The following is a 71,652-nucleotide window of genomic DNA, read 5'->3' as shown; positions in this document are numbered from 1 at the left end:
TATATAATAAATAGTTGTTATTAATTTTGTTAACATATTGAGATCTATTTGTCATGATTTGATTAGATATAAGTGTTATTAAGTATATAAGATTAAGAATATAAATCTTACCCTTTTCTAAATTGGGAGAGAAGGTAGATAATTAGATCAAGAGGACATGCATCGTAATAATTTTAAAATTTTAACATAATTACCAATACAAAATTAAGTATTTTAGAATCTTCAACAAAATATTCTAACAGTGTTAAAGATTAAATAAAGTGTAGGTTTTGAAAATCAATAGGAGGTCTATGTAATTTTAGCCAAAATAGAAGGAATGACACTGTTTTTACTCTTATTATAGAGTATTTACAACCTACTTTATTAAAAATTAAAAAATGACAGTTAAATTATTAAACATACCTTAAAATGATTTTTTAAACTAAGAGACGCACTAAGATATAAAATTAAATTTATGATAGGCTAACATTAGAAAATAGTAATAAATAACTATCTATGTACTACTAAAAAAAAATCTAATTTAATAATATTTAATATTAGGGACTTTAGAGTGATTTTTCAATAAAATCTTTTCTCAAGAATGCGATGTGAAAAGAAATGGAGGGAGCAATTTCAAATCCGTGGCCCAACCAATCAATCGAGTGCGATGCGATGACCACGGCGAGCAGCTACGCACCACGAAATAACGAATATTCAAAAAGAGGCCTCAATGTAGCATTAAGAAAAATCTAGTTTTTGACAAAACTATTAGCTATATGATTGGGACAATGCACCAATAGCAAGCAGCATTAAACCTTCCTTTGGTACGGGAAAAAATTGGGAAAAAAGAAAAAGGTGAGAGGTTTTCAGTCGGTTTGGTAGGTAAGTAAAGTGGTTTCTTGAAAAAGAAGTTTGGCTTTCAAGTAAATGTAACACAAATGATAATGATATGAGCTTCTTAAACATTACTATAAGGTTTGATTTTTATAAGTTTGTCTATAAAATCATTTTTTTAAGAGATAACAACCTCTTAAATAATGTTAAGATTTTGTTGAGAGATCAGTTTCATGGCTGCCAGTTATGAGAATAACTTGGGTTAAAAAAAAAAATAACTTTGTATAATAGATTGCTATCATTTATAATCCTTAATATAAGGTAACATTTTAAAGCTTAAAGCAATAATTAATATTTTTCTAACTTTATCTCTTGTTTATTTATTATCATTTAAAATTTTAAACAATAATTTATTAGGTTATTAATTGCAGAGAATGATTGAAAATTTTCATATTTTTTTAAACATTCTAAAGTATAATTATAGTTGTCAAACTCTTAAGTTGACTTTAGGAGTTTAATGTTCTTATATTTTCACGTTACAAAATTGTGTAACTCACTTATAAACTCAGAATAGATACAAACCTAATTAAATTTACGAGTTTACCTCTGAATTTACCATTTTTATGTTTCTAATTTTATCATTTTTATGTTCTAACTTATAAAATTATTTTAACCAATTCATAAACTCAAACTAGATGCAAGCTTAGTTAAACTTGCTAAAAGTGAGTTAAGTAATACTATGAAGAATTCAGTTCAAAAAGTTATGAGACTGATTAAAAGAAAACTTAAAATGCAAAAAACTAATATTAATAAGAAAGAAAAGAAAAATACCAAAAATAAGTTTCTCTATTTTAAAATTTTTATGTCTTGTATATGATAATTTATCAATGTAGATAGGTTTATTTCAATAATTTATATTTTTAATATATTTAAATTAAATTACAATCATATTTTAATAGCTATTTGTTACTTAAGATAAATTCTTACGAGTTATGATCCAAATTTATGATATAAATTTATATTTCTATTATAAATTTATTTAAATTCACGAGTTTAATAACTTTACTTTCGACCTTGTAAATAAAACGAGAGGAGCATGTGGCAGAAAGCAAAAAAGTTAGACTTCGTCAAATTTAAGCTAGAAAGTGAAAGAATGTTTTGCTGTTCCTATTAGTGAAATTAAAAGCACTAATTTTACAAAAATTATTGCAGTCATATAACGATATTTAAAACCGTTACACCATATACATGGTAACAATGTGGGAGAGCAATCCCACCTTGGATCTAACATCTTAATTTATTTCCACGGATACAGACAAATGAAGAAAATCAACAACGACCCCTTCTTCTCTCTTTCGGAGAAATTAGTTACCCTCATTAATTACAACTGTAACAACTACAACAGTGGAGACACTAGAGAATTACTAGTGTCGTGCTTATATAATTCCATAAAGGATTGATACATCGTAAAAAATGAGATGACGTAGTATTAATTAATTTCATCATTATTTACAAAAAATGAGAATTATACATTTTTCATCTAATTTTAATTTCATTGACCTTGTTTTCCCCATTTACTAATTAATTTGGGTTTCGAACGTCATGTAAGTGCAAAGTGCCACTAATTTCGCTGATGCAGACAGAGAGACAAAAAAGAAAAAATTAAAGTCAGGAGATTGATAAATATTAAAGAAGAATATGGAATCTGATATTAATTTGTTAAGGGTTATGATCCATTTTTATCAATTTTTTAAGAATATTAAACACCTTATATTAATAAGTTAAATAATTTTTTTAAATTAGTTTCTTATCAATTTTGTCATTTTTATTGACATGACATGTGGGTGAAATTTATATACAGTGACACAACTTTGACCGACTATTAAAATATAATTTTAAAAATACTACTAAAAATCAATGAGTCCAAAGATTGAGACCGCATGTTCTTGACAACATTGAATAATTTTTTAAAAGTAAATTTTTTGAAAATTATATTAATTTAATTTTAAATGTAAACAATTAAAAAGTATATTGATTTAATTATTTAAAAGTAAATATTTTTTACATTATATTATTTAAAATAACTTTAGTTTATTTTTTTGTTTTTGGGTGTGAAATTGAAAACTGCACAACTTTATTTTTTTAAAAAAAGTAATTTTGTAATTTGGGCAATGCCCCATGTTAATTTTATGGCTAGCAGATTTTATATTAAGGTTATAATAGTCAATCACAACGTTAGTCCTTCATCGTAATTTTAATTTTTAATTTTATGGTCTTTTATAATAAATTTTAGTAGTATTATCACTCTCCCTAATTTTTCCCATCTTCTGTTTTATTCCGTTACGTTGATTTTTGTGCGTATAAAAATTGAGTCATAATGCTAATATATATTAAATAATGTAGTTACTATGAATATATAGTCGCCTTCAAAAATGAAAAAAAGGTGAGGAGAAATGATCAAAAAATGTTGGTAAATAAGATTTTGATTTTTTTTTTTTGCATTTGCTGTTTGATTTTATTTTCTTATTTTAAATCAAAAGTAATTAAATAGGGTTCCAAAGGACCAAATAATGGAAGACCTTGACTCAGACATTCAATACTGGGCTAAAGGAAAATTAGTAAATTCCAAAGGCGTTGCGCGCTCGCATCATCACTGAACGGTGGATCTACTTTATATAGGGCAAGAATTGTGTACTTATTTTTATATATTTAATATATTTTTATTCAATCACATATGAATTTTAATATATTAATAATATTAATAATAAAAAATTTATTATAAAATAAATAATTTATAATAGATATATATATTTTAATTAATTAAAAATAAATGTCTTAAGTATATAAAATTAAATATATAAGTTTTTTTATATGTGTGTGTATGTATATTTTCTTTTTTTAATAAATTGTGGCAACTTTTTACTTTTGATTCTGTTCAGTGCTGTGTTCATTCCCCATCATTCCGCAAAATATCATAAATTAGCTTTATTTATTTATTTTTTGACCTGGAATTGGTTTTATTTTTTAAGATCATATATTTTTAGAAACGTGACACTTGATCTATTCTAGAGTTAATTATGAAAAAATATTATTAGTCAATTAATCATAAGAGCCGTGCATTTATTCATCGCTTTCTCTCTATCTTCATCCTTGAGTTGGACTCCTCACATAATTTTTTTAAATTAATACGAAGGTAGTATTCACCCACCCCCCCAAAAAAAAAAAAACGAAGGTAGTATGTGTGCAAGCTATAATGTTGGCTTTTGTGATAAGTTTTATAAAAAGGAAAATTGCTTATTTAAAAGTGATATATTAGTTTCTTTCAACATATATGGCTTAGTAATATAATGGAATGGGAAAATGGGGAAAAATATTGTGCTACCTGGTTTGGTATTACAGAATAATGGAATAAAATAGGAGATCCAGGATGGACGTCCATATTCAAATACAATTTTCAATCGGCATGAGAAATGGATTTAAATCCTCTAAATATATGATCATAAATTTGAGGGAATTTCTTTTAGTATTTCCTCTAATTTTATTATTTTTCATAAAACATAAAATCTTCTCTCTTTCTTAAAAAAGAAATCTTTACATAACTTTATGAATATCAATTTTAGAGAATTTAAATCCTATGAAAACCTTATGGTCAATATAATATTTTGAAAACTAATTTAAGATATAGGCTTGTTTGGTGCAGGATCTCAATGAAATAATAGTATATTTTAAAAAAAATTAATCATTTGATCCTTTTAGTATTGATCCAATTATAATTCAGTTTTTGAACTTTTATTTAGTATAACTCAGTTCTTAAAGTTTTAACTCAATTGTAAATCAATCTTTAAATTTTATTTCTTACAATTTAGTTCCTAAAGTTTCAAACTTTTAAATATTGATCTCCATATTTTAAACAATAAAATTATAAAGATTAAAAATATTTTAAAAATTTAATATTTATAAAAATTAAAAGAGTTTAATAATTTAAAATATTAGTAATAATTTTTAATCTTTATAATTTTATTTTTTAAAATATTTAGACAGATATTTAAGAGGTTGAAATTTCAAGAACTAAATTGTAAGAGACAAAATTCAAGAACTAATTTACAATCGAGTTAAAACTTTAAAAATTAATTTATAACGTGTCAAAATTTAAGATCTGAGTTACAATTAAATTAAAATTATAAGAATTAAATGATTAATTTTTTTTATATTCTATCTAGATATCGATTCGATGGTCAAGAAAAAGATATTAGTCAGAGGTTCGAATGCGTGTTTCATGTGATGGTGAATCTACTTTTTATATTTTCTTGATTTTTTTTGTTTTAAAATCCTAGCGGTAACTTTTGATTTTGTCCCCTCAATTATATATCATAAGTTCGTTTTTCTTTAGTCTTATTTTAAAATGGTTTTGAAATTCTTGAATGATCGTGTTTTTATAAAGGTTGCACTTGATGTAGACTAGAGTTGATCGTATATGAAAAAAGACTGTTGATTTCCGTCATATTGCCAAAAAAAAACAGATTGTTAGGTAATTTTTTCTTAAACTAGTAGAGAGGGGGGGGGGAGGAAAGGGTGTGTAATGTGCGTGCACGTTAACTTAAATCACTTTTGTGATCATTTTTGATCTGAATAAGATTTAAATATCAACTACTATTTTGACTGAAATATCAATTACTTTAAGTTTAACCGTTTTTTTTTGGCCTAAACTTTTAAGCTTAACTTCAAGAATCACTTTGTAACATGCATCAAACAAAAGTTGAGGGATTATTTAAATTAAAATAAGATAAAATTTACGTACTTAACCTTTTTTTTACTGAAATATACTTAATCTTATATACATAATATATTTTTATTTAATTAAATTAATGCATGTGAATTTTAATATATTAATAATATTGATAACTAAAATTTGTTATAGAATAAATAATTTATAAAATATACGTATATCTTAATTTAATTAAAAACAAGAATTTTAAATATATAATACTAAATATGTAAGTTTTTTTTTATTAAAACATTTTAATACTATAAGAGCGATGTTTTAGTTTGCACTGACATAATTTCTGGAGCAGCAGGAAAAAGGGGAAAGTCCGGCGTGTAAGGATGGTATAGGAGTTAGCGTTAAGGCAAAACCAGCATTTGACTGAACTACTACTTATATGATTGGAGCAACAAGTATACACAGTAGGAAGGCTGCCTTTGGTGAATGGAGATTATACGGATTGGAATAAGGAAAAAGAGGAGAGAGAGAGCAATTTATTTGCATTACCTACATTTTTGAATATAAGAGAAAGTATCATATAATCTCTTTATTTTTATTTTTAAGTAAAATTATAAATTTCAAAAAACATTTATCACTTTTTTTAATTGTCCATCATAAAATTAATATTTATTTTATGAAAGAAATTTTTTTTATTAATTAGATGGATAATTTAGTCCATATTTTTTAATTTCAGATATAATTATTATACTAAACAAAATTTTTAAATTATGTGAATTGATTTTTTATATTTAAAAAATTGGAAAAATATGTGATAGGTAGATTGCAAAGTTGTTTTTGTGGGAAAATTGAATTTTCCTTATTCATATAAAGCAGAAAACAAGGTTAGACTCTGACAAACTTGAGCTAAAAAGTGAAATTAGGTTTTTCCATTCGTATTAGTGAAACTAAAAGCACTAATTTTACAAAAATCATTGCGGTCATAAAACGATATTCGAAACTATTATATCATATGGGAACGATGCATGAAAGCAGCTCCATCTTCTAAAACCTTTATTTATTTCCACAAATAGAGACAAATATAAAAAATCAATAACGACCCTTCTCTCTTTCGAAGAAATCATCACGCACCTACTTAGCTACTTAGCCTCATCATTGATTACAATTAGAAATACGATAGCAGAGATGCAAGATAATTACCCCCCCTTCATTGGTATATTCTCAACAACTTTATTATAATTAACGAATGCCAATTAAATTATTAAACCTATCTTAAAATAAATTTTTTTCTAATGTCTATTAAAAATGGGGAGAGGAGATGGACAATATTTAACGTGTCATAAAATCAAATTTATAATAAGGTAAAATTAGAGAATAATAATAAATAAACATTAATCCCCTATCTTTCAAGGTCAGCATGCACTTCTTTTTTATCAATTAAATTGAAATGCACATTTGGTTATTATATGAAAAATTAAGTAAATATTATTTAACTACACATATATGAAATGATATATTATTAAAAATATACATTCATATATATATATATATATATATTATATGTTTTCAATTGTTAATTAATATAATAAAATAATTTATATTTATACTTATATGGATCTTTATATTATATTTTTAATAAAATATTATTTTTATTAGAAAATTGAATTTAAAATGAAAAATATGAAATATTAATTAATTTTATTATATTTTTAAATTTAATTTTTATTTCTTAAACGAAAAATAATTAAGTATATAATAAAAAGCTATCGCTAATTTTTTTTTTTTGGAAGTGATTAGTTCGACATATAATCCCTTTCTAACTCTTTTAATATATTGATAATCATCTTATTTTTAAAGAGGCATAAAAATGGCTTGCTATTTTTTTAGTTATTTATTTTTATAGAGGGATAAAAAGACTTTACTAGTTATCTTATTTTAAATAAAAATACAAAATCTCTTGCTAATTTTCTAATTTTATAGAAGTATAAAAATGCTTCATTATTTTTCTTACTAATTATTTTATTTTAGAAAAAAAATTGATAATCCCTTGCTGTTTTTCGTCACTAATTTTGAGTCGAACTATGAAAATAACATCTCTCACTAATTTAGTATTTTAGAGAGAAATAAATGACCTCTCACTAATTTTTATTTTTCTAGTAGTGTGTGCCATATATTAAAGAACAAAAAAATCCTATAAAGGACCACTACATCACAAAAATTGAGATGAGATAATGTAGTATTAACTCAATATTAAATTATAAGACACTTTTGTGAGAGTTTTGGTGTCTCAAAATATAAGATAAATTAAAAAATTAAAACTAAGGTTTCATTAATAATGTTTTTCAATAATACCCTTCTCATATATTCTCTTTTCTTAATTTCTTTTAACAAATGTAATATTAAATTAAGGGTACTTTTGAAGGTTTGTATATTTGTTTTAAAAAAGTATAATTGTAAAGTATATTTAACTGATTTTCTTAAAAGTGTTTTATAATTTGAGATAAAGAGATTATTAATTAATGTCATCATTATTTACAATAAATGAGAATTATATATTTTTCATTTAATTTTAATTTCATCGATCTCGTTGCCCCCATATACTAAGTAATTTGGGTTTCGAAAGTCATCTAAGTGCAAAGTACTACTAATTCGGCTGACACAGTAGACAATGAAAAAAAAAATTAAAGAAGCCTGAAGAGCGATAAATAATGAAGAAGAATCTAAAGTCTGGTATGAGAATTTGTTAATTATATACGCAGTTAGCAATCTGTCAAGTGTGGAAATAAAATATGTTATCAAGAATGAGATATGAAAAGAAGAGAAATGGAGGGAGTAATTTTCAAATCCGTGACCCAAACAAACATTAGAGTGCGATGACCACGCAAGCGGCCAGTCATCATGAAATAACGAATATTCAAAAGAGAGGGCCCAATGTAGCATTACGCGTGTGACTAATAATGCTGTACTTGTAAATAACGTTTTCTCACTTGTTGGCATTCTGTTCGTTTGTTCACACTTCACAGATTCTTTTCACATGGGTGATGGGTTCCATCCTATTTCCGTTTTTCGTCTCTCTCTATTAGCTCTATGAGTGGGACATGCACAATAGCAAGTGGCATGAAACCTTCCTTTGATACGTGGAAAAATGGAAAAAAGAAAAAAGGTGAGAGGTTCCCAGTTGTGTTTGGTAGGTAAGCAAAGTTGGTTTCTTGAAAAAAATAATCGGCTTTGTATTTTTTTGGTAAAGTTCTATTCTTTATAATTTAAATTTTAAAAATCTAAAATAATAATAATTAATATTTTTCTAACTTTATCTCTTGTTAGTTTATTATCGTTTGAACTTTTAAATAATAATTTATATTAAAGTATACATTTAATCTTTTAATTTTATAAAGTGTCATTTTAGTTCATTAACTCTAATATTATTAGTTTTATCTTGATAAATTTTTACATTGATCTTTTAAATATTGATAAAATATTCTCAAATGTTAATATATTAAGGTTAATTTTTCAAAATAACCATGATGAAAAAAATAATCACTTGAAACTAAAGATGTGAGGATTAAAGGATTAAAAAGATACCTTATAAAATTAAAGAATTAAATTAAAAACTTATATAAAGTTAAAGGACTAAAAATATACTTTAGTTCAATAATTTATTATGATTATTAATTGTAAAGAGTGATTAAATTGAAAATTTACATACTTTCTTAAACAATTTTAAATATATAACTATTATTTTTTAATAAGTGAGAAATTAGTTAAGTTTACCTTATATATTAAAGACTGGAGCAATTATATATATATATATATATATATATCTTATGTTTTAAAATAATGGTCAGAATATAACTTATGTTTTAGGATCTTGCTAGTAATTAATGATTTGTTGCAACCAAAAAAAAAAATGATAACGATGTGCTAGTATTTACGGTGGATTACGGCAACATGGGGAGCCCTATATTTATTAAAGAAATATTTGAAAAAGGAAAAATGGATTTAAAACATTTAACTTATATTGATTATCGGAGAATGCATTTTCTTTTCCATTCTCATCTTGTAATAAATGGATAGCCTGTTTGGGTAATTTATGTTAAACTTTTAGAAAGTGTTTTGAATCAAAGTTAAAATTTTGTTGAGTAAGAAAATGGGAATGAAAGCTTTCCAAATGCGTTTGAAAGATTTGACAATGTAACTTTAGGTAATTTTTGAAACTCACATTTGGGCATTTGATATTAATGAGAGAGTTAAATATGTATTTAATTTTTTATTTTACCACCCTGCCCCTTCTCTCACTTATATCTCTTCTTTCCTATTTTTTAGTTGAGCTGACCAGAAAGAGAATGGAAAGGACCTCATGGGAGAAGACAGAGGGATAAAAGAGTGGGCAATAGAAATAGTTATCAACATAAAATATTTGTGATCCAAAATTATCCATGTAAAATATTAAAAAATGTAATAAACATAGTTATTAGTAAAAAAGTTAATAAATCAATTTATTTCTTGAACCTGGCTTTAGGGAGAATGATAATTAATAACCCAAAAAAATACTAATACAAAAACAAGGACCTGTTAATTGTTGAATTTTCAAAATTTATAACTCAAAAATATATATTTATAATTTATCACATATTTTTTCAAATCATAAAAATCAAGAGAGAATGATAGAGAGGTTCCTTAAAGTCCCAAATGCCAAACTTTAGCGATTTGCAAGTTTGGCTTTCAATTTTATAATTTTGTTGTGATAAATTTATAACTTGTATTTTAAATTTTAACAGGAGAAATAAATTTATTTATTCTTTAATCATGTAAAAATTTTAAAAATAAGTTGTAAATTCATTAAAATGAAATTACAAAATTGAAAGATGAACTTATAAATCTTTAAAGTTTGATACTTGAAACTTAATTTGAATTAATTACTTTTCTTGAGACCTATTTGTCATTCTCCCTAAAATCAATGTTTTTTTGAGTAATGCCCCATTCAAAAACACTTTTCAATATATATAATTCAAATAATTTTTAGTTTACCGGACTGATTTTTAAAAAAATATATTCAAACATAATTTTTTTAGAATAATTGACTCTTATTAAATTAATTTTTATTAAATGAATTTTTTGAACAAATGATTTTTGACCAAGAAAAAATCAACACACACCCAATATTAGACGCATTCAAACTTAGAGGTAGAAACTAGAAAGTGAAATCACCTTTTGTTGTATTAGTGGAATTAACGGCACGAGTTCCACAGATTGTGTGCATACTCCACAGATATCGTTTCCTTGTAAAACCGACATTTTAAAACAGTCATATCATATGGGAACTTTGAAAGCATCTCCACCTTGTCTTCTAAAACCCATTATTTCTGCTGAAACAAACAAATGAAGAAAAAATGAAAAGCATCTCCACCTTATCTTCTAAAACCCATTATTTCTGCTGAAACAAACAAATGAAGAAAAAGTGAAAAGCATCTCCACCTTAGCTGGGATCACGTTTGATCCCAAGTGCAGGTGGTTCGATGAATCTCGGTCAACTGCATTAACCCTCTTTTTAATTAAAGTGTATCTGCATTAAGACTTTCTTTATTTTGAGCAATATTTTAATGTAAAACTTTTTTTTAACACACACACACAAAAACTTCAACAAATCATTAATTCGCTTTCCATATCTACTATAACTAATTTGTAAGCCAGATGTGATGTAGGTCAATAATTTTTTTTTCTAATGTATGGAACACTGTTGACACCTACAGACAACACTTCATCAAAATGATTGTTATTCTGTTAATCAAAAAATAGAGCTCAACAGGAGGATTTGATTCTAGTTAGAAAGGTATCTGCTTAAACATGAGGCATGCATAGATTTCAAATCCATACAAATGTAACAAAAAAACAACATTGTTTTAAATATTTATTTTCAGTTTGCCTCAACAATACTCGAATGTGACATATTAATGCTCCATATGATATAGCTATATAAAAAAAAACATTTAAAAAAATAGAGCCCATGACTTGGAAATTTCTCTGTGCTTGTGCTGAGTAGGTTCCTGAGAATATATTTGACGGAGGAAAAAAATATACCTTTTGGAATTTTAGTTATCGATTTTTAATTCATAGTATATCCATCATTTTCATTACATATATTAAATGCTCATTTAATACCCTAAATTTGTTTTAAAAAATGACTATTAAATTAAGGGCAAGTCTTTGGTGTTCAGCCTTATATATATTTTTATCCAATCAAATCAAAATAAATAATTTTTCATATGTTAATAATATTGATAAGAAAAGTTTGTTATATAATAAATAATCCATAAAATATGTACATGTCTTAATTTAATTAGAAACAAGTATCTTAAATATAGTATAAATTCAATTATATAAGTTTTTCCCTCAAATTAAACAGAAGTCAGAAAATGTAAAATCTATTATATCATAGTAAACTTGAATTCATGGTTATTATATATATATATATATATATATATATATAGTTTTAATGTTGTATATTTACGTCATGAAATAATAATTTTTCACACGCGCGTCAGCATTTCATTTGTCACTATATTTTCCATGTTTTATTTATTCCTTTTTACTAATTCTTCAAAGTATGTATTTGTTTCATTTAAAATTTCAGAGTTTCTGTCTTTTTTTTTATATAGCTATCTGACCAATTAAATTGGATTTTATCAAGTTCAATTAAAAGTAGCTTTCCTAAAAGTGATTTTGGCACTTTCATGAACTCGAACTCGAAATATTTTACTTCAATAGCCATAACTCCTCTCACTTAGACCAATATTTATTGGTAAATTCCAATGTTTCCACAGCAACAGTAGCTACTAATTAATTATAATACTGTTCAGTTTTTCTACATTGAAGGTTGAAAAAGTCCACGAAACATGCAGAGGCAACTAGCATAGAAAGCAATTCCAAAGATGGGTATACTCATGCCAATTTTCTATATATATCTTCTTTTCTGTTTCGTTGATATCTGTACTTGTAAAAATTGAATTAAATCATAATGCCAATATATGTTTAATAATCTCAACTGTAGTTACTATGAATATATAGTTTCCATTATAAAAAAAAATCTGGAGAAAAGATCATAAAATGTTGGTAATTAAAGAAGATTTTGATTTTTGTTTTTCCTTTTCTTTTCTTTTTTATTTTTTTTAGTTCAAAAGTAAACTCAAAAGGGTCAATTTTGTTCATCAGGCCGAAAAAGGCGTATTTTTAGAATGAATAAGTTTTTTTCCGTCTTATATTTATTTTTGAAATCAGTAATTATTTTTGTAGCATTGAACAGGACAATGAGTAGTGTGAGTTTCAAATGTTATTTTGACTGGAATGAGTTACCTGTCATGAGGTTTATAAATAAGAAGAACCCATTGGGCTGGTTGGGGTCATCTTTCTAGCTACACTTGTTTGAGTTAGATCTTGCAAGAGTAGCAATGAGTTTGATTAATCTAAATTTCCAGCTGAAAGCAATAATAATAGTGATGCTGCATTTGAAAATTGGAGATGCAAATGATGCTAGTTGCATCGAGGAAGAGAGACAAGCTCTTCTCAACATCAAGCATGCCTTTCTTGACCACTATGGCCGTTTGTCTTCATGGGGATCTTCTCCAGATTGTTGCCATTGGAGTGGCGTTCTTTGTCATCCTCAATCTGGGCACATTCAAATGCTTGATCTCCATGGTCTATCATTACTGGCACGATGGCAACCTTTAAGAGGTGAGATTAGCCCATCATTGATGGAGTTGCCATACTTAAATTATTTGAATCTTAGTTTTAATGATTTCAACGGGAGTGAAATTCCCAAATTTTTTAGTTCTCTCACCAAATTAAGATACCTTGATCTCTATGGATCTTCTTTTGGTGGAGAAATACCAATTGAACTTGGCAAACTTTCAAACTTGTGGGTTCTAAATCTTTCTTTCAATGGTTTAGTTGGGAGCATTCCTTTCCAACTTGGTAATCTTTCAAGTTTGGAGATACTTCAGATTGGCTATAATGATGATTTGAAAATTGATGACAAGAGTCTAGCTAGTATTGAGTGGCTTTCCAATCTTCAGTCTTTAACTTCACTTGATTTAAGTTGGGTGTCCAATCTTAATTACTCTAACAACTTGTTGCCAATTATTGGGAAGCTTCCAACCTTAAAAGAGCTACAACTATCCAACTGTAGCTTGATTGATATTAATATTCTATCAACTCCTCCATCTCATTTGAATTTTTCTACATCTCTTGTAACTCTTGATCTCAGTTACAACAAGCTCACGTCATCAATATTCCCTTGGTTGTTCAATTTAAGCTCCAATCTTGCAACACTTTATCTTTACGACAATCACTTAGGTGGTCCTCTTCAAGATGATTTTGGGAAAAACATGAATTCTTTAGTAAATCTCGACCTTTCACATAATGACTTAAATGGAACAATCAGTGATGTCCATGTTGATAATCTTACCAAGTTACAATCATTAGACCTATCATACAACTTGTTGACCCTCAAATTTAGCAACAATTGGATTCCTCCTTTTCAATTACAAAACTTATGGTTATTCCATTGTAAGTTGGGTCCTGGATTTCCCATATGGCTTCGCAATCAAAAGAATTTACAACGTTTATACATTTCTTATGCTGAAATTAATGATTCTATACCAAAGTGGTTTTGGAAACTTGAAACAAGGGTACAACATTTACATATAGAATCAAGCAATATCAAAGGTGCCATCCCAAATTTGCCACTTGAAGTAACTGAATATGTGAGAATATCATTGGTTTCAAACGAAATAGAAGGTTCAGTTCCACCATTCTTGCTAACGGCAACCTCTGTAGATATTTCAGGAAATCAAATTTCCAATTTTTCTCCTTCATGTGACAAGGGGACAAGTTCTTCAATTGTTGAAAACTTGGTAGCATTAAATCTCTCAAGTAATAAGTTATCAGGGAAACTTCCTGATTGTTGGAATGATTTCAAATCATTAAAGATTCTTGATTTATCCAATAACCAATTCTCTGGTAGGATTCCTCGTTCTATAATTTCCTTGAGTCAAATTCGACAATTGATTTTAAGAAATAACTACTTTGGTGGTGAGCTCCCCCTCTTAGAAAATGCAACTGAATTGACATTGTTAGATTTGGGGGAAAATGACTTGTCAGGACCAATACCACATTCATGGATAAGAGAGAATCTTAAAAGTTTGGAAATTCTTAGATTACGAATGAACAAATTGGATGGATACTTGCCAATTCATCTCTGTTATTTAACAAGTGTCAGAGTATTGGATCTCTCTTTTAACAAATTTACAGGACCTATACCAAGTTGCTTGGACAAGCTAGAGGCAATGACTAGAAAACATGTCTTCAACAACTCCATGAATATTATCAAATTTTTCAAAAATGGAAAATTTGTAGGAAATTATTGGTATGATTTGTTATTTCCTGTTATGTGGAAAGGAAGAGAGTCGCAGTACAAGGATCGCTATGGACTTCTAAATGTCATTGATCTCTCCCACAATCAACTAGTGGGGGATATGCCAACAGGAATTGGGAAATTGGTGGAATTGAAAGCCTTGAATTTATCAGCAAATAAATTGAGTGGAGAAATCATTTTAGAGATTGGACGGTTAAAATTATTAGAAGTTTTGGATCTATCGAGAAATCATTTTTCTGGGAAAATTCCTTCAAGTCTTGCTGAAATATCTTTTCTAAACACTCTGAATTTATCAAACAACAACTTGTCAGGAGAAATTCCTATTGGGACACAATTGCAAAGTTTGGACGCCTCTAGCTATAAAGGAAATCCTTACCTTTATGGAAGGCCACTAGACAAGCTTGGCTCTTTTGAAGAACATCCACTGGGGAATGGACCACAAGGTGATTATGTTGCTAATAAAGTTTCCCCTTTCACAAAAGGATTCTATGAGAGCTTGGGTGTGGGATTTGCTACTGGATTTTGGATAATCTTTGGCTCGTTGCTAGCTATTCGCTCATGGAGGCATGCCTACTTCAATTTCTTAAACAAGATGGCAGACTTTATTTATGTGACAACTATACTCTTTATGGCAAGATGGCATAGGTGGCTTCGCAACTAATTAAGGGTAATATCTCCTTACCTTGCTACCATGTTATTGTTATTTGCAAATATATGAGTGACTAGTTTTTTCTTTCTCAATTATTTATTGATAATAAGATTTAATTTATCTTTTTTATTTATTATTGACCTATATTGTTTGCTGCCTGGCTGCTATTATCAGTTGGAGCTTCTAATCAAGTGAGGACTTGGACTTATATGCAAAAGCTAAGGAATTCTTGTTGGAATTCTTGTTCATGAAAATTGATCTGATAGGACTACGTGTCATATATATTAGTGGATGTAATGTGTGATATGAGAATTTATATAAATTGTTGATTTAATCAAAATAGTCATCGTGGGGTTGAATTGTTGAAATACAATAGAATTAAGAGACGTCATTGGGGTGATGCCGTTTTATTAGTTTCTTTAGCTTTGAAATTACTAATTATTCATTGGTGTGAATTGTAATTTTGTTGTAACTCCATTGGCATGAAGCAGTTCATATATATATATAATATAATAATTAAATGAAGTAGTGTTCTATTTATATTTGAAGATTGGAAGATTTCTCGTTGTAATCTTGGTGGCAAACGAGAGAAGCACACAGCGTTGCAGGTCAATATATATATATATATATATATAATATACAACTTTTAGTCCATATATTTTTAGCATATTTTAATATTAATACTTATACTTATTTCGTTAATAGTCAATATTATAAATTTAAAATCAATATGGTAGATCTAAACGTGAATTTACATAATTTTAGCAATGATTCTCCAAATTTTACAAATTGATTTCCAAGTCAATTTTTTTAAAAGACATTTTATCTTATCCCTATATTTTCCACGTTTTATTTTGTTCCTTTTTTCTAACTCTTCAAAGTATGTGTTGTTGACTTTTTTTTCATTACGAATTTCAGCGTTTCTATAACATTTTACTAATTATAATACTGTTGATCAGTGTTTATATCAAGGTAGATAAAGTCTATAACGAGGTAAATAACTAGAAAGCCATTTGAAAGACGGATCTGCTAATTACCAATCTTCTCGGTCTTCTTTTCTATTTCGTTGATTTTTGTACTTATAAACATTGAATCATAATGCTAATATATATTAAATAATCTAGTTACCATGAATATATAGTTTCCTTGAAAAATGAAAAAAAAAACCTGGAAAAAGATCATAAAATATTGGAAAAGAAGATTTTTAATTTTTTTTTGCAATTTTTTTTTTCCTTTTTAACTGAAAAGTAACAAAATAGCTGGTAAAAAAAAATACTCAAAAGTAACAAAACAATCGAAAGGTCCATTTTGTTCGGGCTAGTTTGCGAATGCAATAATTAGAATGAATACCATGTTTTTTCCCGTCTTATAGATAACTAGATTTATTCCCCATGCATCGCACGGGTTATTTTAATATTAAAAGATAGAAATAGAAATAAAATAAAATAAAATATATAAATTTAAAAATAATTTATTTTGTGTGCTTGAAATATCATATTTAGTGTAAATAAGTTGCGTTTTTTTTAGTGTACAATATATTTGTCCAATATATCTCTCTTCCATAGAGAATCCCTATCTTACCATACACATAAGCATTAGTTTTTTTTTTAAAATAAAAACAACATTCAAATAGTGATAATACAAAGAGATAGGAACAGAATTACATCCTTTATTGTTTAGCAGTTATATTGTCGTATAAAGTACTGCAACCATCTCTAAGGAATCCAACAATTATTGTTGAGAAAGGGGAAGTGGATATATATTAAAAAAGCGCACAACCAAATTTTTTGGGAAAAAAATATTTATAACATACTAAGGATGCCAGCGTTGCCTATGCTGCATTTGCTAGATTAAAGATAAGATAATTGCTTACAGCAGAAATGATATGAGAAACAACTTAAGCCAAACTACTTTCTTTTCAGAATAAAGCGCTGAAGGCGTTTTTTTTTTTTTCAAAAAGAAATTAATGCCTTCATTCTATATAGAATAACATATGATTTCAGAGTTCAAATTACTCTGAATTTCCTTCATCATTTAAAAAACCAAGATAAAAAACAAACAAACACATAAACTTACCAAATGACTAAAAAAGAACACACCTAAATTATAAATAGATCAAGGATATTCAAGTACTAATGTTAAAATGATGACAAAAACTGATAATCTGGGGGAAAAATCCTTCAATCCAGCTTGAACTAAACAATCATAATAAATTATCAAGAACTTCATTCCAATCTAACAGAGAAGAATAACAATGTATCATGTAACCATGGATTTTCCTTCCGTTTTTAATAAAAAATAACCATGGATTTTCCTTCCATTTTTTAATAAAAAATAACCATGTATTTCCCCCTACCAGATTCAATGCAAGGCAGTCATAGAGCCCTCTAACAGTTCAATGTACTGAGGTTTTGCTCCTTTTATATGATACCCAAGCAGGTGCTTCATTAGCCAAAGCAACCCATATGGTGGGCCTCGTGTGAAATCATTTCCACATAATCTTTGGGTTTAATCTGTCAAAATTAATAGCAGTAATCACATTCACCACTATTTAAAACAAAAACAGAGAACTAATCAATCCATCCGAACAGCATATGTTGATTTAATCAAGAAACGATCACAAGCAGTCTCTCGAGATGTTCCAAATGTGGCACTTCCAGTAGCTTCAAGAAGACTACTAATAGAATCCCTAACTAAAGCTGCAATCCCACATTCATGCAAATTGAGGATTCGATAGAGGCCCCTTACTTTTGATATTTTTTTGGAACCGCAAAAGCATATTTGGAATAAGTTACTAAACTCGTAACAATGATATATTATAGCAAGCTTTAACTTTTCTGTACAAGAATGAAATTTCATGAGCACCATTTTTCCCTCACTGGGAGTTTGCACTCATATCTTTGGTGGGTCTAAAATTGATGCGTGATGGCTTCATTTTACACCACTGTTCTAAAAAGAAAAGCATGTGAACTTAGACCAAAAGCCAAAGTACCCATTTTACTATCTTCTTGTCTAATTTTTTTTTCTATTTATTCATTCACCTTGGTTTATATGAAGAAGAGATGAGACCAAGTATCATTTTATTTTATTGAATAAGTTTAAAGAGTGGAAGATCCTTGAAAATGAATTCCATGAATTACCATAACCTACTTGATTCAGATGAAAGTTAAAAATAAGACTAAAATGAAACATACGCAACTAAAGCTACTCAATTGCACTTTCTTGAAATAAAAAAACCAATAAGGTATCTCCATGCTGCTGCACTTAGTGGCTTACATGCCTACTTATCACATCAGCTAGAAGAAGGTAAAGTCCTACTAAACTCTCTTTCCCCTTGAGCTTAACTTCCTTGAAAATTGAAACATAAGCAAAACATCAGGAATGAGCCATCAATGTGATCATATGAACATGATTAACATGAATAATCTTTAATAAATAATCCATCAACTTATCCTACTCATATTTGGGGCAAAAGGCACACTTGAAGGTGGGGGCACTTACTAAGACAAAATAATATTTAATGATAGGATGATGAACAACATGTTGAACAAACGAATTCATCCCTTAAAATTCCAGTTTAAAAGATTTCATACCCCTTAATCAACAAAAAGGGCAAGTACCAATTTCACCTCCCAATGTTACTAACCTATTTCAACTTTGCTTCGATCCAGTAACAATATAAGCTTCTACCACACGGACAATATCCCTTTGATAATATTGAGCGAAAACAACTCATGTTATCAATAGTCAACTGAGGGGACCCATTAAAGTAAAAGGTTTATAAGAATAAAAAACTGGCATAAGGGGACCTAGTAACCTTTCCTGCTCGTGTTGATATGTAGAGCTTCTCAAGTTTCTGATGTTGTTGGAGCTCTATCTCATCAGTAATCACATTATCTGAACCTTCATACCCCCTGCCCCATACACTTTCAGAGAATATGAACTATCAATCGCCATCTAAAATTAAAAAAAAAATAGGAGTGATAAATGGGAAATACTTTATAAAAAGAAAGAACAAACCTTTAGTAAGAAAGTTACACTTACTTGCACCCACCATCCTTTTTTTAAACATTTGCAAGGATTAAAAGAAAAAAAGGAAAAAATCAGCATCTATAACAGGCATTTAGCTTGCATGCAATTTTTATGTCATGGTTATATGGCATAAAGCAAACAATAGAATTAAACTGTACATACATGTCATGCAAACAAGATTGTCTAGTGCCAATTTATGCATAAAACTAAGTTAATCCTCCTCGTTTGAGGATACACTCAGAGAGATGGATTGTTTTAGTAAGGCAGTAGAGCTTCTTCATGGTCTTCAATTTTATGATTGTTATTCATTGCTGCTGTTGTCAAAACCATCACATTCTTCAAGTTAAATGGATGGTATGAATCTAAACAAATTGTTCTTACCCTATTTTTCTTGTTGCTCTTATGCCTATTGCATTCTAAATCAATATCTTCAAGGCAGGGAATGACTTTAGTGTTTGCAGGAGCGAATTTCCCTGTGAATATTTTGCACTTACGGTCTAAATTTCTAATCAATATGGAAATCTGACAAGTTAATTAGGTTTCATAGACTTTAGCACAGGAGGCTACTTTGAAATAATCAACTCATACCAGGGACAAATGGTGAGGATGGAAAAAGATAGATAATGATTTAAAATTAAGATCAGATAGGAAAAACATTAGAAAGAAGGTGAAGATATTCGGATGGTTCCAGGAAGAATAGAAATGAAGTGTACACGGATTCAAACGGATGATTTATACCTGTGCCAAATTTTATACTGAAGAGGGTGAAGAAAGAAAATGACCATTAGTTCATACTCAAATAGTTAATATAAAAATAAAAAAAGTCCAATTAAAAAATAATATTCCATGAACTCCCAACTTTAATAGTAACCAAAGTAAGACTACTTATAGGTATGACACTCTTTCTTGTTTCCTATTTCTACAACAAAGTGTAGATATTTAAAACAATTCAAGATTGCTACTTGTAGATCCATAACGCCAAAGATGCAACAAATAAACTAATCCATTATGTATATCAAAAAAAAAAAAAACAAACCATTATATTACCTCTCAAGTTGGGTGCCCATCAACATCACATTCCGAAAATCCCATCAATATAAATAACCAAACAGTAATAGTTACAACTCTTAAGCGTCAACTGAATAACTGATTTCAAACATAACTAATATTGATTGTATGATAGGGATTAAAAAAGAGCCAAAAGTAGAATGTGATAAATCATCAATATATACCTGTAAAATAAGAATAGCCAGGCCATACTTAAACAAAATAGTCCTTAAATTCTAACATTCTAACTCATGTTAGATGAAGGATTTCGGAAAGGGCACAGTTAAGACATATCAGACCTGTCTTTAAGTTCCTGAACTCTTGCTTCAGACTGATCATCATGTGCAAGCAAAATGCTGGTAGCCTCTGGTTCCTTCCTCTTATTCTCCAATGAATTAGGTTTGTTGTTGAGACCATTGGCTTCTAGCTTATGGTTGTAAGGTCCTGATATTGCTCTGCTTCTCCCAGTGTCATCCATAAGATCTGACCTTCTGGGATATTTTTCAACAGAATGATTACCAGTGTTTTTTTTTTTAACACTGAATCCTTCCTTTTTAAGTTGTCAACAGCATCTACTTTATTTTTTTCAAAACCATTCTTGATTGACGAAGAATCTTTCTTACCATTCTCTAAAGAAACTAAGTCTTTTACATGTCCATTAGTTACTACAGGCTGCAAGGATACAAAAGAAGAGAAAAGACGCATTCCTTCAATATCTCACTCATCTAAGGTAGACCTTAATGAAGTTAATTAACATAAAAATGATTTTTTAAGTGATTAAAAAATTAAACCTTTGTTCATTTAAAACAGAAGAAAACTAAAATTGTTCTTATCCACGAAGAAAACAAAGAGAGAAGATTCACCGGTCATATTGGAACTAATTCCCTTAGCAGCCAAACAGATGGAAACATATGAAAGGCAAATGGAAATGAGATGAACCTGAGAGGCGTAGAAATAATAGTAGCAATAGTAGCCGAAGAAGAAGAAGAAAAGTAAGAGAGGAAACAGAGCTCAAGGCGAGCTAACTTGAGAAGGTTGCGGCGGCAAGAGTCAATGATCTTGGTGGAAGTAGGCAACTCTTGGATTCTATCAATCACGAACTTGCATCTCTTCTTCGCCGATTCCACTTCTGGAGTGGAGGTACGTACCAGAAGTCGGTAGTGGAGATTCCAGTGAAGGGTGAGCAGCTACAGATGCTTCCCCACCGTCGTCTGAGAAATTTTGATAGTCGCTAGTTGCTGAGTTTGATGTTTGATAAGTGAATATTTAAAATTAAATAAGTGTAGATTTTAATTTAAATATAATTATATTTATTAAGATTTTTATATTTATTTAATTAATATTTATATTTTTTATTATTTAATTATAAAATAAAAAGAGATTTTAATATAAAATGTATTCATATTTTTTTATTTTTATACTTTGCAACAACAACAAAAAAATAAACCAGATAAAAAAAAGAGAAATATATATATATATATATATATATAATATAAAGGAAGGAAACGTCGTAGGCTACTGTCGCAAGGATATAGACATACACATGGAGACTAAATATTTTAGAAAGATAACGTACAAGACGCAATTTTCAAAAGGAGGAAAAAGGGCACAGCTAAAAATAAAATATTATTATATATATATATATATATTAGAGTCTTATATTGACAAGAAAAAAAAAGGAGCCTTTACTTTGATTAAAAATATTACTCCCATCAAGAGGGAAGGCATTCAATCACTTAATTGAGTACCTTAAAAAAAAATTTTCAGATATTTGGAACTTGTAAAAGTATTTTGAAGGTTGAAAGCGAGATCGTTGAGGAGTTCTATAAATTATAATTATTATTTTTACTTCTTAATTTTTTCTATGATCATTTTTTATAATTGAAGATTTTAGAATGGTGTTATTTGATTTTATTATGTATTTTTAAATTATCCAGTTGTAATAGAGATGTAACCCAATTAAAGAGCTAATTTTTTACTTTCTTTGTTTTAACTCTTTACATTTATATTTATAAATATTTTTACTTTTTAAATTAAATTTATTTCTCTTGCTCTTCATGTTGATTTAATGATTGACCACCATTTAATTAAATCTATGGGTAATTTTGATAGATCAGAGGTGAAGAGAGAGTCAAAATCTAAAGAAATAAACATAAATATCTAAGCTAGGGATAGTTCTAAAAATTTGTGGTGATTTAAACTATAACTTCACGATTTAATTAGTTGTTTGAATATTGTGAGAAGGAGTTCGACGCTAATTAAAAAGGGATTAATAATTTAAGAGAATATTAAGATATTTTAAAAATAATTGTTACTACAAGTGATTAGAGTCAACTCAAAGAGTAGAAACTAACAACTTATAGGGTGAATTTTAAACTCCAACACTTAAAATGATTATATTTTCATCATCATTATTTTCTTGATTTATTTTTATTTTTTATATTTTTATCAAAATTATTTATTTTATTTATTTTCTTGAACTATTAATTATTTAAATAAAATTGTAACTTTTCTATGAGTTTAACATCTAAAATATTTTAAAAAATTTATTATTGTAATTTTATACACCTGAGCGTTCAATGTTAGCCTGGCCCGATCTGCATAGAGCTCGACGCGAGGGTTGATGGCAATGGCCTGAGTGAGTAGGTCTACGACGATCTCGGAGAAGACGCGGGGAGAGAGCAAAAATGGGTGAGGACGGCAATTTCAAATATTTTACTATTCTGGACCTTTACTTGATCTTATAAAAAGATGAAATTGGGGGCATTTTGTCAGTGCACTGTTCATTCACTGTTTACATGGACATCCCAAATTTATGAAGGTATTGGATTAATTCCCATGATCCACGGTCTTGCCAATATAGAAGAAATTTGAGCAACCCCCAGCCGAAAGGTACAGGGACCTGAATTTTATATATTTTTTAAGAAAAATTGCAAAAAATAATTAACGAAAGAACTTTAAGAAAGACATGCTTACTACTGGCATACAAACTAACATGTCAAGTATATAGAGGTAAATAGATACTCACAGTGGCGGTGCCAGAACCTTGCGCCAAGAGGTGTAACATTTTTATAATTAATAATTTAAAAATTATTTAGTAATTAAAAAAAAAGCCATATACATACCTTACAATTGTACCTTACGTGCTGGAATTGTTAAGCAATTATCAATATATCTTTTTCAGTATAAATTACTAGACAATTATTCATCAATGAATCTTTCATACGATTTCACAACTGATTTTTCATAAACTTCATAGTAGAAAAAGCTTTTTCTATTATTGCTATGGCAACTGGTAATATCATTGTTAATTTCAAGAGAGTATAAACTAAGAGATAAATTATATTTTTTCTTGTTTACACCAATTTTTGTGCAAGACTATCAATTCCTTTTAATGATGCAAATTCAATATTTCTTTGCATATCAATTATGTAAATCTCAAATTGATTATCAAGTATTATTAATTTTTTTTAGAATCCAACCATTTTAAAGTTGGTCTAGAGGTGTAAAATATTTAGGTCAAATGGTGCAAAATAATAAAACATATCACATCTTCTTTGTAATTTTCTCTAAAGACCTGCCCCTTGAATTGAACACAGCATCGCCCATGTATTCTCATGTATATTACCTATAAGTGCCACCTTTCTTAAAATCTTAAATATAATATATTTTTGAGTAAAACTTAACATTTAAAGACTAATTTAAGATATAGGTTTATTTGGTGCAGGATCTCACTGAATTATAGTACATGTGTGTGTGCGTGTGTCTTGTAATAATGGAAAATGGTTGATCTACTTTTTATATTTTTCTTGTTTACTTCCTTTCTTTCAAAATGTACTTGATATTTTGGTAACTTTTGATTTTGTTCACTCAATCACCAATCACAAATTTATCTTCTTTAATTTTCTTTTAAATTATTTTTAAATCTTTGAATGTTCATATTTTTAGAAATGTAGCGCTTGATGGAGACTAGAGCAATCATATAGGTGTGTGTATTACTAGTATTTTATTTTATTTTATTTTTGGACCTCGGAGTCTTTTATAATAGTTGGCATGAATCACTACTTTCCTCATGGGATTTAAATAAGAAGCAACTGCTATTATTATTACTGTTGCTACTACTGTTATTGATGCTATTACTGCTGTTGCTGCTACTTTTATTGCTATTGTCACCGCCTACTACTACTACATTGCCAGAGTCCTCTGGAGTAATAGCATCATTGATCAAATAAAAGAACACATTGTTAATATGTAAAAGGACAAGTGGGAGTAACTTTTAATTTGAAACAAAATTATATTTCGAGAATAGGGAGGGGTTAGCATAAGAAGAAGAATCCTTCATTATTAAGTTATGTATACTTTTGGAATGAAATTCCGAGAATAAGAAGGGGTCGGCAGAAGAAGAAGACGAATCCTTTACGAGTATCTGTGAAGAAACTAATAATGAATAATTCATTTCTATTATAAATGCCTCTTGGGTTGAGAAAAATACAATCAGGTGGGCAAATGCCTCACGTAATCTGAGCAACGAAATCTGGGCTATAAACGGATATATATAGCCTAGAAAAACAAGGAAGAATAAAGAAATAAAGAAACAAAGAAAACACAAAAACATGCTATCCAGGCCCAAACACCTAACCACAAAATCGGCCCACAACTCTCAGCACTCCCCCTCAAGTTAGAACCGAAAACATTCAATGTTCCTAACTTGGAAAGTAATTTTTCATGAGCCTTTCTTCCCAATGCTTTAGTTAAAATATCAGCCTGTTTATCCGTTGAAGCCACATGTTGTAATGAAATTAAACCACTTTGCAACTTTTCTTTAACAAAATAACAGTCTATCTCAATGTGATTTGTTCTTTTATGATAAACTGGATTTGAAGCAATCTGGATTGCTGCCTTGCTGTCACAAAATACAGAAACATTACGAACATTCAAATCTTTCAATAATCCATCTAACCAAATAATTTCAGAAACTATACTTCCTAAAGCTCTATATTCTGCCTCAACAGAAGACTTGAAAATCGTGCTTTGTTTCTTGAATTTCCTAGCAATAATAGCTCATCCGAGTTTAATCAAATAATCTGTTACAGATCTACAAGATTCTAAACATAAAGCCCAGTCAAAATCACAAAATCCCTCAAGCTTTATATCTCCTGAAGATGGAAAGAAAATGCCTCTACCCGGATCCTTTTTCAAGTATTTAACAGTATTTAAAGCGGCCTTTGAGTGAGATTTTATAGGACTCTACATAAATTGGCTCAATAATTGCACTGCATAGCTAATATCAGGCCTGGTTGTGGTTAAGTATAGTAATGTACCTATAAGGTGCCTATATCTAGTTGGATCCTGTAATTCATCATCTTTCTCCCCCTTTCCAAGTAAACTATACAGTTTCAGACCAGGATTGATTGGCATATTTCTAAGTTTATAAGCACCCAACCCAGTAGTAAGTAAAGAGTATATTTTCTTTGATTGAGAAGCAATCCTTTAGAAGAATGAGCAATTTCAATTCCAAGAAAATACTTTAAGGGACCCAGATCCTTCATTTTTAAATTCTTATGAAGATAAGCCTTTATGTCCTCTATACCTTCAACATTGTTTCCAGTTGTAACAAGGTCATCAACATAAGCAAGAACAATAACAAAATCATTTTCATGATGTTTAGTAAACAAGGAGTAATCAAATTTAGATTGTACAAAGCCTCCAGCAGTTAAGGCATCACACAATTTTGCATTCCGTTGTCTAGTAGCTTGTTTTAAACCATACAAGGACTTAATCAACCGACAAACTTTCTTCTCCCCCTGTCTACTAAACCCTAAAGGTATTTTCACATATACTTCTTTAGTTAAATCTCCCTATAGAAAGGCATTATCCATGTCCATCTGAAACAAATTTCAGTTATATTTAGCCGCTAGAGCTAAAACAGCATGAACGTGTTCATTTTAACAGCAGGAGTTTCTAAATAGTCTATCCCTTCTATTTGACTAAAACCCTTTGCTACTTACATAGCTTTAATTTATTTAGGCTCCCATCAGCATTATATTTCTTTTTGAACACCTATTTACAACCTATGGCTTTCTTACCAGGGGTAAATCTGTTATTTCCCAAGTCTTATTCCTTTCTAAAGCACTGATTTCATCTTTCATTGCTTTGATCCACCTATCGTCTTTTATTGCTTCATCAAAAGTATTTGGTTCACTTATCTCATCTGTACATGCTATAAACTTTTTGTATGACTGGGAAATATTAATATAATTAATAGTATAATTAATACTATGTTGCATTAGGTATAAAACCTTTTTATTCCCTTTACTATCAATCTTATTAACAAACTCCAGACTAGAACAATCATAATCCTTGAGCCAACTGGGTGTTTTTCTAATTCTAACAGGTCTGCTATTATCTAAAGAAGTATTGTCTTGTGGAGTATGAACATCGGTATTATTCTCATGTACAGAATCAGTAATATTACATATAGGATCAGGACAAGCAAATTGTATTAGGAACATCATTAATGTAAAAAATAAAAGGGTCTTGTGCAATTACCTGATCTCATCTTTGATGATCAGGTTCCTTTTTCGAAAAAGAAAATTGATTTTCAAGGAAAACAACATCCCTATTCACAAATGCATTGTCATTCTCAATGTCATAAAGAATATACCCTTTTTGATTACTTGAGTAACCCAAGAAAACACAAGTATCAAATCTAGTTTCAAATTTTTCTAATCTGCCAGGAGTCTTAGCATGAGCTAAACAACCAAAAACTCTTAAAGAAGACAGATCTGGTTCTTTCTTATACAATAATTCATAAGGAGATTTATAATTTAAGGCTTTAGAAGGAATTCTATTAATTAAGTAAACATCAATTTTAACAGCTTCCCCCCAGAATTTTATTGGGATTTTGCTTGAAAAATTAGACTTCTAGAAACATCTAAGATGTGTCTCTGTTTCCTCTCAACAAGCCCATTTTGTTTTGGTGTATAAGCACAAGTAGTTTCATGAATAATGCCATATTCCAAGAAATAGTTAGAAACGTCATGATTTAGAAACTCAGATCCATTATCACTGTGGACACGCTTAATTTTAGCATCAAATTGGTTTGTCACCAAGTTGGAAAAAAAAAAAATTCAAGTGATAAAAGTTTCATGCTTATTGTGCAGCAAATAAATCCATGTTACGTGAGTAAAATCATCCACAATAGTAAAAAAAATCTATATCCCTAATGGGTTGGCTCCTTGTAAGGACCTCAGATATCAACATGTAGTAATTCAAAGCAAGAAGCAGTTTTTATTTCACTAAAAGGAAAAGGCAAGTGAGTTTGCTTGGCTTTAAAACATACATCACATTTAGAAGTATCAGCAAAAAACAAATGGTCCTTTAAAGGAGTAATATGTCTAAGTATGGAATCTGAAGGGTGTCCTAATCTTAAATGCCAAATAATATTATCGATAGCTAGTTTAGTAGAAAAACATTAGACAGGGGAGAGCTTTCATCCACAATATACAATCCAGAATAGATTCTACTAATCACTTTCATACTACCACTGTAGAGCCCCTGTAAGACACAAATATTAGGAAAGAAAGCCACAAGACACTTTTTCATCTGTAAGACAAGACATAGAAATTAAATCATAGCAAATTCCTGAGGCATATAGAACATTGTTTAATACAACATCATAGAATAATCTACAACACCAACATGTGTGACAGGCAATCTAGCTGAATTAGGAATTTCAATATGAAGAGGGGATCCAACATACTTTTGATAGTGATCAAGGTAAAACAGATTACTCACAACACGACAAGTTGCTCTTGAGTCTAAAATCCAGCATGCACGTAATTCATGTGTGGAGGATAAAGTAGTGGGAATCAAACTTGAAGATTCCTCTGAGTCCTTTACAGTTCCTGTTCCAACAGATTTTGTATTTGTTAGTGAAAGTGTCTTAATTTCCTTTTTCAGATTCTCAATGATTCGTTCATAATCCTTCAGAGATAGCATTTTTTGTTTGGTGGATGAGTCACACTGTTGTCCTGACACATTAAGAGAAGCAAGAGCGTCGTTGTGAGTTTCTTGTTTATATGGGTTGCCACAATTTCTACTTCCTTGATAGTTTGATGGAAAACCAACAAGATGATAGCAAGAGTCCTTGGTGTGTCCTCTTTTCCAACAAGATGATAGCAAGAGTCCTTGGTGTGTCCTCTTTTACGACAATAAGTGCATTCATTAGGAATATCACTTCGAGCACGTCCCCTACCAAATCTTCCTTTGCCTCGAGTTGCCATGGCAGAATAATCAGATGGTTGAGAAGACGATGTTAAAGAACGCTAAGATTCTTCTTGCGAGATTATTGCATGGGCCTGATTCACTGATAGTAGTGGAGTCATGAGAAGAATCTGACTGCGAACGGGTTGATCAGAATCATTGAGCCCCATCAAAACTAAAAAAAAAATTGTTATTGGATGTTCTTGGCGTATTCTACTGATGAGGTGCTTTTACAAGTGGGTATATGTACGACAGTGGCATACTCCTCCCATAGTTCCTTGAGTTTGGTAAAGTACCTGGAAACGGACATACCTCCTTAATTAATGGAGTTAAGAAGATGATGGAGATTGTAGATCTTGGTTCCATCAGTGATGTTGAATCTTTCACGTAAATCATTCCAGACTAGAAGTGCATTTCTGACTAAGTAATGCTTACTACAATTTCTTTAGAGACAGAATTAACTAACCAAGAGAGAACTACTGCATTACAACGGTCCTATTGAGCTCGGAGATTCTCAGCCTGAGCATCTCGTCTGCAAGATCCGTCAACTAGGCTGATTTTATTCTTCGCTTGTAAAGCCATCCGCATAGCTCGACTCCATATCCCGTAGTTGGTAGTGCCGGTGAGTGGTTGAGCGATGAGCGTGATAGCTTGAGTATCTGAGGGATGAAGGTAGAGAGGATGATTGAGGTCAAGAACGGAAGTGAAGGATTGATTGGAAGAAGAATCTAAATCAGTCATGGTGATGGTTGAAGATCAATGGAGAAGCGAGGAGGAAGATGATGGCCAAAAAGTCAAGAACGTGATGTGAGCAAGAACGCGATGTGAGAGTTAGGGCACGGATGAAAAGGAGGGATTGAGGTAAACATATGGGTCAATAATATGGACCCAACTCGGATGCCATGTGAAGAAACTGATAATGAATAATTCATTTCTGTTATAAATGCCTTTTGGGCTGAGAAAATTACAATCAGGTAGGCAATGCCTCACGTAATCTGAGCAACAAAATCTGGGCTATAAACGGATATATATATATATATATATATATAGCCTAGAAAAATAAGAAAGAATAAAGAAACAAGGAAAACACAAACACCACGCTATCCAAGGCCAAACAGCTAACCACAAAATTGGCCCACAACTCTCTAACTCTCAACAGTATCTCTCAATAGTCAATAGTTAGCTGGGCGCATGTATTGGTTAGATCTTGTTGGAAATTATACTAACACTTCTCTTATATATTCTATTTATAGTGCAGAGATAAAGTATTTATTTAAATTTTATTTATATGATACTTCAATAATTATTATATTTATTTTTATTTTTTGTTCTTATTAAATGTTAAAAATATCATTAAATACTAGAGTATATATTTTATTATTGAAGTATGTATATTTAATAGAGATAAAGTTAAAAATTTATTAAATTTTTAAACAAAGTTAACAAAATTTAAAGTTTTTCTCGGTTCTAGTAAAAATTTCAAAATGACTTATAAATATAATTAGGGTGAGTAATTCTTAATACAATGAACAGTTGGGTTTTTTGAGGGAGAAGTATAGGGAATTGAAGATTCCCTTTAACAATCATTGAGAGCACAGTGATGAAAATAATTTGTCTAGTATTATTTCAACTTACTTGAGTTTAGAAGTTAATTAAATATATATCCATTTTATCTCTATATCATTTAAAAATGAATAATTAGTACAGGACGCATGGGTTAATTACTATGATCATAGTTACAAATTAGCAATACAAGTGAGAAAATAAAATATGATTGATCATGAAAATCACTCTCACACACGGACGCACACATGTATCATTCACATAATCATTATATATTTAAAATTCATTCTCAACAAATGTTTAATGATTTATATTACTTTAGTGTTTTCACAGTAGATATTTTGTCACATGTTAACTTATCTTGTAGATAGTATATTTTTAATATGAAAAGTCATGATCACTAGCTACTCGATCGATGAGATACACACTGCCCGCTTAATTAATAGTACAACCATCATCTTTATGGATTCTTGCATGTCAATTCCACTCCCCAGAGACTAATAACCAGGGCTTTGAATATGAATAAAAAATGATTACATAATTTAATAGAGAAAGAGAAGGAAAAAAGAAAAAAAATGATAATGCTTCAATTCATATCTCACGTATATCATTTTTATATTTAACAAATAAAAAAGTGAGGTTTGTTACTATAGAATATCATAAATATGTAAATTAGGATTTTAATATTAATTCTATATATCGTAATCTTGATGACATGTGCATCGCAAGTGTGAGATTCGTGCTAATCTTGATGGCACGTGTATCGCACATGATTAGTGCTAATCTTGATGGCACGTGCATCGCAAAGTATTAATCTTGATAACACATGCATTGCACGGGATTGGCGTTAATCTTGATAACACATTTATAGGCACAATTGCAACCTTTAAGATGTGAGATTAGCCCATCAAAGATGGAGCTGCCAAATTTGAATTATTTAAATCTTAGTTATAATGAATTTCAGTAGGAGTGAAATTCTCAAATTTTTAGTTTTCTCACTAAATTAAGATACATTGATCTCTTTGATTCTTCTTTTGGTAGAGAAATACCAATTGAACTTGGCAAGCTTTCAAACTTGTAGGTTCTAGATCTTTTCCACAGTGATTTAGTTGGTAGCATTTCTTTCTAACTTGGGAACCTTTCAAGTTTGCAAGAGCTCCATTTGGATTGGAATAAATTAGTTGGCATTATTTCTTACCAACTTGGTAATCTTTCAAGCTTGGAGGAGATTCTTTGGATTGGCAGCAATGATTATTTGAAAATTGATGATAAGAGTCTAGCTAGCATTGAATGGCTTTTTAATCATCGGTCTTTAACTTCACTTGATTTAAGCTCTGTTTCCAATTTTAATTACTCTAACAACTTGTTAATTATTGGGAAGCTTTCAAGCCCAAGAGAGCTACGGCTACAAAATTGTAGTTTGACTGATGTTAATATTCAATCCATTCCTCCGTTTCATTTGAATTTTTCTACATCTCATGTAACTCTTGATCTTGATTACAACAAGCTCACTTCATCAATGTTCCCTTGACCATTCAATCAAAGCTCCAATCTTGCAAAACTTTATCTTTACTACAATTACTGGGTGCTCCCCTTCCAAATGATTTTGGAAAAAAAACACATGAATTTTTTAGCAAATCTCGACCTTTCATATAATGACCTAAATGGAACAATCAACGATTTTCATTTTGACAATCTCACCAAATTACAATATTTATATTTATCTCATAATTCGTTGACCATTAAATTTAGTTACAATTGGATTCCTCATTTTCAATTACAAAAAATTTATTCTTATTCAATAGCAAATCGGAGCCTAGATTCCCAAAATGGCTTTGCAATCAAATAATTTACAATATTTATAAGTTTCTCATGTTGAAATTAGCGATTCTATTCCTGAGTGTTTTGGGAAACTTGCAATGAGGGTGTGGCATTTATATATAGAATTGAGCGATATCAAAGGCGCCATCCCAAATTTGCCACTTAAAGTAACTGAATTTGTGAGAATCTCAGTGGTTTCAAATGAAATAGAAGGTCCGGTTTCTACTATTCTTGTCAGCCGCAACATACGAAGATGTTTCAAGAAATCAACTTTCCAATTTTTCTCCATCTGGCGAAGGGACAAGTTCTTCAATTGTTCAAAATTAAACTTAGGAGCATTAAATCTCTCAATTAAGTAATAAATTATTGGGGATAATTCTTGATTGTTGGAAAGGTAAAGGTGCATGATTTGGCCTCACAAGTGCACAAAATCGATGTAGTAATAAATCCCGAAGTATTCTAAAAGTTGAATTTAGAGGAAGATAGTGATTTTTGTTATTTAAGAAAACAAGTTAGAGTTTTGAAAAGAGATTTAAATTAAATGATGCAATTAAATAAGAAAATAATAAACATGATGAGATGATGAACCAACCAGCGAGACGAATTCCAAGGATTAAGATTCACCTATCAAGATAGATTATTCTAATTCAATTAATTATTTTCCTTTCTTTTATAGTGACAATAGTTTCTAAGGTGTCATAATTACCTTTCAGTATATTATAATGCATTTAATTAGAGTTAAATTTAGCTCTCACTAAATTCTACTTTCTAACTAAATTATGAAGCTACGATCTAAACCACCATAAATTCCTAAATTATTCATAATTTAGTTATATGTGTCTATTTCTCTTGATCTGGGTAAGTTTTTTACCTTTTAGTTTACCATACTACCCACAAACAATTTATATAGTGGTCAATCTATATGAAAAATAATTAAAATGAAAGAGATAGATATAAAAGTAAATATAAATTCTCATAGACAAAATTCAATGTTTAACGAAAAAAATAAAATAACCATATAAAAAGAAAATTCATCCTAGTCAAACTACTTTCTACCCTGATTGAGAGTTTAGTAAGAACTCATAGAGTTAAAATTACAATCCTATATAGAAAACATGAACATATTTTAAAGAAGAAGAAAAGAGAAAAAGATCTTAGTTCAGAAGACTCTTTTAGATTTCGTAATATGCCTCATAGTCTTCATATATAAGATTGGATGCCTTTTGAATGGGCCTTAGATCTTATCTATAGACTTTTTCCCATATTTTTCTTGAATGATTCCTGGCTAAATGCAATCACAAGATATCTTTTGATCCCCTTTGATATGATTCTGTCCCTAGTGATATCCTTGTGCAAGTATCCTTTGCTTTTATATATATATATATATATATATTAGTTTACTTGCTCCTTCTTGTTATATACATGGGTGTATTTTCTTTTCTTTTTCCTCTTTGATTTCAATTATTTTTTTTCTACAAAATACAAAAACAAATAGATATGAGTAGATTTTGTAGTAAAGATTTCTCTTTATCTTATAATTAAGTAATAGGAAGAAAATCTAGAGAAATTAGTTAAGTAGTTATAAAATAATAATAAATATAATCAAATATAGTCTAAAATATATAACTATTTATCAGTAAAATACACTCCTACCAGTGTAAATTTAATCACCAACTATTTTTTGAGTACCATTGGATAGCCTATATTATGAGGTAATGTAAAATAAATCATGAACTTTTAGAAATGAAGTGCTAGCACCTTCCATTAATTTTCAATTAACAAATGTTAGTTGACTAGTTGAATGTGCTATTTTCACCCAATATCTGTCTATGTGGCTATACATATGGCAAAATTATCCCACATGGTGTCTTTGTGGTTGAGGTAAAGAACCAATCCCTAACCTTCCATCAAACCTAACCTAACCAGGGAAAGCCTTCTTGTGGGTATGCCGATTGTCACTCCCTCCATCATCGGCTCACCCTCACTCATTTGCCGTTAGTGCCACTGCTGAGGGCCCCATCTTTACCTCTCACTTCTTTCTCTCAACTTTTTGACTTTCTCTATTTTTGCCACTACCCCTCTCCATCTTGGCCCCTTCTTTTTCATTCTCCCTCTCTTCCTGACATTCTAGATACTACGATCTTGTTGCTGGCATGCAAATGTGGTCTTCCATTTTTCTTTTAGGCTAGTTCATCTCCATTTATCGTTTTCTTCCCTTGCTCTTCTCCATTTATCTCATTCTCATTCTACGTGCTATTTGGCTGGGTCTTGCATGCTGCCTTGTTAAATGATGGTTTCTTGAAGTTAAGTTACATTAAAGCTTGGCCATATTGAAGCTCTCCCTTTATCTCCTAATTCTTGCCAAATTATTCTGATGGATGTTGGTTTTTATGTTAATTCTTGTTAGGTCTATTTATCTCAAATTATACTTGCAAACCAATGGCTGGTTTACTTGAGGTAATGAAGGAGGATTTTTCTCAAATCAAGGATGTTATCCCTCACTTGCATTTCAGTAATTGCTAACACTAATGAGAATCATGCTTTAATTGTAAATATCTCTATAAATTTTGTTTATTGGTGAAGAAAAAGGAAGAAGGAGAAGAAGATAAGGATGGCAAGGAGAGAGATGGGAGAGTGAAAGAGAAAGAGAAAGAAAATGTGGTCCTCGTCAGCGACGAGGTACTTGTCCAAGTGGCTTCGAAGCATCATGGCTTTGGATTTTTAAAATACCCCTTGTCAATTTGAGTCACAATAGTAGAAAGAAACTCCATCACCTACAACTTTAAAGCCAATTGAAGAGAAGATATGTGGATTGGCAACTTTTTTTCAATCAGAGTCAATTTCAAGCCAAGAGTTGTTTGCAGAACTATAGGCAGTGGAAGTGCATTTTAGCTCTCATCAGCGAAAGAAGGAAAAGAAGATAGGGAGAGGGAGGAGAGAGAGATGCAAGGAACAATGCCACATATATAGCCACGCAGACAAAGATTAGGTCAAAATATGGTCAACTAACGTTCGTCCATTGAAATTTAACGAAAACGCTAGATGCTCCATTGTTTAAAGCTCATGATTTATTTCACATTACCTCATAGTATAAGCTACCAGCCACTCCTATTCAAAAAATAGTTGATGGTTAAATTTTCACCTTTATCCTTGTTGAAATCATTTCAAATCATTAAGGATTCTTGATTTACCCAATAATTAATTCCCTGAGAGGATTCCTCGCTATAATTTCCTTAAGTCAAGTTCGACAATTGATTTTAAGAAACAATTGTTTTAGTGGTGAGCTTTCTTACTTGGAAAATGCAAATGAACTTCAGTTGTTAGATTTGCATAAAAAATGACTTGTGAGGGCCAATATCACCTTTGTGGATAAAAAAGAATCTAAGAAGGTTGGAAATTCTTATCTTACAAATGAATAACTTAGATGGAAACCTACCCTTCTCTTTTTGTTATTTAATCAATGTGAGAGTATTGGACTCTCTTTTAACAAGTTTACAAGACCTCTACCAAAGTTGTTTAGACAAGTTGGAGGCAATGGTTGAAAAACATGTCTTCAACAATGCCATGAACCTTATCATTTTCTCTCAAAATGGATTATCTGCTAGATGTTATTTTGATTTGTTTTTACCTGTGATGTGGAAAGGAGAATTGCAGCACAAGGATGGCTATGACTTCTAAATGTCATTGATCTCTCCCACAATCAACTTGTGGGTGAAATGCCAATGAGAGTTGAGAAATTGGTGGAATTAAAAGTCTTGAATTTATTAGTAAATAATTTGAGTGGATGAATCATTTATGAGATTGGACACTTAAAATTATTAGAAGTTTTAAATCCATCCAGAAATCTTTTTTTTTTTTCTAAAAATTCCTTCAAGTCTTCCTAAAATATTTTTTAAAAATATTCTCTCTACCCTGTTAGCCAAAGGAGCATGTGGCAGAAAGCAAAAAGTTAGACTTTGTCAAATTTAAGCTAGAAAATGAAAAAGAACGTTTTGCTGTCTGTATTACTGGAATTTTTTTTTTTTGCCAGAAGTATTAGTGGAATTAAAGGCAGTAATTTTACAAAAATCGTTGCAGTCATAGAACGATATTTAAAACTGTTACATCATACACACACATATATATGGTAACAATGTGTGAGAGCAATACTGTGGTGCGGACACTAGAGAATTACTTGTGTCATGTTTACATAATTCCATAAAGGATTGATACATCGCAGAAAAATGAGATGACGTGGTATTAATTAATTTCATCATTATTTACAAAAAGTTGAGAATTATGTATTTTTCATCTAATTTTAATTTCACTGATCTTTTTTTCCCCGTACACCAATTAATTTGGGTTTCGAACGTCATCTAAGTGCAAAGTGCTAATAATTCTGCGGATGCAGACGGCGAAAAAAGAAGAAGAAGAAGTCGGGAGAGCGACAAATATTGAAAAAGAACATAGAGTCTGATATTAATTTGTTAAGGGTTATGATTTATTTTTATCCTACTTTTTAAAAAAAAATGTTAGGCATCCTACATTGATAAGTGAAACAATTTTTTTCTTACACCATTTTTTTAGAAGCAAAAAAACTATTTTGTTAATTGCTCGTTAACTTTGTTATTTTTCATTGACATGATATGTGTGTGACTACATTGTCGCTAATCATATTTCTGATATTTTGTTCTAACCACGTTGTATTTGATAGTTACTAACAAAAATATATTATTTGTGAGAAAGTTATTTTTTTATAACAAGGAGATGAGAAACAACAAATCAAAACAAAGCTAGATTAATGACAAGAAACCACAGCAAGTTAATAATCTCTATTAAAAATCAACGAGTCCAAAGATTGAGACAGCACGTTCTTGATAACATCGAATAATTTTTCAAAAGTAAAGATTTTTTAAAATTATATTAATTTAATTTTAAATGTAAAGATTTAAAAAAATTATATTGATTTAATTATTTAAAAGTAAATTTTTTAAATTATATATTTAAATTAAATTTAGTATTTTTTTTTTGTTTTTGGGGGTGTGAAATCGAAATCTGCATGATTTATTTTAAAAAATAAATACTTTTATAACTTGGAGAATACCCCATGTTAATTTTACGGCTAGCAAATTTTACATTAAGGTTATAAAAGTCAATTACACTTATTTTGGTCCTTCATCATAATTTTAATCTTTTATTTTATGGTCTTTTATAATAAATTTTAGTAGTATTATCCCTCTCCCTAATTTGTCCCATCTTCTATTTTATTCCGTTGATTTTTGTACTTATAAAAATTGAGTCATAATGCCAATATATATATTCAATAATCTAGTTACTATGAATATATAGTCGCCTTTAAAGATGAAAAAAGGTGAGGAGAAATTATCATAAAATGTTGGCAAAGAAGATTTTGATTTTCGTTTTGCATTTGCTGTTTTATTTTATTTTCTTGTTTTAAATCAAAAGTAAATAAATAATCGAAAGGATCTAATTTGTTGTGGACAAAACAAGTCTGTTATGCGAATATCATAATTAGAAAGAATAAGTTTATTTTTCCGTATTATATTTTTAGTTTTGAAACCAGTAATTATTTTGATAGCATTGAACAAGTGAAGTAATGAATACTGTGAGTTTCAACTGTTATTTTGACAGGAATACCAGGTTCGCCCCATGATTATTTTTGATCAGTCTCCTGAGGTTTATAAATAAGAAGAACCCCTGGCTAATGCAACCTGTGAACTATTATGGTTCGAAGTCTTCTTCAAGAATTGGGATTATTTCTTTCTACACCCTCACTTTATACTGTGATAATTTAGGTGTTACATATCTTGCTGCCAATCCTGTTGCTCATTCTAGAGCTAATTAAGCACATTGCTCAGGATTATCACTTTGTGCAAGAGCAGGTTGCTGCTAAATCTCTTCTAATTGCCCCACACTCTTCCAAGGACCAACTAGCGGACTTAATGACTAGGCCTCTATCTTCTCTCAGATTCAATATACTTCGTTGGAGTGTCAATGTCAAGTCTGTGTGCCATTGGACTTGTGGGCGGATGTTAGAGTATCTGGACCAAAGCCCAAATGCAATTCACCGTCCTCCAATCCAAGCGCAGCTCAAGGAAATATGTCCAAATGGCAGCAAGTCATTCTAGAATTTCTACTCCTGTATACGTGTCACATTTTCATTAACTATCTTTTTATATATAATGACAGGCACTGTAACATTCGAAGCATGGAAAATACAAATATGATTTGAGAATCATTCAGAACCTTTTGGCGCCTTTCTGTCTTTACTTTTAGTTTTTTTTTTTTTTTTCCAATTTTATCGGATGTCCCCGAAGGGACGTCTTTGCTTTTTGTTTTTGTTTCTTGCTTTGACGACGTGCCACCACTACGGCACTCTGCCCGGTAGATAGTTTTTACACGTTATTTTTCATATTTATTTATCCCAGGCATCAGTGACCGACCCAAAAAATTTAATTAGTAGGGGGAAAATTTAAATCAAATATAAATATTAAAATTTCATTAAAACATAATTTGAAATATTTATTAAACTAATATAAAAAGAACATTTATTAAAGTTAATTATTGGAGGACTTGTATATTTTTATAACCAAGATAATAGAAGACTATATTTTTACTTTTTAGATAGTATATACGTTTCATGTTTCTAAAAAATAAATGGGCTCAAACCTGAAAATTTTTTTTATTGGGTGCAAAATGAAATTTTTTAGAGGGGGTCGAAATTTTTTAATGGAGTTATGTGTGATTTGCTTTAAATAAATGGAACCCATAGTTAATACAGTCTTTATTTTGCCACCACCAGGCCACCATCATGAACGCGCATCTGTCATTGCCAGGCATTGTATTAATGGAGACCTTGACTTTCGGACATGCAATTACTGAGCCCAAGGAAAATTATTTACTTCCAAAGGCGTTGTTCGCACGCAGCATCGCTTCATGGTGGATCTACTTTAATTTGTATATATATTTCCTTCTTTTCAAATAAATTGTGGCAACTTTTGACTTTTAATTCTGTTCAGTGTTCATTTCCCCATTATCCGGCATAATATCTTAAATTGGCTTTATTTTTTAAGAAAATATTTTTGAAATTTTATAAGATCATATTTTTGGAAAGGTGACACTTGATCTATCCTAGAGTTAATTACCAAAAAAAAAAGTCAATTAATCATAAGAAAAATGGCAAGAAAATCCCTCCAAATTATATAAATAATAATATAGTCTCTTAAAATATCATAATTTCACTTAAATTTTTATAGAGTTTTTTGTCAATAAATTTTAAATTAAAAAAATCATTTTACCTTTATTGATAAATTATGATTTATTATTCAATTCTTGTAATTTTTTGAATTAAAGTTATGAATGAGGTTTGTTATTTTGCAAACTTATTTTGCAATAATAGAAATTATATTTGATAAATTATGATTTCTTATTCAACTCTTGTAATTTACAGAACAAAAGTTGTTATTCATTAAGTAAAAGTTGTGATTGGGATTTATTTTTCAATAGCAGTAATTACATTTGATAAGTTGTGATTTTTTGTTCAACTCTTGTGATTTACAAAGCAAAAGTTATAATTTTTTAAACAAAAGTTATAATTGGAGCTTGTTGTTTTCAGTAAGGATAAAATGATCTTTTAACTTTAAAATTTATTGACATAAAGGCCATTGAAAACTTCATAAGAATTATAGTATTTTAAAAAAATTAAATTATCATTTATATAATTCAAAAGGATTTTATTATCATTTTTTTTAATCATAAAAGCTACTCCTTTATTTATCACTTTCTCTCTTTCTTGATACATGAGTTGGACTCCTCATCAAATTTTCTTAAATTAATGTGAAGGTAGTATGTGTGCAAGTTAGGGCTGTGCAAAAGTCCTCTGGTCCTGTCTAACGCCGTTTGACCTGAGATGGTCTTATCTTGTCCTGTCCTGTTCATGTAAACACTAGTCCTTTAGGATAAAAAAAATTGAAAAAATCAAATTATTTTTTAGATTGGACTGGACAGGAGATTGGGCATCTAGACCACTTGGTCCAGTCCAGTCTTATTAATTTATATAATATAATTTTTATTAATTTATTTTTGACAAATGCTTTAAGTGTAATTGATATTAAAGAGATAATTGCATGAAGATTTGTTGAGCTTGTTTTTAAATTGTTGTTGTAATATAGTGTTGTTGAAGTTTGTTGAGTGTTATTTTTGTTGAAGTTATAAATTTAAATTATTTGGACTATAACTGAAATATTTTTTTTGTTGAAAATTATTATAGATTTATTATGATTATAAGTGTTTTTTTATCTTAATTGAGTTTATTAAGTTGAAATAGATTATTGCCTTTCATAGAAAAAAAAGCAAAGTGAATACAAACTAACAGGACCAGTCTCTCAATTTTATAGACCAAATCCGGTTCCGTTAAATTTCAAGTTATCATTGGACAAGATCGAATTACAGGTTGCCTAACCCAATCTTTTTCATAAAAGAGATTGGGTTTCGGGTCAGGTCCAAATTCAGTGCTATCTTATCCTTTGTGCAGCTCTAATGCAAGCTATAATTTTGGCTTTTGTGATAAGTTTTTTAAAAGTAAAATTGCTTATCTAAAAGCGATATATTAGTTTCTTTTAATATATATGGCTTAGTAATGGAATGGGAAAATGGGGAAAAATATAGCATGCTACCTGGTTTGGTATAGAAGAATGAATTAAAATAGGAAATCCATGATGGACGTCCATATTCAAATATAATTTCCAATCAGCATGAGAAATGGATTTAAATCCTCTAAATATGATCATGAATTTGTGGGGATTTCTTTCAGTATTTCCTCTTACTTTATTATTTTTCATAAAACATAAAATCTTCTCTCTCTTTCTTAAAAAGGCAATCTTCAAATAAATTTAAGAATATCAATTTTAGAAAATTTAAATTTTGTGAAAGCTAGTTTTATGGTCAATATAATATTTTGAAAACTAATATAAGATACAGGTTTGTTTCGCGCATGATCTCAATGAAATAATAATATATTTCATCTTGGTATTGGTTCGATGGTTAAAAAAAAAAAAACAGAGAGATATTTTTTTGAGGTTCTAGTGTTGTGTGTGTTCTTCCCCCCCCCCCCCCCCAAAAAAAAAAAAACATTCTAGCGTGTGTTTCATGTGATGGTGGATCTACTTTTTATATTTTCGTGATTTCTTCTTTTCTTTTAAAATGCTAGTGGTAACTTTTTATTTTGTCCACTCAGTCATCTATCATAAATTCATTTTTCTTTAGTCTTATTTTAAAATGTTTTTGAAAATTTTGAATGATCATGTTTTTATAAAGGTCGCAGTTGATTGTATATGAAAAAAGATTACTGATTTCCGGCCCAACAAAAATAGGATTGTTAGGTAATTAATCACATTATAAGTGCATCAACCCATCGCTTTATCTTTCTTTAGACATCGGACCAGATAAATGGGATTTCACATAATTTTCTTAAATTAGTGTGTGTGTGTGTGAAGGAAGTTTCTTAATGTGCGTACACGCTAACTTCAATCACTTTTGTGATAATTTTTTATCTGAATAAGATTTAAAATATCAACTATATATTATTTTGATTGGAATACTATGCTTTGTCCTGAAATTTAATCAGTGTCTCCAAAGGTTTATGAATAAGAACACCTTGGGCTGGTTGGGTCATCTCTCTAGCTTACAATTGTTTGAGTTAGATCTTGCAAGCGTAGCAATGAGTTTGATTAATCTAAATTTTCTGTAGAAAGCAATAATAATAGTGATGCTACATTTGAGAATTAGAGAGCTGCATCAAGGAGGAGAGACAAGCTCTTCACAACATCAAGCATGCCTTCCTCGTATGACCATGGGCATTTGTCTTCATGGGGCTCTTCTCTAGATTGTTGCCATTGGAGTAGTGTCCTTTGTCATCCTCAAATTGGCCACATTGAGGCGCTTGATCTTCCCGTTAATCAAGAAGGTTTGCAGCCTTTGCAAGGTGAGATTAGCCCATCATTGATGGATCTACCATACTTAAATTATTTGAATCTTAGTTATAATGATTTCAACAGAAGTGAAATTCCCAAATTTCTTGGTTCTCTCACCAAATTAAGATACCTTGATCTCTCTTATTCTTCTTTCGACGGAGAAATACCAAACTTGGCAAGCTTTGAAACTTGTGGGTTCCAGATCTTTCCGGCAACAATTTAGATGGTAGCATTCATTTTCAACTTGGGAACCTTCCAAGTTTCCAAGAGCTCAATCTACGTCAGAATAATTTAGTTGGCAATATTTAGATTGGCTATAATGATGATTTGAAAATTGATGACAACAGTCTAGGTGGTTTTGACTAGCTTTCCAATCTTCAGTCTTTAACTTCACCCAATTTAAACTATGTTTCCAATATTAATTACTCTAACAACTTGTTGCCAATTATTGGGAAGCTTCCAACCCTAAAAGAGCTACGGCATCCAACTGTCACTTGACCAATATTAATATTCTATCAACTCCTCCATCCCATTTGAATTTTTCTACATCTCTTGTAACTCTTGCTCTCAGTTACAACAACCTCACATCATCAATATTCCCTTGGCTTTTCAATCTAAGCTCCAATCTTGTAACGCTTTACTTTTACAGCAATTACTTAGGTGATTCCCTTCCAGATGATTCTGGGAAAAATAGGAATTCTTCAGTGCATCTCGACTTTTCATATAATGACTTAAATGGAACAATCAATGATATCCATTTCGATTATCTCACCAAGTTACAATCATTAAAACTATCTTAAATTCAGCAACAATTGGATTGCTCCTTTTCAATTGCAAAACTTATGGTTATTCCATTGTAAGTTGAGTCCTAGATTCCCCAAATGGCTTCGCAGTCAAAAGAATTTACAATATTTAGATTTTTCTCATGCTGAAATTAATGATTCCATGCCAAAGTGGTTTTGGAGACTTGTTAAGGGAGCTAATTCTCTCCAAATAGAATCTAGCAATCTCAGAGGTGCAATTCCAAACTTGACACTTGAATTCGTTGTTCCAAGAATATCATTGGCTTCTAATCAAATTGAAGGTTCATTTCCACTATTCCTATTAAATGGAGGATCTCTAGATATTTCCTTCCATGTGGTTAGGGAATAAGTGCAATTGTTGAAAAATTGGTAGCCTTGAATCTCTCAAGTAATAACTTATCAGCAAAACTTCCTGACTGTTGAGATCATTTCAAATCATTAAGGATTCTTGATTTTTCCAATAATCAACTCTCAGGAAAAATTCCTAATTCTATGGGGTCATTAAGTCAACTTAAGCTATTGATTTTGCGAAATAATTGCTTGGGTGGTGGGCTTTCCTCCTTGAAAAATGTCACTGAATTGGAAATGTTATATTTGGATGAAAGTAACTTGTCAAGACCAATACCAACTTCATGGACAAGAGACAATTCAGACAAGCTTGAAACTTTGAGCTTATAGATGAATAAATTAGATGGAAAGATACTTTTCCATCTATGTTATTTACCAAGTATTAGAGTCCTGGATCTCTCTTTTAATAAGTTTACAGGATTTATACCTAGTTGCATTGACAAGCTGGTTGCAATGACTTAAAAATATGTTGAAATGATTTCATGATTTGAATCAAATTGTACAAGAATGGAGAATACATAGTAGGTAGAATTTTTGATCGGTACTTGCCTATGGTGTGGAAAGGAAAAGAATTGGTGTATAATGATAGACATGGTCTCGTAAGCATTAATCTCTCACAATCAACTAGTGGGAGAAATGCCAATAGAAATTGAGAAATTGATTGAATTGAGATTCTTGAATCTATCAATAAATAAGTCGAGTGGAAAAGTCGTTTCAAAGATTGGACAGTTAAAATCATTAGAAGCTCTGGATCTATCAAGAAATCATTTTCATGGAGAAATTCCTTCAAGTCTCGCTGAAATATCTTTGCTGAACAAATTGTATTTATCAAATAACAACTTGTCAGGAAAAATTCCAATAGGAATTCAATTGCAATCTTTTGATGCCTCTAGCTACAACGAAAAACCCTTATCTTTGTGGGAGGCCACTGGACAAGCTTTGTTCTTTTGAAGATCATCCATTAGGGAATGGGACACAAGCTAATCAAGTTGTTGATGAAGATGATTCTTTCACAAAAGGATTCTATGAAAGCTCGGGCGTCGGATTTGCTGTTGGATTTTGGATTGTCTTTGGATCATTGTTAGTTATTCGTTCATGGAGACATGCCTACTTCAATTTCTTAAACAAGCTAGCAGACTCTATCTATGTGACAACAGTGATTCATGTGGAAAATGGTGCGGGTGGCTTCGTTGCAACTAATAAAGGGTAATAATATCTTTGTACCTTGCTATCATGTCATTGTTATTTTTTATCAGAAGAGTTAATTTTGGTTTTTATTTCTCAATTATTTATTGACTATACTATTTAAATTCATTTACAGCTGACCCGAATACTATTGGCTAGTTGGTTGCCTTCATTAGTTGGAGCTTCTGATGAAGAGTGAACTTGGGTTTATCTGCAGAAGCTGAGGAATTCTTGTTTATTACTATTGATCCATGTATATTAGTGGATGTAATGTGTAACATGAGAGTTTATCTTAAATTGTCGCCTTAATCAAAATAATCAAACAGAACTGTGGTTATGGTGATGCCGTTTTGCTAGTTTCTTTAGCTTTAAGATTATGAATTACGTGTTGGTGTGAATTGTAATTTGATTGTGATCTCCATTGATATGAAACAGTTCATACATGTTATGAAGTTGTGTTTTATATTATATTTGAATATTGGAAGATTTCTCATCGTAATCCTAGCTTCAAATAGATGATTAATTCGCACGATATATCATCATGCCAATAAAGAAGAAATTGGAGTAACCCCTGCAAAGTACAGGGGTTTGAAATTTTTTTTAATGACTAAAGAAAATCGATGAAGGGGAAAAAAAAGAATGAACAAGAAGTTGCAAGGTTTGATTTGTTAGTTAATTAACAGTGACCAGGTTTATATATATTTGATATATTAGATTATAGAATATTTCTTCCCCTGCTGCTGCTCTGCTTAATTTCTCTTCGGCTGCTCCCTGTTTTTGGCAGATTCCTTTAACCCCACGGTATTCTTCCTTTAGTGTTCAGTTTTTGGTTATAAGTTTAGCTTACAGAAACATACAAACTAGCTGCATTCTTTGACATGATAGATATTACTTGTCAATGTGATTATATATACTTAACAGAACAAAGTTATCTCGCTAATTTATTTGTAAGTAGCATGAATTATTGAGATTATATAAAGGAAGAAATTAAAATGGAACCAACTCATTGTGTTAAAGAAGAAAAAACGACCATAAAAGCAAGAGGAATCAAACCAATGCAATGAGAGGTCAACCTTGAACGGTTCATTGAAACAAGGTAACTTGTTTTCTATTGGATACAATATTCCCAATTTTTAGGAGTTAGATTAGGGTCGGGATCTTTTGTTAAACCCAAACCCAAGTTCTTAAGGATTCAGTTTCTAACGAACCAAGCTTATAAATAAAGGCCTCCTTAACTTCTAAACAATCAGAATTAAACACACGTTCGAGGACAAAGCCGGGCATGCATATTTGTTTATAAGCAAAAAATTTCTTTTAAAAAAGATGGTTTCCATAAATACAAAAAGAATTAACGAAAGAAATTTAGGAAAAAGTGGTTACCACAAAAATTAATAAAGATACAGTAAAAAGTGGCTACTAGTTGCCACAGACATACAAACTCACATGCCCTAGCCAAAAAAAAAAAAAAAAAGAGAGAGAGAGGAAATTAATCATGTAAAAAGTAGGAGCTTTTTTTTTTTTTTTTGGTGGACCAAATACATGTAAAACTAGTTAAGATTAACGGTATTTACTTTTTCCTTTTCTTTTCTTGCTAAAATATACATATCTACTGTCAGATTTAATTGCTTATTGTTGACCAGAATATTGTTGGTTGATATCGTCAATTCGAGCTTCTTATCGAGTGTACGATCGAGCCTGGGCTTTCGAATTCTTGTTTATCAGTTTCCGCTGTAAGTGCCATATAAATATAAGAGTGAATGCAATGTGTGATGATACTTTAGATAAATTGTCGTCATTGTCCAAATAGGCGACCGTGTGTGGAGACGGCATTATATGTCTATTGCTATTTTTTTGGACTTTAGAATGTGTGATGATCTCATAACCCAAGACAGTGCGTGCATGAGCGCTTGTATTTTATTCATATTTCAATATTCTCTGTCTTTAGAAATAGAATTTTAATTTTTAAAAATATATAGTAGGAAGACAAAGGGATCAAAGTCAAGAGAAGAGGAAGCAGATATTAGAAATTTCAATTTCTAGGAATCCATGGTTCATTATGAAGAAATATTCGAGGGGATCGGGACTCGTTTCAGATGCACATCTAACTTGTGTAATATTTGAGTATAATAAAGAAGCAAATGCGAGGAGGGTCTTTTTCTTCATATCAACCATAACATTAACATAATTCCATCCCCATTGACCATTCAATCTAGCAGACACACCAAAGTGGCCACCAAACTTCACAACCCCAAGACAAGAAAAGCAATCAAGAAGCAACAAACACACTACTACAACACAAACCAAGACAATCACACCCTCTGTGAACCAAGTACAACTTATCATTAGCTCATTATAGAAAGTGCCTTTTATCCAGTCAAGCACCAGTTATCACTTTCTCCAAGGCCAAGATATATTCATAAACCTTCTTCTCATCAGGAAGTGTCTTGGACACGCTCTCTTTGGTCTCAATGCACCTCTTGACCCAAGCCATGAGTGTAGGGCACTCTGCTTCCATCTTGAAGTGCCCATAAGTCTCAAAGGTGTAAAACCAGCAACAAAATGGAATCAAACCAACATCAAGAAACCCAAATTGTCACCCCCATAAAAGGGCTTGTCTCCGAGTGTCCCCTCTAGAAGCTTAAATATGTCTAGCAGCTCCTTCCTTGCTGCCTCGTGTTCCTCTCCTTTTGAAAGCCACATCTTCCTCCATGTCTCATACACCTGCATCCCCATAAAAAGATGAAATATAGATTTCTTACTGAGAGTAATAGAAATGATTGTGAGTAGACCAATCAAAAGAAGAGAGCATAGAGTTTACCTTCTTGTCAATGAAATCAACCCAGAATCTGGCTTGAGCTCGCTCGTAAGGATCTGAAGGCAAAAGTGGGGCCTTGTCTTTCCAAACCTCGTCGATGTACTGCACAATAATAGCAGATTCGCAGATTGGCTTGTCGTTATGGATTAGAACTGGGATTTTCTTATGAATCGGATTCATTTGCAGAAGCAGAGGGCTTTTGTCCCCCAGATTCTCTTCCTTGTACTCATACTTCACACCTTCTCTGCCAGTGCGATCCTAGCCCTCATTCCAAACATGCTCGCCCATGTATCCACAGAACTACCTCGTCCGCCATCGTTTCACTCGATTCTCGAACTGTTGAGGTATAAGAGTTAAGAGACCCCTCAGTGAGCAAGAAAATATTATCCAAGTTTGTTCGAGGTAAAGAAAACACAGATATGGAAATGAAAAGGCACGAGGCCCGAAGAATAGTATTGCTACATAAAGGGAAAGGATGAAAACCCTATTACCCAGATGAGAGCCGCGTGTAGCACAGGATAAGAATGAATTACAATTTGTCATTTATTTGGAAAGTCGAATTACAATTCTGTACGAGTAAAAATAGACAGAAACTAAAGTGAGCTGGATAAGTATTTTTTTTTTGGTAATACTGGATAAGTATTGGGCCTTTGGGGTATTTCATATGGCTTGAATACGAGTGGGCCTAGACGATTTCATCTTGACAGGTCGAGTGCTCAAAATAATTCACTTCCTTTTCTGACCAAAAATAATTCACTTCCTATGGAACAACAATATTACAATTACAAGCACTCAAAATTGACGTTAATGCCTTAATGGCCAATTCACTCAACAAAAATTTCCCAACACTCGCTCACACACACTAGAAGACCATACACATTACAAATGAGAAGACACGTACTCCCTATATATATAGCCTTCAAAAGTCTGTCACTATACAAGTTCACTGACCACCTTTGCTAAAGAAGAGTTCCATTTGAATTTTCTTTTGATAATTTGCACTAAACAAAATCAATTTGATTTTCTGTTTTGACAGCTACCTAGCAACGATTCATCCTGTAGTATTCAACCACGATCTCTTTTTCTTTCACTAAATCTTTAACTGATGTCAATATGCTTACTTCAACCATGAAGAACAAGATTCTTTAACCAAGATACTGTAGACTTTTATCACAGAACAGAAAAGACAATTGTTGGACCATCTTATTCACCAAGCATTATTCGTAACCGGGGTTTTGTGGTGAACCGGGTTCATCCGAAGTATAAGAGGGCTCCTGTAGTTGTTCTGCAGATCCTTCCCATCCCTGTACTCATACTCTATTAGGTTTTAACTTCTATATATAGTATTATACACTAATTGAATATCATGCATGTAAAAAGGAAGCTTCAAATTTTACGTGCATGGGTGGCGTTCTGCAACTTTCCGGTGGGGGAAACGAAAGAGACCAGAGAGAAAATTATAAATAAATAAATTTTAGAACATTGAAACTGTAAAATTAATATCTAATTTTAAAAATATCGGAAATTTAATTTAAAAAATAAATACAATACATATAAGTTTGAAAATGGCTGAAAAATAAAAAAAAGGAAAAATTGATATTTTAAAAATGATTTAGACTAAAGCTTCACAAAGTTTCAATATACATATATTTGTCCATTATATATATATATATATATATATTTGTCCATTAACTTTTACTTTAAAATGTTTGCAAAGAAACAAGGCATTAGTTGACAACTAAAAATTTCAAAATGCATCACCATCGTTGCGGTCTCATTTTTCCCTTGTCTGTTTCATAAATTTGAAGGTCAACTTGACGACGCAAGAGGTGACCAACCATTCTCGTGTCCTTTGACTTGGAACTGTATGTGATTGTGGGTGTGGGTCCCTTCTCTTTACTTCACCCAATCGCCGGCTCTCCCAAATTAATTCAAGGTGCGTTTGAAACAAGATACAGTAAGGAACCCGAAGAGATTTTAGAATGAGTTTAAAACTTTAAAGAAGAACATCACAAGGCATTCACACCAGACTCGCTATTATGCAGAAAATATTGCAGATGATCGTTTCAGATTCACATCTAACTCGTACAGTGTTGTTCCCGCACGCACACAACAACTTGGCCGACGCCACAAATGGGCATAACAATGGTTTTATTTACTTACTTCGTTAAGTTCATATCTTACAGAAACATTAACATAATTTGACCCAACTCTGGCAGACACAACCAAATGGACAACAAACTCAAAAGCCAAGCCTAGCAGAGCAATCAAACAGCAGCAAACAGATTACTATAACGAGCACATACAATCATACACTTTATGATCTAAGACCTACTTATCACATATACTACTCGTTCAGAGAGTGCTTGCGTATATTCGTTCATTCAAGCTCCAGTCATCACTTTCTCTAGGGCCACGATGTACTCGTACACTTTCTTCTCATCAGGAAGAGTCTTAGACACACTATCTTTGGTCTCCAGGCACCTCTTGACCCAACCTATGAGTGTAGGGCACTCTGCCTCCATCTTGAAGTGTCCGTAAGCCTCAAAGGTGTAAAACCAGCATGAAAAGGGAATCCAGCAAACGTCAACAAACCCAAATGTGTCGCCCCCATAAAAGGGCTTGTCCCCAAGTGCCCCTTCTAGAAGTTTCATTATGTCTAGCACCTCCTTCTTTGCTGCCTCGTACTCCTCTCCTTTTGAAAGCCACATTCTCCTCCATGTCTCATACACCTGCTTAAAGATGAAATATAGATTTCTTACAGAGATTAACAGAACAGATAGTGAGTAGAACAATCAAAAGAATTGAGCTTATAGATCAGTCTCTGCCTTTTCGTCAATGAAATTGACCCAGAATCTGGCTTGAGCTCGCTCGTAAGGATCTGAAGGCAAAAGTGGCGCCTTGTCTTTCCAAACCTCGTCGATATACTGCACAATAATGGCAGATTCGCAGACAGGCTTGCCGTTATGGATTAGAACTGGGATTTTCTTGTGAACCGGATTCATTTGCAGAAGCAGTGAGCTCTTGTCCCTCAGATTCTCCTCCTTGTACTCGTACTTCACTCCCTTCTCTGCCAGTGCGATCCTAGCCCTCATTCCAAACATGCTCACCCATGTATCCAACAGAACTACCTCGTCTGCCATTGTTTCGCTCGATCCTCCAACGTTTGAGAGTGTCAGAGTTAGAGACCCTTCAGTGAATTAGAAATATCTGAGGATCAAGAAACGAATGATTGGCTAATTAAGTGCGCCTGATAGATGAAGATAAGGTTGGCGATACCGTCAAAGAACTAGTACTAGTTTCAAAAATTATCAAGTCAAAGAAAATTCTGGTGCTTAACTTAGATGATCTCATGTTCTCATAATAGTAGCATCATTAATAATTATATGTAAAAATTAATTATTTAATTGCTGTAGTTCTGACTGAATTACAGTTCCCTTTATTTCAGCATGGAAATAATGCGACTCAATCCTTAAGTTTCATTCGTTTAATTTGTTATTCATAAAATTAAGGTACACTGATAAAAAATGACTTTCAGCAGCGACTTTTAGTGACGACTCTAAAAAATTGATGTTAAAAATGAACAATTTGCAGCAACAATAAAAATCATCAATAAAAGTTTGACTTTTTGCAGTAGCATTTAAAGTCATCGTTGAAAGTGTAACTTTTTATGACGACAATATATAGTCACCGCTGATTATCATACCGAAAGTCTAAGTTTTAGCAATGACATATAAATCACCATTGAAAGTTGACAATCGGCGGTGATTTTTTAGAATTGTCGTTGATTGTCAACATATTTTAAAATATTTTATAATTTTTTAAAAAATTATGTTATAATAAATTTATTATAAGTTTCATATATCACGGTTGAAAGTTAGCAATCATGGCGATTTTTTAGAATCACCGTAGAAAAGTAAAACTTTTAGTGCGATATTCAAAGTTGCTGCCAAAAGTTTAATTTTGTATTATCATCATAATTTTTTATTTTTTGTTTAATCTAATATTTAACTTTTTAATACATTAATTTGTTGTATTATTATAATTTTATAATGAATATATAAAATAACATAATGAATTTTTATTTTATATATTTTATAATTAAATTGTAACTTTAAAATAATGAAATTATTTTAAAATATGGTTAAGGTATTATTTAATGCTAATGAGCCAAAAGTAAAGAATTAAGTCAAACCATATTATTTTACGTCAATTTTTCTTATCAAGTATGTTTGATTTGATTCAGTCCAACTATTTAGGTCAGTTTGAATAATTGGTTTCAATTAATTAACACCAAGTCTAATTGAATTAACTAATGCATACTTTTATATGAAGTGATAAATTCATTTAAAAATCTAATATTTGATATTTTAATTTGGGATGCATATAATGTGATAATGAGTCTTTATGTTCAAATGTTTTATGATTAGATTGATATTTTAAACAATAAACACTACTTGTTTATAATAATTAGACATGTGATAGTTAAATTTATTTCATTCATAAAATGATATTTATCTAATCTAATTTTTTAATTCAAATTCTACATTTAATACCAGTAACTTTAAAGATTAATATCGGTTTAAATATTTCTAATTTGATAACTAATGATAGGAAAGAGAAAAAACAAAAGAAGAAAAATGAGATATTTTAAAATTTACTTTAAACTTTTACAATATATGAAATATATCTATGTATATGATACTATATGATTTTTTTTTTGTTTGATGCTATCTTGCAACATAAATACAAAAGAAATAGATAATATAGTTATATTTTTATTATAAAATTATAATTTAAAAATGAAAACTAATTAAAAAAGTAAAATGTAATATACTTAAGAGTTATTGTTAATTAAAATTAAAACTAAAATGTAAAAAAAAGTAGTTAGAAAAATACATAAGTATGAACTAATGTATAATCAAATATATTTTTACTATTTATTCTTAAATATTTTTATATTATAATTATAAATATGAATATTAAAATAAATAATATAATAACCTCAAGAAGTAAAGAAATTAAAATAAATAATACAAATGATATTGTATCAACTATATTTATGGTTTACTTTACACAAAATAAATAATATAATTTACAATTTTAATATATTAAAATAATTAAATTGAAGTTTAATGATAGCAATAATATTTTATAATATTTAATATTTAAGACATATGTGTGTTTGCATAGTTTAATTTTATATATATATATATATATATAATTATACAATAATAAGCTGCAAGTTTATTCCAACTCAATGACAAAATGTGAGACACAAAAGTAGGAAGTTATGAGTTTAAATCTTGTAGGATGCAACTTATGAGATGAGAATATAAATTGATAACATAATGACATGTGACGTAAGGTGAGGGTAATATGTGGAGAGTGATATGGTGCCACATGAAGGGGTGATGTGGCGCCACGTGAGTAGGTAAAACCAATATTACTTTTTAATAGTGACAAAAATGTGGTGACTTTTTCTCATCGTTGAAAGTTAAATTTTTTGTAGCGGGAGTCTTCCATACCTAATCTAATGTGGACTAATAGAGTTGATTTCCATGGCATCCAGTTCAACAATGACATGAATTCAAATTCAGAATTAGAAAAAAAAATAAAATAAATGTGTATATATAGAAGAGTAAGCAATGGATTAACTAGAGTAAGTGGAGGCAATGAATGTCGTTAATAGAGATAGTGGGCTGGATTATCATCTAGAGGATACTGATCATGAAAATAGAATATTTCTTGCTGATATTGAAGACGTGGAACTCCATCATTCATAATCACACAGAACCTCTGAAATGCGCTGATATTTTATCCCAAACAAAAAATTAAACAAACAAAAAAAAGCACTAACAAGTGCTGATTCCATTTTCATGTTGAAGATGTTCCCACGGAATATGCTGTGCAGCTTAATTCTATTTTCAGTTTTTCTTTTTTGTTAATCCTTTCAAGCTTGCCGTCATGTAATGGGTGGGGGAAAAAAAAAGAAATTGCACTCAACAACCACTGAAAAATGTTATTCGCATACAAAAGCTAATAATAAGTTACCATTTCAATAGAAAAACAAATCTTTATTTTTATTTTAATAACAATCAATTTCATATTAATTCTTATGTGTGAATACTATTTTTTCATAATTCTTGCGTGCGATTTTCTCTATAAAAAAAAGCACGGGTCTGTTATTGTATTTTGCAGCCTTGCTTTCAAGTAGTTCATGCAGCTAACCATATGTAGGCATTGTGATTGAACAGAGCACTATGAAAGTATGAATTAAAAGGGAATATATAATATGACATGCATCTATACGCATGTATAATTTGTGGTTCATCAAAAGATGTCATAACCCTTCACACATATACAGGGTTAAGGTACTCAGTGAGCCATTTAAACTTTATCTCATGCTTTCTTTGTTTGTCATCTTCCAAATGGATTATTAGCACCCATTTGTGAAGCATCAATCATAGAAGAACCCTCTTGTCTAAACGTGCTTTTAATTAGCTCTGTGGAGTCCTCTCTGCCGTGTTTTCTATCAGCGAAAGAAGAACCTGTGAAATGAAGCCCATGAAGAAGAATGGGTCTCTGTTTGGTATTTTGGTTTGACCATTGACAAACTGCCACGCTAAAATTATCTTAAATATTTTTTTATTATTTTATATTCAATATGTGTCACTTCAACTTGTCCTCTTTTATGACGATATACAAATGTTATATTTTCTGTATTATTCATCTCAAGTTTCTCCTCTTATTTCATTTACTCTCACATGACATTGTTAGTCTTGTAGCGGTCTGATAAAATTCTCTTTTTTGCTTAATCATAACTTTGCGATCATAAAAAGCTACAAATACCTTCTACCATTTCGACCATCCTACTTATATCTTATATGTAACATCTTAATCAATTTTATGGTGATTTTGAAGAATCAATCCCAAATGCTGAAATTCAACAACTTGCGTATGGTCTGCTATTCAGTTGAGCAATTTTTTATTTCATTTGAAAGTGATTTTGATTGTCCAAAATTTTCAACTTAATTTCATAGAACTTGCAACTTATATATATATATATATATATATTATGATAATCTTGTCAATCAACTTCTATTTTAAAATGATAGAAAAGAAATAAAATAATTTGCAGATAATTACCCTCTTCGATCTTATTATCCCTTCTCTAGTTAATAAACTTGCAGATACATAGGGTGTTCAACTCAAATGACGCAAGGCGGGACCATTAATAATTGGACTTGGCTTTTCTTCATTTTTTTTTCTCTTCACGTCCTCTCCACTTCTCCTCTCAACTGTCAGATTTATTTTTGAACGATTGAGATTTGATGTTTCATAAAATTATTATTAAAATACAAAAATTTATAAAAAATAAATATAATAATAATTTTATGAAACATTAAATTTCAACCGTTCAAAAATGAATCTGACGATTGAGATAGGAAGTGGAGAGGAAGTGGAGAGAGAAAAAAATGAAAAGAAGCTGGTCCTTAATAATTCCCATGTCTTATTGAGTTTTGACTTGAAACTGTTGGTGGAAACATATGGGTCCTTCCTTCACTACACCCAAGACTCATGTCACGGGCTGAGAGTCTGGCACAGCACACGGCGCCCGTGCAGTGTCCTGAAGGACCCCATAATTCTCAGAACAAGCCTTACCACATATGAATCCTACTGGTTTCGCCCTGCCATGGGCTCAGTAGGGAGGCGGCACTAACCCTCGACTAGTTGTGCACTTAGCCCGAAAATAAGGCAGAACGCACCCAATGCCAATGTCACCCCCTTTACCCATATTGTACGAGGCTAACCAGCGGATCGTTCATTACATTGGTCTTTACACGGTCACGAAGATAACATTCGTGACATTTTCCCACACCCAATCTAGCACGCCCTCGTGCTAGGGAAGAAAGACTCTGCCCAAAGATCGCATGTACATTATTGCCACAAACACATCAGCTTACTGCTGAATGGCCACCCGAGTCCTGCACTCTTTGGACCCACTCTCACCCGCGAGCCAACAAGAGTGGAGTCAACCATGGCCAACCTTCCCGCCCGAGTCCCTATTTTTCGACCCACCTACACCTCGCAGGCCTACTGGAGCGGTGCCGAGATCGACTAGTCCCAACGTGAGACTCCACAGGAACACGACAGTAAAGTACATCCCGCTCCCCCAAATCACCTTGGGTTCTTCATTTGAAACAAAATACAGTACAGTAAGGAATCCAAAGCTCATCTCAGAGATAATAGAATGGAAGTTTAACAAAAACAAACATCAAAAGGAATTCATACCAGAATCGGCTACTAGCATTGTGCAGAAATATTGCAGGGGATCAGGAATCGTTTCAGATACAAATCTGACTTGTGTAGTGTTTGTGTATAATAAACAAGGAAATGCTAAAAGGGTTTTATTTTCACTTCATTAAGTTCACATCTCACATAAACATTAACATAATTTCATCCCCATTTATCGTTCAATCTGGCAGACACACCAAAGTGGCCACCAAACTCACAACCCCAAGACAAGAAAAGCAATCAAGAAGCAACAAACACACAACTACGACACAGACTAAAATGACCATACCCTCTATGAACCAAGCACAACTTATCATTAGCTAGCTCATTATAGAAAGTGCCTTTTATCCAGTCAAGCACCAGTTATCAGTTTCTCTAAGGCCAAGATATATTCATAAACCTTCTTCTCATCAGGAAGGGTCTTGGACACGCTCTCTTTGGTCTCAATGCACCTCTTGACCCAAGCCATGAGTGTAGGGCACTCTGCTTCCATCTTGAAGTGCCCATAAGTCTCAAAGGTGTAAAACCAGCAACAAAATGGAATCAAACCAACATCAAGAAACCCAAATGTGTCACCCCCATAAAAGGGTTTGTCTCCGAGTGTCCCCTCTAGAAGCTTAAATATGTCTAGCAGCTCCTTCTTTGCTGCCTCGTGTTCCTCTCCTTTTGAAAGCCACATTTTTCTCCATGTATCATACATCTGCACCCACATCAATCCCAATTCTTCACAATCAGATATCACGAGGTATCTAGAGATGAAGAATAGATTTCCTCTTCAAATATAGAAGATTTTGGTACTGAGGATGAACATAAAGCATGGTAAGAAGAAAAATCCTAAGAAATGAGTTCAAAGAATCTACCTTTTTGTCAATGAAATCAACCCAGAATCTGGCTTGAGCTCGCTCGTAAGGATCTGAAGACAAAAGTGGGGCTTTGTCCTTCCAGACCTCGTCGATATACTGCACAATAATGGCAGATTCGCAGATGGGCTTGCCGTTATGGATTAGAACTGGGATTTTCTTGTGAATGGGATTCATTTGCAGAAGCAGAGGGCTCTTGTTCCTCAGATTCTCTTCCTTGTACTCGTACTTCACACCCTTCTCTGCCAGTGCGATCCTAGCCCTCATTCCAAACATGCTCACCCATGTGTCCAACAGAACTACCTCGCCCGCCATTGTTTCGCTCAATACTAGAATGTTTGAGGTTTCAGGGTTAGAGAGCCTTCGGTGAATGCCCAAAAAAATATCCAAGGATCGAGAAATGAATGGTTGCCTGGCCTGATAAATGAATGTATGATTGCGAAATGACAATTATAGATATTACGTGGTCATTGAAAATTAAAGACTTTAAACTATTAAAATCAAAATGTCACGAAAAAATTATAATTTTTATTTATAATTAAAATAAACTTATTATTAAAATAGGCAATGAAAAGTTATTAAAAATTTAAAAATATTTAGTTGTAAATTTAACAAATATTATTCATAATTGAATAAAAATTCAAGTATAAATGTATAGATAATTTCATAAATTTATGCATTATTATTTATAAATTGAAAAATAATCACATATGAATTTTTAAAAAAATTACCTATAAATGCAAACAAGTTGATTGTGGATAAATTTTTCATTAACAATATCATTTATGATTCATGCACAGTTACTTGTAAATTTATAAATAATTTTTAATAATAAATTTATTATTTAGGAAACCTTTTTTTTAGCATACATTTATAACTGATTTTTAATGAATTTATAAATTATAAATAATTTTTCAAAAATTTGTATGTTATTATTGTTAAATTCGTGATTAATTTTTCTTAAATTTATGGTTGATTCCATTGATTATTTCAATAATTAAATATTTTTAATTGCAAATAAATATTATAATCTTTTTATAACATCTCAATTATTATAAATAATTTTAGATCTTCAATTATTATAAATAATTTTTGCTGTAGCTAGCGATGCAACCAAAGTTGATCAGACATATGCGCCTTACGCACCAAGCGACAAGCATAGATTTAGGACGTCTCCAGTGGGAGGGCGGCAGGGCAGATTTCGAGCTCTATAACGTACAACGCTGAGCTGCTTCACTTAGACAGGGTTCCAAAAATGGTGTCCAAAGGTCCAAAGAAAGCTAATCTATTAGATCATCACTCCATCAAACACATCCTCGACGAATCTGCCTCAAAGGCAGTGACTAGTCTTGGATTTATGGAAGACGTGACATTGAGCAATGTCAGGCTGTTTATTGGGACGATTATAATTGTCATTGCTCTCTTCGCCCAGTTTTACAAAAAGAAGTTTCGTGAGAACAAGGACTTCCTGGTCGCCTGCATCGTGTTGTATACAGTCTTCAACGGGTTGTTGCAGTTGATTATATACACAAAGGAGAAGAATGCCATTCTGTTTACATATCCTCCTGTTGCATCCTTCACCAGTACTGGATTGGTAGTCTCTTCCAACCTGCCTAGATTTTCTGATGCATACACACTTACCATAGCAAGCGCAGATCCAAAATTAATTTCTGCAAATGAACCAGTACATTTTGCCAAAAGTGTTACTTGACGGTTAACCAAGGATGGGATTTTGGTGGAGGGCCTTTTCTGAAAAGATGTTGAGGCGCTGATAGATCAGTACATGAAAGAACCTAGAAGGGCAAATGATCTTTGAGAGGACCCAGAATTGGGTTTTTAGTCGCTCTTTGCTGGATAAAATATATGGATGGACAATGCTTATAAACGTTGTTCATACAAGTTTATAGTTCATTCATTTCTAGTAACTAGAATAGAGGTAAGAGAATTAAGCTTTTCACCAGCTTTAGAACTCATGGTTACCTTCATAGGTCGTACAATGAGAGATGAAACTCGTAGTCTCCTCTGGTTTTTCTTGAATAGTTTATTAAATCTCTATACCCTTCTCGGATAATCCAACAAATGAGAATAAAGTTGATAGAAAATATGACAAATATTACTTTAGGAGGAAATAATTTATTACTTCTTATTGCTTTTCATTTAATTTTTGTAAGTTTCCTTCTTATGAAGGAAACCAGGCAGCAAGTAAATTTTTATTGCTTTTCATTAGTTTATTAGTTTTGTTGCTTTTCATTTAATTTTTGTAAGTTTCCTTCTTGTGAAGGAAACCAAGTAACAAGTGGATTTTTATTGCTTTTCATTAGTTTATTAGTTTGTTGCTTTTCATTTAACTTTTGTAAGTTTCCTTCTTGTGAAGGAAACCAGGCAGCAAGTGGACATTTTTTTATTAGGAAGGAAACCTCATGCTTATAAATAGCATGATTTGTGTATCCAGGAGGAGATATTGATGAGTGAATGTTTGAAGCATTATGATTTTCTGAAAGTTCCCTCTCTCCCTTTAGTTCTGCGTCTCTCTTTTGTTTCTTCTCTCATATTTCAATCACTTCTCTCTCTTTTCACCTTCTCTATTCTCACTTCCCCTCCACCTCCCACTCTCTGTTTTTGTTTCTTCTCCCGTATACTATTCTGTTCAAATCAGTGAGTGTGAGTGTGAGTTTGTGTGTTTTACATCAAAAGTGCACCCCCTCGTTCATATTTGATGGACAGGGCAAAGTTTTCATTTTCATGGAAGTACGTATTTTAAACGGCATCGTTTTGGCAGCATTTATAACCCTAGCCATCAAATTGAAGCAAACGATTGCCTCGGTTGATTTAAAGTCACACTTAACTCCACAATGTATGGTCTTAATGCTGCTACTTCTCATCATAACCTTCTGCCTACTATTTGAATTTCTTCCACTTCCGATATATAGCATAGCACCAATTTCTGATGTAAATCATCTCAGACTAGAAGATTCTGGTCTTGTGAAAAGCTTTTGCCTTTGGGAGCCTAGAACCATGCTTATATTTTTTACATGTCAGAACTCCACAGTAGCATAACAAGCTAAAGAAGTTGTCTGTCTCAATGGATGAAGAAAAACACAAAAGAATTGTCCGCTTTCAAGTGAGAGATAAGAAGCTGAGCAAATATCCATCGTCACTGAACTTTCCCGTTATCTTATATCTATAGGGCGATAGCTAACAGTTAGCTCACTTCTTACTGATCTGGTGAAATTGGAACATATATTGGGTTATTATCAAGGGTTGGCTCAATACTAGAATATTCTAATGCGATGTATTTTTACACCCAACAGTTGGAACTGCGCTATGTACCCATGGGGGTCAAAATTAACCCGGTCTAGACACAGCAGGGGTTGAGTAGTGAAAGGGGACTTGATCAAGATAGTATCGACCCAAGGTCGAGTTCTTTACTACTTTTAAAGAGAGCCTTCCTAGAAACTTATCTTCAAGGGAGAGGATAAAGTGTCGCAGTGATAGCCATCATTCTATGATTGACGTTTTGAGAAATGATTCGAAGAACATGGCAGATACATATTCAAAAGAATCTAATTTGAGAAATGATTCAAAGAAATGATTTTGAAATGATTCACTAGGCACCAAACCCATCAGGTTTAAGCCAACAGTTTTATCAAGCACCAAACATATTATATATCTAGGCCAAAAAGTAACAAGTTCGAGAAAATTCTAGAGCTTTTGGGTTGCTCAAGTGATCTCAGCTCTCATAATAATAGCATCATGATAATTAATTATGTTCATTAATTCATAAGAAAGAGAGGGCACACATATGTGTACTACACACACATGTATTGCGTTAGATGTTATAAAGTATTTTTAATTAAATTATATCTCAATTAGAGTTAATTGAATTTTAAAATTATATATTTTTTATATTTATTCTTGTTTAATATTATAAATTAATAAAAAAATTATTAATTACACCCCTAATTAAAAATATTTTTAAAGACATCTCATTTATTATATATTGAAAGATAAAAAATACTTTATATTTTTTAACATTTTATTTTAAAAAAATGTTTTATATTTTTTAATAGAAATGTGTGTAATGAGAAAGGAGGCTAAGTAGAAATCTCATTAATTACATGTTGAAACATAAAAATATTTCACAAAAATATTTTATATTTTTTAACAGTGTAGCGAGAAAGAGGCTTGCATAAGCAGAATTTTTTTAATATTTCTTATATCTGCTTTTTAAAAAAATTGACATAGTTAACAATTTTTTTTTTCTTTTAAAAGGCTTATGGACCAATCCCTTGTACACTAACATAAGCACTATCCTTTGATGTTAGAATCAGCTGTCCCTTTTTTATAGCCCATGATCAAAAATCGAATGAATCCATTAGATTTAAAACAGTTATCCCCTTCGGCCCTAGATCAACCTCGCAAACTGAAACTGAATTGTCCCACATTCACATCCACATTCACGAAGTCATTATTGCCAGTTCTTGGGTTTTTTCAACAAAATATTGGTGAGAATAACAATTAGATTAGGTCCTTAAAATTGAATTCATAACAGTTAGATTCTTAAAGAAAACTAATGACATTTAGATTCTCAACAATTTCTTAAAAAAGAAGAAGTTATAAATATCAATTTAAACAAACAACATTCCAGTTACAGTTTGAGAATAACATTTGAAATCCAAATGTATTTTCTATAATTAAAATTTTTAAATTTACAATTATCTGAATTAATATTTTCACCTCACTTTTCAAATATTTTATTGAAAACTTAATTGTATCATTCTTTCATTCCATTACCGTCTCAAATTATAAAAAACTTTTAAATAAAATATCACATATCAATAAATATTATTAAATATACTTAACAACTTTGTTTTTTTCAAAAATAAAAATATAAACTTTCAAAAACACCTTTCATTTAATATATTAAAAAGAGGATGTGGATTAAAAACACCTTTCATTTAATATATTAAAAAGAGGATGTGGATTAAATAGAGAGAAGATAATATCAAAATAAACCTATTTAATATAACTTTAACATTTTTTAAATATCTTATATTTTAAAATATTAACCTTCTCTTAAAAAGTATGCTATAAAAGGTTTTTGGACTTCGCACTATGCCCACACAAATGGTGTTGGCTCTGTTAACAATAAAACCCGTCATTACTCGGAAGTCAGATCCTCTCCATTCAGCAATTAAATGCATTTACTAAAGGTGGTGCATAAGACTAAATACATATTATAATGTTTGGAGCTAGAAAGGTATTTTCTAAACAAAATAATAAATGCACTTGTCTCATATTTTCTAAAAAAATAATAATAATAAATGCACTTATCTCATTTTCTTACACAGATATATTTTCATTTCTTCTTCAAACATGTAAATGTAAATTGGGCTTATGAGTGTCATTATATACTTGGAAAGAATTCAAAATTAATTGAGGCATTTTTTTAAAAAAATAATTAAAACATAATTACGGTGAGTAAATGCTTTCAATTAATTTTGGTTCATCTTCCTAAATGAGTAATTTGTTTCTTATATAAAGGAGCCAAGGGAGTAAAATTTAACTGAGATGTGTTCCCGCAGAAAACCAGCGGAATTGTACAGTAACGTACAAGTTACAATTACATTTTGATGTATTGAATTAAGAGAGAAACTTTCAAATCATGACAACATGACGTTATGAGTTGAGAGCAACTACACATGTTCTCATTGTACATCAGAAGAAGTTTGGATTTGAGTTTATTGATGTTGGCATAGAAAATTTACCCAGGCTTATCTTGTATAAGGAACTTGCAATGGAGGGACATCTGGTTGAGTTAAAGCAGAAGATTTGCTTCTTCATAGCTAAACATAATACTTCTAACCTCGACCGAATTGAGCTAAATCAAGTGCGAGATCAAGTGTTACAACTCTAGATCACCTGCACAAGTCACCACAGACCAATTAGTTTTCTGAATTATTATATTCGTAAAAAGTTTGCAAAAGAAGCTCAAAGATGTTTTGATCATGACAGATATATTAGAAAGTTGGTGTTGCAAGTTTAACCTAGCTTCTTAATACTTGTATCTTGGTAGGAAAGAGAGCAAACGAAGGGGATTTATTGGTTATATGGATTTTAATTCTACATATCATAGTGCAAAACCAGCCAATGATTATTGAAAACATTTGTTGCTCAGTGACAGTAACACAGCGTGAAAGTTCAGTGAGGCAATGGTAAACCATAAATAGAATTTCAAATCATTCCATTTAGGTACTAACATTCATGACTTCAATCAATATAAAGAAGCACCAAGAGATGGGAACGTCTGAAGTACATGGAAGAATACGTGCTTTTCTCTTCAGATTTATGATTTACTAAGTATATGACAGGTCTGCATTAAATAGAGAGCATGATATTCTATTCTTTTTTTGGTAGAAAGTGCATGATAATCCAAAAGAACTTATGAGAATTGAAATACAAATGGGCATCATGATGTATTAAAAAAAAGTCACTGTTGGCAACCATTTGGTAAATTTCTTATATATTATTGATATATAAGTTGCTTATATATTTTGCATTTATGTACTGTTTGAAAAGGTTCGTGAACAATTAACCTATATATTCACAAGAACAACAATGTCCATTGGTAAATTAATTTTAGCCTTCAATGTAAATAGACAACTAATTTATGAGGAGCAGTGTCCCACAGGCAAAAGAGAAACATCTCAGTTGAAATAAAATCAGATTATTAAATATAAACACAAATATAGGTCACCACCTAGGTCAAAGCGAAGGAAGATCAATGCCTTCAAAATTAACAGGGGAACTAATAACTGAAAAATAGCTCTATTAGTAATATATCATCAATGACTGAAAATAATCATGACAATATAAGGTTTCTAACCTTTGGAAGAAGCATCTTCATCTAACGGGGATTCAGATGTAGGGGTCAATGGAGAATTGTTGACATACTCCCTAGCATCAATCAACATCGCAATGACCTCTTTCATTGTTGGCCTATTAAGTGGGGATGCACTGGTGCAAAACAGAGCAATTTTGAGAACAAGAGACATCTCGTCAATTGTTTTTTGTGCACACAGATTTAATCTTTTATCAAATAATTCAGATGTTGGTACCGATGCTTGAATTGATCTTCTCACCCAAGTAACTAGATCACCACCCTGCTCCAAAGGTTGAACAGGTGACCTCCCAGTAACTAGTTCCAGCAAAACTACCCCGAAGCTATATATGTCACATTTCTCAGTCACCTTCATGGTGTAAGCATATTCTGAAAAGATATCCAGGCAACTATAAGAAACAAAGAAAACACTATGGCCATAAGCTAGCAGATTAAAACATCATCTTCTTAAGCATATCACAAATAAAGACTTTTTGGTAACATTCATTATTGCAACAAATGAATTTAGGATTAGCATAGAACATTTGACCATCAGTTAGTCTTACCCGGAGCAATATAGCCGTATGAACCTGCCACAGCAGACATGGATTTGGAGTAGGAAAAGTCCACCAACTTAGCCAGGCCAAAGTCTCCAACATGAGCCTGATACACTTCGTCAAGCAATATATTGTTTGACTTTATATCACGATGGATGATTTGAGGTTTACAATCATAATGAAGATAGCACAAGCCTTCTGCTGCTCCAAGAGCAATTTTGTAGCGACTACTCCAACCCAATATACACAAGTTTGGATCTGAATGAAGTTGTTCACCAAGGCTGCCGTTTTCCATGTATTCATACAAGAGAATATTAGAATCCTCGTGACAACAGAACCCAAACAGCTTCACAATATTCCTGTGCCTGATCTTTCCAAGAGTTGAAATTTCCGCAAGGAAACTTCTGTCCACATTGGCTCCTTCTCCACGAGAATTCAACTTTTTGACTGCCATCACCTCACCATCAGTCAGAACAGCCTTGTAGACAGTTCCACAAGCTCCTCTTCCAATAATCAATGCTTCTGAAAAATTGCTAGTGGCTTCCAAGAGATCCTGATATGTGAAACCTTCTTTAGGAAAGTAATAGTTGTCTAGGACATGAGGCTTTGATTGCCCTTCAATTGAGACAAAAGAAGAGCCACGGCGTTTCAGGGCCCAACATATACAAACTATGAAAATAAGAGAAACAAATCCAACCACCCCAGAAACAATGCTCACTATCTTTTGTTTTGATGAACCATCTCCCATCCAGCTTGAAGGATGAGATGGATGACAATAATATGAATCTCCACGACACAATCCATTGTTTCCAACAAAATTTGTAAAATTCATCTTACGGAATGCTGGTGTGTCTGGAATAACCCCTACCAGTTTATTATTGGAAACATTGCAGACTAAGAGGCTGGGAAGCTCACCAATTGATGCAGGAATTTCACCAACAAGCTGATTGTCATTTAAATAAAGACTTTCCAACATTTGCAAGCTCCCAAGGCTGTCAGGAATTGTACCAGAAAGTCTGTTATAGCTCATGTTAAGAGCAATCTGAAGAGCAGCTAATTGACCCAAATGAAAAGGAATGCTCCCAACAAATAAGTTACCCCCTAGTTCCAAATCTGTGAGACGTGTGAGCTCCCCTAAAGCACTTGGTATTGTTCCAGAGATTCTATTATCTGAAAGTTTCAACAGCTCCAGATTCACCAGCTTGCCCAGATCTTCTGGAAGAGCACCAGTGAACTCATTTCTACTTAGATCAAGCCTCTGAAGTTTTATACAGTTGCCCAACTCATAAGGTATGCTTCCACTGAGAAAATTAGAGGAAATGTTGAATGAGACAAGCTGTGTTAAATTCCCAATCTCAGGAGGAAGAAAACCTACAAAATAATTGTCTGATAAGAGGAGCCTCTTTAAATTCTTGAGGCGACCTATCCCATGGTCTATTAGTCCTGAGAATCGGTTCTGATGAAGTTCAAGAGCAGAAAGATTATGAAGTCCATATAATTCAAGAGGGAAGCTTCCTGTCAGTTGGTTGTCTCCCAGCATTAGTTGCACAAGAGGCTTGCATGTTTTCAGGTCATCTGGAATATTGCCAAGCAACTTATTTGACCCAAGGCTCAGGAACTGCAATTTCTGATTGCGGCAAAGATGGGGAGGTATCATACCAAGAAGATTATTTGTAGATATATCAAGAACTGTAAGGTTGCTATTAGATCCAAGATAAGGAGGAATTTTACCCTGAAGTTGATTATCAAATAGCTGCAAATCCTCCATGTATGTAAGATTTTGAAATGCTAGTGGAATTGTACCAGCTAAGTTATTTATAGATAGGTCTAACTTCTTTAACAGCTTCAACTTCTCAAGCTCTTGAGGTATCTCTCCCTGCAGAAGATTTTCAAATAGATGAAGCAATCTTAGACCAGAAATCTGACCCAACTCTTTGGGAATATTTCCACTTAAACGGTTTTCAGACAGATCTATCTCAATGGCATTTGTGCAGTTCCCTAGCTCCACCGGAATTGAGCCATTCAAGCGGTTAGTGTATATGTACAGCCTTTGTAAATTTGACAGCTTTCCAAGCTCCTTGGGGAGAGCTCCACCAAATGAATTATGATGCAAAGCAAGCGATCGCAGACTACTAAGATTTCCAATCTCAGGAGGAATCTCACCAGACAAATAGTTTTGCCATAGATTTAACTCAGTAAGGTTCTGAAGCTTTTGAAGCTCCCTTGGAATGGACCCTTCTAGCTGATTCTGTGAGAATCCTAATATCTGCAAGCTCTCACACTGGCTTATGTCCACGGGTATTGGACCTGAGAGGCTATTAACACCTGCCCTGATGATTTTAAGCTGCTTCAACTTACTGATAGACGTGGGAATTCTTCCAGTTAAGTTGTTGGTGTAAATGACTAGCTCTTCAAGTGAAGTTAAATTCCCAATCTCTTCAGGCACTTCACCATGCATGTAATTTTCACAGAGGTAAAGCTTTCTCAGTGTGGTGATTTTGCAGAAAGGAATCAGAAGTTCTCCATGGAACCTATTTGTACAAAGGTCTAATATCTCTAAACGACGACAATTGACAAAATCCACAGGAATAGGACCAGAAATAAAATTTTTTGACAGATTCAACTCAACTAGCCATGGAAGGTTACAGATGCTAGAAGATAAAGCACCAGACAGATTGAGTTGATGAAGATTTACGGAAGTTACCAACGAATCCTCACAATGCACACCTTTCCAATTGCAAGGAGTCGAATCAGAAGAATTCCAGTTGTGAAGATAATTTCGTGGGTCAACAAGAGAAGCTTTGAACTCCAAAAGATTTGAGCCATCTTCATCAATCGAACTCACAAGGACGATGTCAAAACAAAATATTAGCATCAAGCAAAACGGTTTTTGCAGGCTGTAATACGACGCTACTGCCATTTTTGCAGGCTTTATGATTGGAAAGCATATAGAAAATGGAAGAATTGCAGTGCAGAAATGTTTTACAGAAGCAGAAGTGTGAACATGAGAAAGTTCAAGGGATAAGACAAAGCAGAAGATGAAGAAGAAAGCAGAGAATACCGTAATGTGAAAGGAAGAATACCGGGATGAACCGAAACCTCGTTGAGATTACCAAATTTAAAGTCCATAGAAAAAGAAACAGACCCACAGAAGCAATCAATACGAATCGCAGGGATATGGGAGAGAGACAGAGACAAAACCAGTGATAGATGAGGAGCATGAAAGTGGAGCCGAACCGCAAAAGTCACGTTCTGGGAGGGATTGAAATGCTGGGTCAACGCTGGATTATCACTTTACAGAGAAGTGGTGAAACGAAACCAACAGCTGTGTTCTGTTGGATTTCTTGTTTCTTCTCTTTTTGCTTCGTTTTCTGGCCATCCTCCACCAGTAATGGTTATCTTCTTCAACTGTTACTATCATTTCCATTTGAAAGATTGAGTTGACGGGTTTGAACAATAAACGGTGTAGATCGGGAGGATCACGACGTGGAAAATTCTAGGATCACAATCTCCGCCATTGTTGTTGCTGGGCCTGCCAATGTGGGAATTCTAGTGGGAATTTCGCGCTGTTTCTTGTGAAGTCACGAGGGTAATGATTTCTCCTATTTGCACCAGTCAGTGGCCTAACGCCACTTAATTCAATTTCCCTACTTTTTATTTCTTTGACGACTGCAATTAGGTTTCTGCTATTTTCACATGTTGGTGAGCTTTGAATCTCTGAAACTGATCTAATATCCCCTTCGAAAAATAGAGTTCTTGTGTTAATATATATATATATATATATATATATTTTGCAGAGCTTCATGTACTATGAGTTAATGTTGTCTACTTTTTTTTTTTTACACCAACAAGTTAATTGTTAGATTTATTAAAAAAAACGTTAACATTTTTCAATTTATTAAAATAGCCTGTTTGTCAAATATTTATTATCTTTAAAATTTAACCATCAATATCAAGCAAATTTAACAAATTAAAATAAATTGACTTTTTCTTTTTAAAGATTAGTGAATATTTATACATTATTGTTGATTTAAGAATACAAAAAAAAGTTTTTATATATTTTTGCAATTTAATTCTAGAAATAATGTCAAGCCATTAATAGAGTGTCGCAGAAATGCAGCCTATGTAAGCATTTTTTTTTCTTTTTCGTTTTCCATAAATCAATTCAATATATAACTAAATCTAAATTTACTGTGATTTCTTATTCGATTGGCATTCAAACAGTCAAAACTCATTTTTCCCCAACTCACCAAATTTTTTTAACATAAAACTCACTTTTTAAGCAGTATCAATTTAAAACTGACATGCATTATGCAACTTCACCGGTAATTTATAATTTATCTGGTTTGTAATTTATAATACTATTTCTTAAAACTTTACCATGGGTTATTATGATACTTTTTTATAAGGCAATTTAACGTAATCTTAGGAGTCTTCAATATAATTTTTGTCAAATTTAAAATTATAGATAGGTTTAGTTTTCTTTTTAGGATCAACGATTGATTGTGCCTTCTAAGTTACATTTTCTCTTAGAATGCAATTTTCCTTTCTTCTCTCATGGCCATTGGTTGGCTTTTTCCCTTAATTACCGAACTGCAAACAATGAATGAAAAGAAGAAGAAAAAAATATTCTTAAAATGTGGCCTAACTTATTCCAATCACTATCTTGGAGAGAGTCTACAGTAACATCACTATATGGGCAAAAACCTCAAAAACTATAGCAATCAATTGCTATGCTTGTTTTCTTAGGTAAAGTCTTAAGGTTCAAAATTACGTTAATATATGAAAAAAATTATTAAAAGAGCTTTACACGGATATAATCCAACCCAATTTGCTTTGAACTAGTCAAATATAATGTAACTTTTCTTAAACATAATGACATTTTGAAAAATTGAAAAATTTAAGTACTTGATCTTACATGTATATTTTTATCCAGTTAAATCCAAACAAGTGAATTTTGAAGTGTTGATAACATTGATAATGAAAATTTATTATACAATTAATAATATACAAAGATCACACGTGTTGATTTCATTAAAAATAAATAATTTAAACATATAACGTTAAGTATACAGGTCAATCTCCTAATTCTAAGAAGCAAAAGATTTTTTTTTTTAACCAACTAAGCAAAAGAAAATTGTGAAAAATGTAAGGGATGGAAAATTTTATATGTACATAGAGAAGCGGTTGGTACTAGTACAGTGAGAATGGCAATCCCATTTGCGCCCAAAATAGATGTCGTCCACTTTGTGCCCAACGCTATGAACTTCAACAGTCCAAGCCCTCATTGGATGTTTAATATTTGTTTTTCATAAAGTTGGTTTGCTTTTGTCATGTCAAAATTGACTTCATCTTCTATTTTATTATTGCAGCGAAACCCATATATATGGTCTCATCCATCATCTCACTATTTTCTAAAGTATTAACTTTAAAATTAAATTATCCTTTCTGGTGTCTTTTTTGACCCTCCCCTCCTCTACGTTGCAATGAAGATCCACCTTAGATTCCATTATTACTGAATTGTACAATATATATTCTCCAATCCTTGAGCATATAGCTATCCAGGGAGGTAGGCATGTAATATTCTGCATCGGATTTTAAGAATGGTTGGGACACATAAGTTTTAGGTTTAAGAGGGATTTGTGTATATTTTAAAAATTAAACCGTTTCCAATTTTTATAATTCAACATTCATTCAAATTTTAAGTAAAAAATGTCCTTTTCTTTTTTTTTTCTTGAAAAAAATGAACTGTGAATGCGCATTAATTATATCCATAATAGCATGGCTTTTGAGTTTTTAACCAACTTTTTTTTTCATCATAATTCTGACAGTAAGGATTTCAAAATTAATCTTATTTACAAATTTTAATCTGAAAGTATTTTTAAAGTTAAATAAGTGGTAAAACATTCAATCACAAATATATTTATCTGGAACTGGTCTTTTATTGGGTCAAGCAGGTATTGGGCCTACACCCAGCCTATCGACCCCTTTCGGTCCAAATTTTGGATGCCATTTGAAAGCAATCTTCTTGGCGCACAGGCGTTATAACTTTAAACCTAGAAAAAAAGATAATCAATAGTCTATTTCAAACAGAAGAAGGGGATGCGATAATGTGGGGAAGAGAACAAGTAACTTGATAAATCTCTAGCATATGAAAATGAAGGAAAACGAAAAAGGAAGAGCTAAATTATTTTATATGGTTATCTATTTATATCTTTATTCACTTAGCACTCATCCTTAAACTTTCATTGTATTTATTTATTCTAAGCCAAGCTTCGTCCCTCGTACATTAGATCCTCCAATGCTATCAGCCCTCTTTGCAAAAGGACGTTTCGGAACTGGTTTGTTGATATTCATTTAATACACTTTGACATTTGTATTTTTTTTTTATTACTTGTAACTTATTCAAGACACGATCAGAAACTAAATATAAACACACTTTTCTACGGAGATTTGAATATTTTTAAGTGTGCCTATTTGTATCTTGAGCATTGTCTCTCCGAAAAAAATTTCACTTTAACCATCTACAAGTTCAAAAACTTGTCAATAATACATCAAATTCGTTATTATCTGCTTTGAAAATGTACATATATCAATATTATGCAAGTTGTCTTTTAGTACTGAAAGTCTAAATGTTTGTTATTTTTCATGATTAATGGTCAGTGTTATTGTTTTTCTACCAGCATTATAATTAGCTTTTTTCTTATCTTAGTTAGGGGTCCATTGAAGTGATCAGACAGGCCTTGCAGGAGCTACCACAAGGTAATGTGACTTTGAAGCTAAGTTTTTGTTGGGAGCAGCAGGTGTTTCATGGCATAGTTACTCAGCGTCTTATCAATAGCCTTGAACTTATCTTCTGGCCGACGGTAAGTAGGGACAAAAGATGCTCGAAGTCTCTGATCCAAGTACAACATGTGCAATATATATGTATATATATAATGGAAGTACATAAAGCAAAGACAAATAAACAAACAAATAAACCAGATTCTTATCGAAATATATTTCTAAATATATTTATAATGCCACTAGTTGGCCTCCAGAAGTATTCCCGATAGTTCTAATATAGCATGTCATGATGCAGATTACAAGAATCCAATTATGTTCTAGTAGCAAGAAATGTAAAAGCAATTTTATTTGGAGAAGACAATCAGAATTGAAAAGGTTTCAGTCGACAGTATAGTTATCTCATGCCCTGGCGTGTCAATAAAAAACCTAAGGCAACAATCCGCATCAACGAGAACTTGAACTTAATATGGCTTAATTCCTTATGAAGCAACTAATAATATGGTCAACAACAAGGAATTAAGACTCAGGATGAATATGTGTGACATAAATTTTAGAAAATAAAATCATAAAAATTAAAATTATTTTCAAATTTAGGGACTATTATTTTAAACTACTAAAAAAAATTTGGGTACAAAATTGCTAAAACTTTTAATCTTTATAAAGTTTACAAAGATTAAATTTATAATTATATTATCTAAAATATAAGAATCAATATTTTACATGATCAAAGTTTAGGGATTAAATTATAATCGAGTTTAAATTATAAGAATTAAATTATAATAAATTATAATGGAATCAAAACTATAACA

General features: G+C 31.4%; 6 protein-coding genes, 2 long non-coding RNA genes and 1 pseudogene across 11 annotated transcripts; 3 read left to right on the top strand and 6 right to left on the bottom strand.

The window, feature by feature from the left end:
* The first annotated feature begins 12,962 nt into the window (after nucleotides 1–12,962).
* On the top strand, nucleotides 12,963–16,095 carry LOC129316856 (receptor-like protein EIX2). The gene is made up of 3 exons (XM_054961226.1): nucleotides 12,963–13,261; nucleotides 15,275–15,630; nucleotides 15,787–16,095. The coding sequence occupies exons 1-2, from the start codon at nucleotides 12,979–12,981 to the stop codon at nucleotides 15,622–15,624; spliced, it is 633 nt and encodes a 210-aa protein (XP_054817201.1). The 5' UTR covers nucleotides 12,963–12,978; the 3' UTR covers nucleotides 15,625–15,630; nucleotides 15,787–16,095.
* A 2,059-nt stretch (nucleotides 16,096–18,154) lies between these two features.
* Nucleotides 18,155–21,916, bottom strand: LOC129316239 (uncharacterized). The gene is made up of 3 exons (XR_008594713.1): nucleotides 20,991–21,916; nucleotides 19,657–19,670; nucleotides 18,155–19,569 (listed from the first exon to the last, which is right to left on the bottom strand). It is a non-coding gene; the product is annotated as an uncharacterized LOC129316239 (long non-coding RNA).
* Nucleotides 21,917–28,114: 6,198 nt separating this feature from the next.
* On the bottom strand, nucleotides 28,115–29,915 carry LOC129315270 (uncharacterized). Its single transcript, XR_008594429.1, has 2 exons — nucleotides 29,423–29,915; nucleotides 28,115–29,252 (listed from the first exon to the last, which is right to left on the bottom strand). It is a non-coding gene; the product is annotated as an uncharacterized LOC129315270 (long non-coding RNA).
* A 12,256-nt stretch (nucleotides 29,916–42,171) lies between these two features.
* LOC129316734 (receptor-like protein EIX2) lies at nucleotides 42,172–44,672 on the top strand. The gene is made up of 3 exons (XM_054961122.1): nucleotides 42,172–42,322; nucleotides 43,590–43,718; nucleotides 44,356–44,672. The coding sequence occupies exons 1-3, from the start codon at nucleotides 42,172–42,174 to the stop codon at nucleotides 44,670–44,672; spliced, it is 597 nt and encodes a 198-aa protein (XP_054817097.1).
* Nucleotides 44,673–46,771: 2,099 nt separating this feature from the next.
* Nucleotides 46,772–48,293, bottom strand: LOC129315766 (glutathione S-transferase 3-like; annotated as a pseudogene).
* A 1,432-nt stretch (nucleotides 48,294–49,725) lies between these two features.
* On the bottom strand, nucleotides 49,726–50,729 carry LOC129316065 (glutathione S-transferase 3-like). Its single transcript, XM_054960315.1, has 2 exons — nucleotides 50,291–50,729; nucleotides 49,726–50,194 (listed from the first exon to the last, which is right to left on the bottom strand). The coding sequence occupies exons 1-2, from the start codon at nucleotides 50,603–50,605 to the stop codon at nucleotides 49,847–49,849; spliced, it is 663 nt and encodes a 220-aa protein (XP_054816290.1). The 5' UTR covers nucleotides 50,606–50,729; the 3' UTR covers nucleotides 49,726–49,846.
* Nucleotides 50,730–55,860: 5,131 nt separating this feature from the next.
* On the bottom strand, nucleotides 55,861–57,030 carry LOC129315057 (glutathione S-transferase 3-like). The gene is made up of 2 exons (XM_054958568.1): nucleotides 56,621–57,030; nucleotides 55,861–56,460 (listed from the first exon to the last, which is right to left on the bottom strand). Exons 1-2 carry the CDS (start codon nucleotides 56,933–56,935, stop codon nucleotides 56,113–56,115), a joined length of 663 nt encoding a protein of 220 aa, XP_054814543.1. The 5' UTR covers nucleotides 56,936–57,030; the 3' UTR covers nucleotides 55,861–56,112.
* Nucleotides 57,031–57,875: 845 nt separating this feature from the next.
* On the top strand, nucleotides 57,876–58,331 carry LOC129315228 (signal peptidase complex subunit 2-like). Its single transcript, XM_054958800.1, has one exon. The coding sequence runs from the start codon at nucleotides 57,876–57,878 to the stop codon at nucleotides 58,329–58,331; it is 456 nt and encodes a 151-aa protein (XP_054814775.1).
* A 3,845-nt stretch (nucleotides 58,332–62,176) lies between these two features.
* Nucleotides 62,177–67,675, bottom strand: LOC129315710 (leucine-rich repeat receptor-like serine/threonine-protein kinase At1g17230). Of its 4 annotated transcripts, none has more exons than XR_008594568.1 (5): nucleotides 67,119–67,675; nucleotides 64,067–66,970; nucleotides 63,763–63,890; nucleotides 63,507–63,637; nucleotides 62,177–62,542 (listed from the first exon to the last, which is right to left on the bottom strand). XR_008594568.1 is itself a non-coding variant. In XM_054959675.1 (4 exons), exons 1-4 carry the CDS (start codon nucleotides 67,276–67,278, stop codon nucleotides 62,526–62,528), a joined length of 3,465 nt encoding a protein of 1,154 aa, XP_054815650.1. In that variant the 5' UTR covers nucleotides 67,279–67,670; the 3' UTR covers nucleotides 62,177–62,525. The 4 variants fall into 4 exon arrangements, 2 of the variants coding, with proteins under 2 accessions (XP_054815650.1, XP_054815651.1); XR_008594567.1 differs by having other exon boundaries at nucleotides 63,739–63,890; nucleotides 67,119–67,674; XM_054959675.1 differs by having other exon boundaries at nucleotides 63,507–63,890; nucleotides 67,119–67,670.
* Nucleotides 67,676–71,652: the final 3,977 nt, after the last annotated feature.

This window comes from Prosopis cineraria, unplaced genomic scaffold (genome assembly GCF_029017545.1).
Source record: "Prosopis cineraria cultivar Desert tree isolate PC_DT_omini unplaced genomic scaffold, ASM2901754v1 PC7, whole genome shotgun sequence".
Taxonomy (NCBI): Eukaryota; Viridiplantae; Streptophyta; class Magnoliopsida; order Fabales; family Fabaceae; genus Prosopis; species Prosopis cineraria.
Note: the sequence above shows the minus strand (reverse complement) of the source record. Positions and strands in the feature narration are given on the sequence as shown.

Excerpts from the sequence above, each read along its gene's own strand:
- LOC129315228 (XM_054958800.1), top strand. The coding sequence starts at position 57,876 with ATGGTGTCCAAAGGTCCAAAGAAAGCTAATCTATTAGATCATCACTCC.
- LOC129315057 (XM_054958568.1), bottom strand. The coding sequence starts at position 56,935 with ATGGCGGGCGAGGTAGTTCTGTTGGACACATGGGTGAGCATGTTTGGA. Across the intron at positions 56,461-56,620 it reads TTGATTTCATTGACAAAAAG|ATGTATGATACATGGAGAAA; the intron begins GTAGATTCTTTG and ends ATGTGGGTGCAG.
- LOC129315710 (XM_054959675.1), bottom strand. The coding sequence starts at position 67,278 with ATGCTCCTCATCTATCACTGGTTTTGTCTCTGTCTCTCTCCCATATCC. Across the intron at positions 66,971-67,118 it reads ATTCTTCCTTTCACATTACG|TAGCGTCGTATTACAGCCTG; the intron begins GTATTCTCTGCT and ends CAAAAATGGCAG. Across the intron at positions 63,891-64,066 it reads ATACGGCTATATTGCTCCGG|AATATGCTTACACCATGAAG; the intron begins GTAAGACTAACT and ends ATATCTTTTCAG.
- LOC129316065 (XM_054960315.1), bottom strand. The coding sequence starts at position 50,605 with ATGGCAGACGAGGTAGTTCTGTTGGATACATGGGTGAGCATGTTTGGA. Across the intron at positions 50,195-50,290 it reads TCAATTTCATTGACGAAAAG|GTGTATGAGACATGGAGGAG; the intron begins GCAGAGACTGAT and ends ATCTTTAAGCAG.
- LOC129316856 (XM_054961226.1), top strand. The coding sequence starts at position 12,979 with ATGAGTTTGATTAATCTAAATTTCCAGCTGAAAGCAATAATAATAGTG. Across the intron at positions 13,262-15,274 it reads ACGATGGCAACCTTTAAGAG|GAGAAATTCCTATTGGGACA; the intron begins GTGAGATTAGCC and ends ACAACTTGTCAG.
- LOC129316734 (XM_054961122.1), top strand. The coding sequence starts at position 42,172 with ATGCCTTCCTCGTATGACCATGGGCATTTGTCTTCATGGGGCTCTTCT. Across the intron at positions 42,323-43,589 it reads AGGTTTGCAGCCTTTGCAAG|GAAAAATTCCTAATTCTATG; the intron begins GTGAGATTAGCC and ends ATCAACTCTCAG. Across the intron at positions 43,719-44,355 it reads AATGTTATATTTGGATGAAA|CTACAACGAAAAACCCTTAT; the intron begins GTAACTTGTCAA and ends TGATGCCTCTAG.